Source organism: Lytechinus pictus, chromosome 2 (genome assembly GCF_037042905.1).
Source record: "Lytechinus pictus isolate F3 Inbred chromosome 2, Lp3.0, whole genome shotgun sequence".
Taxonomy (NCBI): Eukaryota; Metazoa; Echinodermata; class Echinoidea; order Temnopleuroida; family Toxopneustidae; genus Lytechinus; species Lytechinus pictus.
In genome coordinates, this window is record NC_087246.1 from 6,421,890 (window position 1) to 6,472,949 (window position 51,060).

General features: G+C 34.2%; 1 protein-coding gene across 4 annotated transcripts; it reads right to left on the minus strand.

Moving 5' to 3' along the window:
* Positions 1–6,213: 6,213 nt before the first annotated feature.
* Positions 6,214–36,353, minus strand: LOC129254931 (cilia- and flagella-associated protein 251-like). Of its 4 annotated transcripts, none has more exons than XM_064108099.1 (25): positions 36,302–36,353; positions 26,888–26,964; positions 25,535–26,115; positions 24,624–24,857; positions 23,799–23,945; positions 23,023–23,126; positions 22,452–22,560; positions 21,847–22,005; positions 21,040–21,208; positions 20,530–20,620; positions 19,793–19,930; positions 18,537–18,666; positions 17,991–18,046; positions 16,835–16,894; positions 16,482–16,561; positions 14,454–14,593; positions 13,750–13,923; positions 13,327–13,470; positions 11,998–12,080; positions 11,422–11,563; positions 10,795–10,886; positions 10,167–10,295; positions 9,712–9,908; positions 8,815–8,955; positions 6,214–8,014 (listed from the first exon to the last, which is right to left on the minus strand). In XM_064108099.1, the coding sequence occupies exons 2-25, from the start codon at positions 26,919–26,921 to the stop codon at positions 7,791–7,793; spliced, it is 3,558 nt and encodes a 1,185-aa protein (XP_063964169.1). In that variant the 5' UTR covers positions 26,922–26,964; positions 36,302–36,353; the 3' UTR covers positions 6,214–7,790. The 4 variants fall into 4 exon arrangements, with proteins under 4 accessions (XP_063964169.1, XP_063964172.1, XP_063964170.1 ...); XM_064108102.1 differs by having other exon boundaries at positions 36,156–36,331; XM_064108100.1 differs by lacking the exon at positions 36,302–36,353 and adding an exon at positions 30,467–30,537.
* Between the last annotated feature and the right edge of the window lie 14,707 nt (positions 36,354–51,060).

Sequence of the window (51,060 nt, forward strand, 5' to 3'; positions counted from 1 at the left end):
CAGATGGTTATAACATGGATTATTGGCATTTTCAAAAGAGAACTTAAATATGCATACACCAGTATTCGTGACGTCATAATGTATATGTTCACGATGAAGAACAGAGTTATATTCTATGTTCCTTATATAATCCTCCAGAGTTTTTTCTCAATATGAAATGACAAGAAAACTAAATTGATCAAGTGTTGTCGCTTATCATGAAGCATGAAATCGGCCAAACAAAAGTAAATATATATATATATATAACAATAAATAAATTTTAAATCAAAAATTTGCATCATTGTACGTGCCAATGTATCAAAAGTATAAATTGGGATAAAATAACATGCAAACTTACAAATAGCAAATTTTAATGTAAAACAGTATAGCAAAAAAAGTTATAACAATTCAAGAAGGTAAAACAATATTAAAATGATGAATTGTTGTGTATAGGGCCTATTCATCACACACTGAGTGTTTTCTCACTAATTCGTTAAGAGTTTCATTCTGATTATTCATTAATCATTCTTTCGTTCTTCATTGATTACTATAATTATTCAGGTGTAGGATCCTATTATTTCAGTCATTAAACTTAGAAGAATCCGCGTTTTGAACTGACGAACGTCACTTAGAGCTGGTAGACCGACACACTTCTTAAATGTAGAGTGAGATAGTAAAAGACAAGATGGAGGAAAAAAATATCGGGGAGAGGTATATTTCGAGTGGAGATGGAAAGCTGTGGTTACTCTTCTAACTCCTTAAAATCAATGAAAATGTTTCCATCAGAACTCTCCATCCTCCTAAACCCTAAACTATGGTATTGTTTTAATCAGAGGTGCATGTGACTGCGAATGATGGCAGGCGATTGATTGCTTAACACTTACCAAGAATTCCCACCGGACCATAGACAGACAACCCAGTAATTAATTGATAACGTTTACTCAACGACCATAAGAGTATAGAGAGGATGAGTATGTTTGAGGGGTGTGTGGTGTTATCAGATTATCTAACCTGGCTGGAGGATTTTAAGTGGGATGGTGGCTACCTCCCTCTCGACAAAACCAGTACAAAGTTGCCTAATACTAGTTTCATTGTACTATAAAAACCAAACCTCTATCCCATACTAACCAGAAATAGACGAGCGTGTTAACTTATTATGACAACTGAATATTAAACACATTTACAGTAATTTGTAGATATGAAAAATTACCGAAAATTCATTCATCTTTAAAAAAATATCTCTGGATATTATTCGTTTTCATATATCTACAATTTCAATTGCATCGCATTTCGAATAGAAATTGTCAATTTGATTTCAGCTATAAGATACAAGATGTCCAGTTTCTTATATAACATCTCCCCCTTTTCCGTTCTTTTTTTGGGGGTTGGTCTTCTTGGACTTTTCCCCCTTTCTTTAAGCTTATCATACTGCTTTTACCAGACGCAAGGTATCGTTGGCCAGATTTTAAGTGCTGGTGTATATGCTGCTAAGATGGAGAGAAGGGGCGGGACAGAGTCACCGTCGTTCTTTGATATAGAAAGAAAACGGATTTTGCCCTCATGCCAGTAAAACAAAATGAAGGGGAGGGGTGGGTTGTGAGAGTGAGTGAGAGATAAAGAGAGGGAGAGGGGGGAGGGGAGTAAAAATCACGTCACAGTCTCCTCTTTGACTACAATCTGTTACTTCCGAATTGTAGTGATTTTTTTGACAATATGAAGGCTCAGATCACAAAGTCATTGTAAATGCGAAAATACACTTCAAGGTGTAGGGAAGTGATAACGATTGGAAATTTCAGGCAAATCGGACACTCTTAAAAACGTTGGGCAACATACGGTCCACACAACAATTGGTTAAAACATTATCCAACTCTGGGTAGTTTTCAACCAATACTGTGTAGTTTTCACCAAAAGCACACATTATTGGTTTAAAGCTACTCAGAATTTGATAAAGTTTTAACCAATTGTTGTGTGGACCGTATGTTGCCCAACGTTTTTAAGAGTGGATGCAAACTTTAAAAAAAAGTTGTGATGTTATTTTGTTTCGCTTCTTTACATAAAATATTATATGCACATCATGGATGGTATGCAGATGAGTGAATCGACGTCGACACAAACAATCACTTTTATTTAACACTTGGATTCACTCATAAAACAAAATTGTAAATTATTATTGTCGTGATTTATTATGATTTGGTGGAGACCTTCGATGTCTTCAAATCTACAATCATGTATGAAAATAAATAAAATAGTAATTGTGTGTGTGACGCCATCTGCTCCCTCATTTGCATACTCACCATGAAAGCTGATAAAGCTGAAAATGAAAGCTGATATTAAAAATGCCGTAACTTTAGTTCACATCCGATTTTGATTTGAATTTCAGTGTTATTCTGAGTTTTGTTTGTCCTAATTGTACAATTTGACTTATTGTTGAGGTGGACTTGGCCTTTCTGACTTCATTCAACGGTAACCAGATTGAGCTCAGAATGTTTATATTATCGGGGAAAATGTTGAGTATTGTATTTACCAACGTTTTCCACACTGGCAGTTTCGTGCATATCAATTGAATATGGTTCCATGTCTTTCATATCAGCTTAGAATTGTCTTTATGAACTCTCGGAAGATAGCAGGTTCGAGGTTTCTGAAAAGTTGTTTATTCATGTTTGTATACCTCTCTTCCTAGCAGACGCGGTAACATATTTGAAGAGATGTGATGCATGGATCAATTCTACCATTTCGAATCACTTCTAGAAGAATACTAACAAGAGACTGTCAAATATCCTCCGTGCACTGCATCCTCAATCATGTCTAAATATTGTAAACACCAATAAATCAACATCCGTGTCGCCCTTAGCAACCATAGAATTCTCTTTCAGTCTTCATCCATACACTTTGAACTCTAAACGCAGATGGAATCCATGAAAATGTATCAAAATGGAAGAAATAGAGATGGCACGGTGTTTAATAAGAAATGCCACTGGCATAAGGCCTATCAATAACATCCTTCATTAGACAGAAAACATTCAGAATGTCAGAATCTGAAAAGCGACTTACAATGGATGGTTGCAAGAAAATGGTGTTGTATTTCTAGACTTTTCAATCATGGCAACTTAGCTGAAAAAATAGGCGATACCCGTCATGTATTGGAATTAAATCGAACTTAGTACTTATATCAAAAAGATTTTTAATCTTCGGATTAATACATGGCTTTTAAATAAAAGCTTTAGTTGATCTCCAACAGAGTCAACTCAACAGGCAGTAATATAAGGATAAGGCCTATAATCATGGTCATGGAGAAACGAGATAAAAAACAAATGGCCATCTTAGAGATAAGAGTCAAGCGTGTTTTCATCTTATTGTGAGGGAGATAGGAAAAATGTGAAATTTTATAGAGGTGGTATAAAATACGTGCAGTAATAGTGAATCATCAATCATCACCATTGGGTGGAATAAGATCACGAAGAGTGGTCCAGCGTTTGCATTTTCCATAGCAACGACTCCACCTGGGCACTCATGATTAGAGATCATCATAGCAACGGAAGGATGGAGGAGGTACCTGGTGTGACGGATGAAGTGGAAATTCTTTGAGGGTGCCATCGAATGATAGAAGAGAGAAAACTCATTTATCACCTGCCAAAATAAATGACACTTCATCACAAACACGATGGAGAAAAAGATAAATAATGCGGAGTTAGGCTTCATACAGAAATCACTGCAATGTGGTTGCCAGTAACAGCCCCCCGCCCTATCCCCCCCCCCCCCCCCCTCTCTCTCTCTCTCTCTCTCTCTCTCGTTCTCCTGACTCCAACACACTTCCCCTCTACAGTGCGTATCGAAAAAAAGTTTACACTTAGAAAAAATCCTGTAAAATTATACATTTGTCCTGAAGATTTTTCCACATTTTAACATTGGTACAGATCCATTTAAGCAAATGACGATATAACTGTCGAAAAATATTTCCGCTTGAGTGAGCACCACTTACTTTTGAAAAGTTAGTGAAAAATGATTTGCGCAGAACTTTGAAATAGTTATGCGATTAAAAGTAAACCTTAATCATGAAGAACACGTGGAATTTAGCTAGTAAAATGGATTTGAAAATATGTTTACTTTTTTTAACATGTTTCCTTGCCCAAAACACTTCGAAGTGTGCATTGCGTCCCACCCCACCCCCCCCCCACACCCAGTCCATCGTGACGATATTTGCTTTACACTGAGCTGTGATTTACATGAAATAGCTTAGGCTTGATTTTTATTTTGTTGATCATTTTCAAGCTTGGAAAAAGTGTGGAGAAACAAGTAATAAATAGAAAATGAAATGTAAACCCACTTTAAATGATAAAAACTTATTAAAAAAATACTGGAGATGTCTGATAAAAACTTTTGTTCAGATTCAGTCATGTCCTCAGATCCAGCTGGCACAAAAAGGGTTAAGGTTGTGCTTACTAAGTGTTGAAATTTTAATTTGGGTGGCAAAATTGTTACAAAATGCTTGAATGTATCCGTTTTATTTCAATTGACTAAGTGCAAGGGAAATATATGAGAAATGTTTCGCAGGGTAAGTTTGATTTCGCCCTTTCCCCTGACACAGCATGAAAGCAAGCATTTCTGTGCAAACAGATTTCTGCGAGCTTCACAAAAATGGACAGTGCTCACTCAAGTGTAACATTCTGTCATAACTTTTACTTTCATTGGATAGATGAGACCCAAACCCAATAATATAAGTGAAAAGATTACCCACATGTTGTATATTTTTTAATTCCCGGGGCTTTTTTAAAGTGTAAACTTTTTTTTGATACGCACTGTAGTCTATCCTTCCCTCTCTTCCTCCTCTTTACTTTCATAACCTACTTATTCATATTTCAGGTTTTGTCTTTCTTTGACACATCCCCTTAGTCTCATTGTAAACACTCTTTCATTTCTTTTTGTAATCTTTACTCTATGTAATATTACAAGAGGCCATAGTTTTTGGTTGAAGATCATTACAAAACATACTATGGCCCCATTTCCATTCGTTTTTAGTAATAAAATACATTAAAAGTCAAGTAGATGCAGATTTAAAATCTCCCTGAGAGTTTCTGTACTAGAGCAGTACAATACAAAACACTTACACATGCTTTGAATGAGTTTTAATATTTACATTGCTTTTGTACTTAAGTTCCAATGCCCTCATACGTTGGCTAAAAGAGCATGTCTTCCGGTTCTCTTTGTCTTTGACATAATGCTGTGTAGACTCCTATTCAAAAGCATATCACAGAGAAAACCAATCTGAGATCGTACATATTTCTTTCACATCTCACATATTCCCTTTCTATTAAAATCAGCACAAGACAACCTCCCAGATGACATTAGTCTTGATTAAAACACAACATTTGAAACACGAAGCAGATTATTCTTTGCCAAAGGCTCATATCAATGAGCAAAAAAAAATCAGTAACACGAGTAAACACTTTTCTTCCTCCCAAATATGCTTTTGAAGAATGTATATACCAGAAGAAAAATGGGACAGCACGATTAATTTCTGTGAAAGTACATAGTGACACTCACATGGGATATTGGATGAAAAGAAAGTGTTTCAAGGCTTCTTCAAACATGGTGAATTCTTCTATTTTCTACAACAATCCTCCATTATATATATTTCTTTATTTCAGACAACAATATTCCATTTTTTTACACGAGAATACCCCCAAAAAGAAAAAGCCTCCCACCTCAGTAACTTTGTTTTGTATTGTCCTATCCAACAGAGATTGAAGACATAAGCACTGGAGAGGATTGTAGTGTAAACAATCCTTAGTAAGGTATGAAACAATACAAATTTTAAAAACCCATCTTGAATGGACAATGGTGCATCATTGTATAAATCATATTTTATTTCATGAACGGATTTATCATTTTATAGGAAGTTGTAAATTGATATACAATGTATACAGGGTATAAAGAGCATTCCAATAGCTCAAGAAATTATCTAAAATTATCCACAATGCATCACAATTTGAAATTTTGATTATTGAACATCATTTGTTGTCCTTTTAATTGATATTATTTATTACTTTTTTTTTCAATTTGGTTTTCAAGATCTAGGCTATGTTGTATGATCAAATCGAATGCAAAATTACAGTGAGGTTATAATATTATAATATTTTATAGATCATGCTTCCTTTTATGCTATCTCCTCCTCCCCTAACTTAAAACAACAGGAAAAGAAAACATAAAATTATGAAAATAGTATACACAAATCCATCAATAATATCAAATCTTTTAATTCTTGATTGATATATATATATACAGTTCATCACAACACACAGAAGAAAGTGGCAAATATTCATGAAATGCAAGTCAATAATACCAATATAACATTCTGACAATATACATCTGTCTTTCAATCCTCTCGTTATATTACATGCATGCTTATCAAGGTGTAAAATTTATCAATAAATACAATTATCAATACAAATATGTATCTCAATGAGATGGATGCATGTGCATGCCTGGACGGATATCAATATAGTTATATAATGAAAGAAACAACATGTTTTACTGCTTCATATGACATCTGCATCTGCTATGATATCCTTATATCATAGTCTAAGGCCTGCATCAACACAGTGGAATCTAAAATCATCTGCCTATTCACTGAAATAAAATATACATATTTCTATGTTTAAATATAAATCCTTATTTATATAATTTACATTGTATTTACAATAGCATATCCCATGCAAGTTCTTGGTGAGTAAAGCTCATGTACAACTTCACTCAAACAAAATTTTCTGTGTTTAAAATGCACAAGGCCAGACAATCACATTCATGAACCCAGCTAATTACTACAATGCCCCCAAAATTGTAATTACTAACACTGTAAGAAATGCTTATTAAATGATGAATGTACTATAAACATTTACTAAAATATTGTAAATGTGTATGCTACATTTATTATTTAAATAAGCATTTCTTAATATTGTATACCATAGTAATGAAGCCATTAAGAATATGAAATGTTATCATATTAATAGCTCTAGCACTACACATATTATGTAGAGTGCTAGAGCTATGGGATTACATTTCATACTCTTAATGGTTTCTTTACTATGGTATACATTTCTTTGCATTATATCTCATTTGTGAATTAGTTCTTATGATCCTTTATATTATATTTTGTTTATTACTGTAATGGTGTGTTTTCTTTCAAAAGATAATGTATCTATTGTGCTGCACTTGACCCAGGTGAGGTTTAACAAATTAATATTCAGCAGGATTAATTCCTTAAATGCAATGAGCGCTTGACGCAGAAGCTCAAGCTAAAGCTATAGTAAAATAATAATATTATAATACAGGTATGCCTCTGAATTGATTACTTCAAGATAAATGATGCTATATCAAGTATACCATGGTTAAGTTAAATAAATAAAAGAAACAAACACACTGTCACATTGTTCTGGGATTATTTTCTCCTTTGTTTTCATTTATCTGTGTTCTATTTGATACTAGGTATCAAAATGCTTGAATTTTATGATAATCATGCTCTTAGGCAATCAAACAACAACACTGCAGTAACTTGTACTTTGCTAATGATAGCATTTTGTCATAAACAAGGCCAGGAATTCAGAAAATTGGATGCAATGAAATATACACTTCAACAATTTCAATGTTGCACTATATCTCTGACAAATCTGTGGTGTAATCCTCTCTTCAAAGGCATCCATCTTCGGTAATTGAACTGAATGTTTTGAGTTTTCAAGTCACAGGTTCTTCAATATTCTCTTATCCTTTATGTTACCATTAAGGGAAAATATTGATGATTATTAATCTCAAGTATCTTATGTTGGGCTGACTGTTCCTTCTGATGGCTCCACGGCTCCACCAAACCCTAAGAGCTCCATTGCAAACATCGAGGCAGTGATTCCTTCAGGTAAAGCTTCTTCCAAGATATCTTGAGCTCCAGCAGAGTCATAGCCTCCAAGTTCCGAGCTACCGCCCTCAGGGTTGACTCCTAGTAAGGTGGTCAGGTACTCCGCAACCTCTACCTCAGTCATGTGTTCTCCTAAGTTTGGGGGATAAGGCAAAGAAAGTGATGATTTTAGAATTATGTTTAACACTTTAGATTAAACTTTAAACAACTAGATATTAATCGTCTGAGTACCATGTTGGACTTAAGAGGAGTGAGACAATGCTTAGGTAATTGGTGTCCTCGAATTTGGAAGGAATATAATAGGCTGTTAATGTTATTAGTTGTAGGTAAGTGTTCCAGCTTAAGAATGAATTGCTGAACAGTATATAGAATATTATACTTATATTCAATTAAGTTTATGTCAATTGTGTAAAACAATAAAATAAAAAGTTAACAACAATAATGTTACACTTATTTCATTCTGTAACTATAAAGTATTTGATTTTACTCAAAACCATAAAGATTGTTAATAATTTGGGGAGTTGACTGAACTTATCATAAATTAAATATCAGTAAAGATATTTTTTTTAATGCATTCAGTGCATACTGCCCAACTTTGGCAAAAGGAAGCAAGTGACACATCAGTCAAATTTGAGATATTGTTGTTTCTAAAATACCCTCTTTATTTTGAACGCTCAGGCAAAATTTGGGGAAGAAATGATCGTCCTATGGAAAAATATTGATGAAAATATGCTGTTAAATTGCATTGACGTCTACATGTATGTAAATGACGAACACACATTGTTCATTTACAACAAATGATACTTTTGTGACTTGCTTCCTTTTGCCAAAGTACGGCAGCATAAATTCACTGAGTATGCTGTTCTAAGTAAGTCCCTATCAACTCGAATATGCAAAGACTACTACAAATTCACATAGTTGAGTTTTCTTACCTTTTGTTTGCAGTAATTCCAGAAGTTCTCCTCTCTCTATCTCAGGCTCAACAGTCTCATCTTCAGCATAACCCAAGATATCAAAAGCCCAGTTTAGCTGCTGTTCACTTATACCAAACGCTGGTCTATGGTTCACATATACTACAAAGGCAAAACAAAACATAACATAGTGGTACATTGTCATTAAATCTTTAGTCCTTGGTTCTTCATACATGGGACAGGAAATTATATACCATCTCATTTGCAAGAGCATGTGCTTTTAGAAGGTACCAATAATAATTTAAAAGAAAACAAATGTACATTTAGCCACATTCAGTAAACTGGCTCAACATTGATGAACAGATAAAAAATGCAAAAAAATGTGGAGCATTATGGCCCAGGTGAAGTAAATGAACACCCTACATGAGTTTATTCCTTAAAATGCTTCTGCACTGTAAAAGCTGCAGGGCTAAAGCCAAGGTAATCATATCTAAAGTTTTATTTGTAAAGTGCATATACTGTATATATAAAATGATGTGATACGCCATACACAAATACTGAATGTTTTCATATTATAATATAAACAAACCAGTAATTCAGTACTTTGAATAATAGGAATATAACAATGTGAATATGAAATGTTTTATGATGCTCTCGGCTTTTTTTCTTTTTTCCATAAAGATCCAAATTATAAATCATAAAATCATCAATTCTGATCATCACAAACATGACAATCAAGAGGGATGCCATATTAAACAAGTACCGTTTGAGCAGCTTAAGTTGTTGCTAAAAATATGAACAAATTTCTCTCATATAAGTGTGAACAAATGAAAAACAAAATACACAAGAATAATAATGTAATAACAAGAAGAGAGAAACAGGAAGGAATGATTGAATATAACATCAATGTTTACTTACGTTTGATAAAAGTTCCAAGATCAATCTGTGTGACATACTCTCCAGTGTCGACATACTCGCTGAATTTGATCTCATTGAGCATGTCTTCAACCTCCTGTTCACTGGGATAGTGTCCCATTGCTCGCATCACAAAAGGAATCTCAGACAATGGTATCACCGTAGAGACTTGACGGGTGTCCATCGTATCAACTCCTTGACTGGTGTGATGAAAGGTGATAGATAACAGTTATATTCTGACATTCATAAAATGATTGATTTGTCTCTAATTTTTATTTCCTTATTCAGTGGTGTCGCTAATAAAATCTTGCACACATACATCATGTTCAAAGTGATAACAATCATCACCACCACCGCCACTGTCGTTGCCGTCATCATCATCGTCGTCATCATTATCACCACCACCACCACTATATCCATCTATTCATCACCATCAGAATCACCAAATACCTTCTTACCTCCTTATCTGTGCATAGTAGAAGTAATTCTCCAGTTCTTTGAAGAGTTCCCCTTCCCTATCTCCTTCCATCAATCCATAGAATGGTATCAAATCATCACCACCAAGCTTCACTGCTGCTTCCAGAGCACTGTTTGTGAAAAATGGTCTCTATTATAAAGAAACTTCAAGAACCATTTACAAATACATGATTTTTATTTTATAACAATACAAATAAAACTTCAGTATTAAACATAATATTAAGACAGGAAGAAAAGACAAATCACAAACAAAAAGACTACATATTCTATTTGCACTACCTATCAAAACTTCAAAATTTCGTTCACAATCTACCCAAAACCAAACAAGATGTTACATCCATTCATACCCTAAAACCACTGAGTTGAATTATCATTGGCGCTCTGACATAAAATTGTAAGATTGAAAATCCTGGAAGGGTCTTGACTTTGTAAATGCATCAAGATAAATAAGGATGGGAGAAAGTCACAAGGATCCATAAGGCAATAAGAAAAAAATCCCTTAACAATTTTGTTTTCTCTTCTTCTGTTTTCTTCATGTACCTTTTCTAGAGATTATAAGAACTTTTGTTATTTATGCTGGGGCAGCATTGTAGTAACACGATGACTTACTTGAAGTGGGTATCCCACATGTGAACGGAGTAATCTGTACCTCCAGCTGTGAAGACATGCTTACCATCATAGCTACATGCTAGGTTGGTCACCTGGATAAAAGATATGTGAAAGAAAACTAGATTTATATACGTCCTACCCAATATATCTGGAACCTTCCTATGGGAATTATCTCTCTTTCTAGTTTAATTGAAATGTTGTAATTCTCTTAAATTATCATAGCTTCAGCAGTTAGTGAGGTGAAGTAAAAATTGAGAAAATGCATTTGATTTCATTTATTTAAAATATAAAGTATATAAAAAGCGATGAATGAATAAAGATTAAGAATAGGAGGGGACCAAATACAAGCTCAGCAGGCTTGTGTGGATGGCCTGAGTTGACATTCATAACTATACATTATACATAAATAACAATGGTAGAATACAGGACATAACATGAAAGAGGATGGCTAAGGTTACTTGGAGAGCAGATGAACAAAATGAATATATCATGGAATTTCCCTGATTACTCTTATCATAAATTCTTTTAGGGGCTTAGCAATTTATTAAAGGTAAGGACACCCTCTAGTACAGTCATTTTTTTACCAAAAGCAATATGTTATTCAACTACAAGAATGAAGTCACTAACCCCTGAAGGGTGTGCAATGAGTGCCATTGCATTGTGGGGGTTTCCATCTGGTGGCATCTTATGTAGTCCCACCTTATCCTTAGTCACGTAAGCCATATATCGAGGATCATTTACAGGATCTTCTGATGGCAGCACTGCAATCCTGGAATAAAATATCATAAGAATTAGGGCATTTCCATAAAGTATGAACATTGAACACCCTATAAATGTGAAATTCCTTAAATGTCTTGTTTCTGTGGTCTAGATCATTATTATCATTTGAAAATTGTTAATGTTCTCAAATTATCACGGATAGAGCAGTTTGTGAAGTAAAAAAAATAGTATTGTGGTTTATAAAACCTGGATTTTACTGTCCTAATTCATTATATTCAATCTTATGTTAGTATACCATTTTAAAATAACCTGCATTCCATAAAGAATTCACTAATAAACACTTTAATTTAGGGTTTTTATGACATAGGATAGCAATCATCATGAAAGAGAAAAATCAATGATTGAGTGCAATCTTGTTACTTTTTATAGATTAAACCAAACATCTGTTTCATTGCAATATAAGACAACCAATCAGTAACTTACTGTTGAATAGGGCTCCCATAGGTGGGGGCCAACGTCGTTCTTCTGCACATCTTTGTTGTTGTATTAAACAGCTTGAATTTAAACTGTAATAAAAAAAAAATAATATTTCATCTGGTGATACATCAGTTATTATTATGATGTCCATCAGAGATGACTCACAGACATCAGTCTTCTATTTACATGTACTTCTTAAAGCAAATAAGCCCAAGGTTTAATGCAATTAAATTACTCACTGCATGAACCTTCTAAAGATACAATTGTATTTCTGAAATCTGTATTTGAATGATGGAGAATTGGGCTAAACTATTACAATAACAAACCTGATTAGTTAGTTAACATTGACGAAATATCACTGTTTTCCTCATATTGTTGGAGCCTTTTGATTTGTGTAAGAGCTTAAAAAGGGTATTTTCACCACTATTCATTACATTTTAGGGTTGACGAGTCGATATAAACCTAATCAATATAGACAGCCTACTTTACGGGTTGAATGAAACTTATGATGTTATGTGTGAATGATGATTCAAGCATCAAAGCACAACTCCCAAGCATGTACTTTCATTAAGAACCATTCTGGTGATTCATGAAATCCCCTAAAAAACATGACATTTATGATGGTGATTTTAACCCACTGATCAAGATTTGATTTTGGTATTTTACAACACATTTTCCATAGGCCCTTATCAAGTTACACTGGGTATAGTTTAAAGGTCAAGTCCACCCCAGGAAAATGCTGACTTGAATAAATAGAGAAAAATCAAACTAGCATAGTGCTGAAAATTTCATCAAAATTGGATGTAAAATAAGAAAATTATGACATTTTAAAGTTTCGCTAATTTTCACAAAACAGTGATATGCACAACTAGGTGAGTCAGTTGATGATGTCTGTCACTCACTATTTCTTTTGTTTTTTATTGTTTGAATTATACAATATTTCATTTTTTATAGATTTGACAATAAGGACCAACTTGACTGAACCATATAGTATTAAACAATGCTAATTCCACATGTTCAGGGATGAATAAATCGTATCAATTGACAATGAGGAGAAAATTATAATATTTCATATTTCCTATAATAAAATACAAAAGAAATAGTGAGTGGATGACGTCATCAGTCTCCTCATTTGCATACAGACCAGGATGTGCATATAACTGTTTTGTGAAATTAAGCGAAACTTTAAAATGTCATAACTTTCTTATTTTACATCCGATTTTGATGAAATTTTCAGTGTTATGCTTGTTGGATTTTTCTCTTTTTATTCAAATCAACTTTTTGTTGGGGTGGACTTGTCCTTTAAGGATGATCGGTTAAGGATCATTGTGATACCTGATTGTTTGCTGTAATGAAGAATTGCTCCTTTGTGATTGGTGGATACCAAGCAAAGCATTGTGGTACAGCACTCTGCTCAATACGATCAGTTGACATTACTTCTAGATGATCTTTAGCTACCGTCTTCAAGTTATACTCAACCTAATAAAGATAAAGACAACAGGGATTAGTAACAGCAAAGATTAATCTTCTGAAAGAATACATAACATGCAAGTGGATGTGACACCACTGATATATTATATTTTGCAGCAAGTGAGGGAGTTTTCACTTGATAGGAACACCTACCAAATGACCTATAATCTCCAAAGAACATTAATCTTGAATCCCCTGTATCCGGTGTGACCCCTAATATGATACTCTTGATATTATTTGCTTTACAGGGAGTAGCTTAGAGAAGCTTTAGTTGATAAAGGTACCTACCAATGACCTGTCCTCTCCAAGGGACATTAACCTTGATGCCCCAGAGTCCAGTGCGACCCCAAATGTGATACCCTTGATATGTCTGTAATGAGCTCGATGTTTGCCCATGTATATCCAAGGTTCTTGACTATTAGGAGACTCTGCCTTGTAAACAGTCACACAGTAATCAGCATCCTGGAGGATAGTGAGGGTTAAAAATGGGGGTGGACATTTATTAATTCAATAAAAAATCCATGGTTTATTCACTGACGATAGCAAACCATGGGGATATTATCTGCACAAGATTCAAACAAGTAATGGAGAAACCAATCAGAGATTTTATTGGTCAATCATTCTAGCTTTACATCTAATACATTAGCTGATTTGTTCATCAATATTCTTTAAAAAAAACCTTATAAGCAGATATCCATCAACATATAATTATGTTTAAACAAAACATGAATTCATCTAGGACCGGCAATGAGTTCATGCATAAATAATACCACAAACTAAATCTAATATGCTAGACTGATAACTGACAAGAATAACAAACGATGAATGACATGAAACAGAAAGAAGAGTTGCTTTGTAATATTTACATCAGAGGATGTTCAAGTTATCAACTTTTTGACTTGTTTTATTTGTCTTGTATTTTCTGCTTGTCATATTGATAATTCCCTGTTGTAATGCATTTTTAGGGAATGCAAACTCATGTAAAAACTTACAGCTGTTGCCATCCATTTAGAATCATGTGAGAAGGTGACATGGGTTACGGCATCTCGAGAGTAACGGAACGGTTCTGGGTTTTCATCAATAAGGGTTATCGCATCAAGGATTCTTACACAGCCATTCTCAAAGCCAACACCTGAAAACAGTGTAATACAAAGAGAACGATGTCAGGTCATTAGATAGTAGGAAATGGGGGGGGGGGGGTGTGACGTATAACTACTAGTGACTTGACAGTAGACAGTACTCAAACAAAAGACTCGGTGACGCGGAATTTCCAGTTATCATACGATGCATCAAGTATACAATCTGGGCATACCATCTAGCATACCATCGAGCATACCATCGAGCATGTTCAATCTGTAGCATAAAAATATAAACAAACAATAATAAGCATCTGTATATGCAGTTACATTTATGTACTTGCATGAGATAAAATAAATAGTCTATGTATTGCACAAATTATTTGTGACGTTTGAATCTTGCATAAATAAATATTCTGGTTTCCTGTAACAAATTTACCTATCAAATTCTGTCAATGTATTCAAATGACCTTGAATAAACTTTGCAATATGCGGTTAAATAAACAAAACCTTTACTTTGTCTCATTTGTCCTTTATATCAACTACGATACTTAAATATTACCTTGCCTCTAAACTATATACTCTGGGGCATTATTGACTAGCAATAACTTTACTCAAACCAATAACTAGGCTTTCATTTCACCTTCACTGTATGTGTTATTTGTAATTATCAGGGCTTTAAAATGCACCAAAAACTGGCTTTAATGCCTTATTTCCAAACTCATACATATACTGTATCCTTTTCAACAACTAGAACCAAATGTAGCTAACAAAGAACAACATTTGTTTATTTGACATTCCATTTCGTTTACAACTCTGAACATGAATTATAGCCTACTATGCACTGTGTGCGAGATTACCGCACAGTACCGTACCGATATGCTATTACACAACACTCTTCATGTGCATGTCCAATTACCTATCAATGTACAATGTCAATATACGTTTATCACACGTGTATTCTATACGTAAACTCCAAACACTTTCACCAAAGTTATGAGCTAAATTAACAACAAATTAATTATCGTCTCGAGTTAATTTTGGTTCCATATATTCAGTTAAACATTACATTACGGAAATATAAAGGTCCTTTTACTTACAACATTGGACTTGTACCGATTATCTTGAATTCTACTGTAAAGTCACGACGGGCTGAACTTTAAATCTTTGTCGATCTTGGCAAGGCAAATTTCCAACGCCCTCTATCGACCCAGATAAATGATGCTACAACTCAATTAACGTCTCTGACGTCATGTTAAATATTTCAAAGAAAAAATGCACTTTCTAAATCTTACAGGGGGGTTATAGAGACGTAACAACAGAAAAAAAAATGTTTCTTTTTGTTTTTAGAATTTACAAATTATATTTACTAAATAACACCACAAAAATTTGCAATATATTAAAGAGTCATCTTCAAAATGTTTACATGATCTGTCTTGAATCATAATGTCTGCATACAACTAAAATATGAATGCAAGTTCTCATTAGCCAGCTATCTGAACATCAATGTCATCAAAGACATCGTAGAATCTGATAAAAATCAAATTGTGACTTTGGCAGAACAGGTTTGACACATTTATGTAAGCTAATTTACCTTGTGTCTCAGAAGAAAATATTTGGTATACAATTATGATCCAAGAGGTGAATATTCCAGCATAGATGATTATAAAATTACACAATAACTTATAAACAGTGATATTCAAAAACATATATAACTGTCCTGTAAAACTTCACAAAATTTTCAAGATCTTTTAATGTGAAGTGTATTGAACTTTAGTTGTTTAAATGCTGTTGCATTCATATCATATCTGAGGTGAATGAAAATTGTCTAAATAAGCTTTATCTGATTGGCTCGAGATTGGGCAACACTTGCCCAAGAAAGATACATGGTGTACCGTGAAACCTACTACACTTTATCTGATAGCACAGTGAAGTAACACTCACCTAAGAAGGATCCAGTTGGGTCATAGCCAACACATCTGATCAGGTTACCTCTTGGAAACTTTCTTGAAGCTACAACTTGTCTGAAAAAAAAAAAATTATGAAGTTACAAATTAAGCCTCTTATCTATGCCATAAACTGAATTGAAAAAAACATATTTTTTTTAAATATAGATAAACTCAATATGAATTTTAAAAAAATGAGAGTAAACACATTCCTATAAAACCAGTGATGGTTCAAGGATGCTGAATTCCTGACATCTCCATTATTCTAACAGCAAATAATCAAAGTCTGCGTTTAAAAATGAAATATTGTAGCTAATAGAAAAGCCTAATGTTTTCACTCATCATACTCACTTTGTTTCATAATTCCAGACTTTCAACAGGCCTGCAAAACTTCCAATCACCACAAATGGCCTGGAAAAATTAATACATACAAAAAACATTTTTAATGATTAATTCAATATGGTCTAAAATTCAGTTCTGTGACATCAAGGACAATGTATGTTATTCACAAGCTGCCTCAAAAATTTCTAACGAAATGAAATGCATAATAAAATACAGCTGCATATAATTCAGTAAAAAGTTACCATCCATAAATTCTAGGTAAAGAAGTTAATGACCAAAGTATAGTTAATCATTAAAGCTTGCAATAAAGATGACTTTATGATATTAAGTTGGTTCAGCAGATCAAGATTAGAATACTTTTTAGGCACGTGGTGTTCTGATCAGAGAGCTTGTATGGTTGCATATTAATTCACTCTATCTTTCCAAACCTTTCAAGAAGAGCATAACAATTTATTGATCTGTATCACGTGTACATGTACAGTGTACTGTAAATTTATTTATCTCAATTACATGTATGGTTCACTTTCAAAAAACTATTATGAGATAATAAATCCAGGAAGTAAACTGAAAGAGAAAAGGTGATCATGAAAATCAATAACCCTTCCTCATGAACAATACCCAGGATCAGGTTCATTGTTAGGAGCTCTGACTCATACACCTACATTGTATATGTATTGTGTTTTTATCAAAGACACTGGGGTCAGGTTAATAGCTACTCTCTTTTCATTCTATTCATTGTCATTATTGGAAGGACTTTTCTGGTAGGATTATCAGGGTTCATGTATTAATGAAAAGCTTGCCTAAAAACTCTGCAAGTGAAAAAATAGAAGTCTTATAACCGACACCAAACTACACAAAATAAAAAGCGCTAAACTTTTGTTGAACATGCAAAGAAAATGTTTTGAAGACACGAGCACACTAGCATTTTGATCAAAATTTGCCATTGGAAATTCCATAAATAATTTTCCAAGTTTACTACAAAACCATTATTTTTCAAAATGTACAGGAGAAAAGTTAAATCTATATCCTCTAAATAACACAGTTATAGCTCATCTCCTGATATAATAAAACACAGAAGGATTTTATAAGTCAGCACACAAAGAGTGGCCTTATTATTTCTATATTGTAATTCACCTAATGATACAGAATAAAGGATGTGACTTACTGTGTAGGATGAGATGTCAATGCACGGATAGGCTTATCATGTTCCTCTAATATCATCTACACGAAAAGATAATGAAACAAATTTGTGAAACAAACATGCTTGGAGGAATGCAAATACAGTATTGAACAAAAGATTAGAATTGATCATCTGTGCATAACTATATCACACCTACAATGGTACCATGGAAACTAATAAACAACAATGGTAACATACATGTACCAGCTTTATGATCAAAGTCAATGTTATTGCACAGATACAAATTGTGAGGTTTTCCTGCAATAGAGCCAGGGAATACCAGAAGTTTCGAAAAATTCAACGAATATTTTTTTGTTCTAAAATGTATTGAAAAATGGCAACTCTTAGTAGTTGGAGTAAAATATTTTATTGAATCATAATAAAACTGGAGAATGACATTTCCAAGCCTGAAATCATAACAGTTAGACAGGGTAACCTTTAGAATACCTTCCTTGACCTGTACAACGTCAACAGCAATTAAAAGAGCTACATCGTACCTGAGCATTAAAAGTGCTCATCATGGGTACCTACCTTGACCTGTACACCATCAGCAATGACTAGAGCGACCTGAGCATTAGAGGTGCTTACAATGTAATCTTTTGTAACAAATGACTTGGCATGAATGGTGGCATCCTTTGGGTAGTCACTGTCGGGTTTAGCTCTTGATTGAGAAGATTCAGATAAGAAAAAAAGTATTAATAAACAACAGTGGCATACTGTCAAACGCACTCATGGCACTAGTTCAGCAACAGTTCTTGTACTACAGGTGTACTATGGACGAATATTTGACATGTTAAATAGTTGTAAGATATTTAACCCCCTTGTAAACTTATAAAGTTCAAACATTATTCATCTCTGTTCACTGACAATTCAAAGGACAAGGCTAAGATAAATAGGATACCCATTTTTTAGTCATTCTATAAGGTTGACGGAAATGCATACAGGAGCTAAATTTTTGTCTGTTTTTAATAAATTTATACCAGTAGTATTAATGACCATGCACTTAAAGTACAATTTTTTTTATTCTTTTGGTCATCTTAATAATGCTGTCTTAATTCTATTTTCCTTTTTTTTCTAAATAATTCCTACTGTATAACCATAGATTTCAAATGAAAAAAAAAAATCATACTTCAAGTAGTAGTAGTAATAATAGATGTAGTAATCCAGGTTTTATATGTTGTCCCTTATTATCCCTGACTATGTGGATTTGAACCAAGGACAAAATACTTTCAACCGGGAGTTAGATTGGGTTACGTTTCCGCTTAATGAAAAATTTGTGTACATTTAAACAAATATATTACATCTACTACATCTGAGGAATGTGTCGTAAAGCTGTCCATAAAGAAGGTCTTTATGAATGACTGGTAAACATATGGTCTCTCAATGCATTTCTAATTGCATCAGCTTAGTTAAATCATGCGTATGTTTCATGGAAAGTGTTTTTGGCAAGATTTTAATAGAATAGTTTGAAGCACAGTCATATTTGATACAAGTGTAATGAAAACTTTGAGCTAACATTTAGGCACTTTATAATTCCAAGTTGTTCATCAAGTCTTGAGTAAAATTTAAACAAAACCTTTATGAGAAAGCCCTTCGGACATAGCACAACTATCACTTGAACCACTAAGATACAGTTTTTGGCCCGGTTTTTCAAAGATTTGTAAGAGACAATAATCAAACTCAAACTGTGATTGATCTGAAATGGTGTAGTTAAGAGATAGGAATTTCAGTTTGATTTGAGTCCATAATGCAATCTATTAAGACAGGGCCCTGGTCTTTATACTTACTCAGATTTGAAGTCTGGCACATAGGAGAATGAGACCGAATTGATAGGACCAACGTTTAGTTCACTATACCAGTTTGACATCCTAAGCTGAAGGTCATAGAACTTAACATGGCCAAGAGCATCTCCTGTCACCACAAACCTGAAGGAATCCAAATAAAAACATTTAGAACTGATAATCTTTTCTTTTAAAACAGAGAAAATTATAACCAATTTTCCTACAAATTACACAAAAAGACAAAAAGACTGTAATATATCTTACAAATATTCTCTGGATGTCAAGATCATAGTTACTAATAAATTGTTATAGAAAAAAAAATTGAAATCAATGTTAGCAACCTCCCTCAGAAATTCTACTATATACATGTAATTCCCTAACAAGGGTCACCTTATCAATCATGCCACTATTTGTTTTTCTCTCCATACAGTAGTACTAAACTGTGAAGATGTCCACAAAGCCACTTCATGCCTAAACATCAAATAATTAAAAGCAATTTTTTTTTTTAAATCTTCTTTTCTAATTGGGCACAATACTCTTGGATACTGTACCTATTATAATGTCATGAATCAGGGTTAATTTAAGAAAATTTATCAATCATGAACATCCCTCATTTAGTTGGGACTGTCACAGAAATATCAAGACAGTTGGCAATCTGTAAATCTGTTATTTCATGAAAGGTCTTATCAATGGAATTCATTTAGCCAATCACATGAAATCATTTTGTAGCTTTTAACACTGACCTGTCTGTAGTTGTTAGGACTGTAATACCTCTCTCTTGAAGTCTAACAAGCTTGAAGGCTTTCTTGTTAGGTGATGGTTCCAAGTTAGGAGCTGAAGGTAAAATGAAATATTTATTATCTTACATATTTTCCACTATTTACAAGTAAAACAATGCAATGAGTTAGTAATCCACTTGACAAGGCTTCCATTTTTCTTACCATAATTCATAATCATAATCGTTCTTCGCTACTCAACAAATTAAAGTTGAATCATTTACAGTTGTATCACCTGAATATACAAGTATTCTTTGAAAACACTGTGATATCATGATAATAAATTGCCTTTCCTCATCCAATATAAAATCTCAAATTAAATCAGTTCAAAGCTGCTCATTAATCTACAGATATTATTTCCCTCAAGTTAATTTCTGCAGCACTTTGTCCTATACTTTCCTATGTGCCTTGATTGTATTAAATATTTGTATCATCAACGATGGTGCATTGACTTCACACACAGGAATATCTACTTACGTCCAGATGTTGGTCTATTGTTATCCCAGACAACAACATTACCAGCGGCTGTAGCGGTCAGTGCTCTTGTACTGTTGTGACAGAAGATGGACTGACTGAAATTACCGACTACTCTGTTGAAGTCTTGGTCAGTTAATGGAGGAGCAAAGAATTCAATCTTATCTCCACCCTGTTGAAATGAGATCAAAGTAATAATGCAATAAGATCGATAATGAAATAATTTTAAGGTGAATTAAATGTTACATTATCAAACAGATAAGAACAACCTGAAAACAAAATAAGTCTAGTGTAATGTAATGAAATATAAAAGCACATGATACATATGAAATGCAAGAGTATGCTAGCGTTCAATTTTCTTTTTCTGTCCAGATATGATAATTAAAATAAGAAATAAATTCAGATTACACTGTTCCTTTAGTAAGAAGGCTCATTTTGCAGGTCTTAAAACTAATGTTCTTGTTTTTCAGGAATATTTAACCTTATATACAATACAAAAACTTTAATAGTAGGAATTGGTACAACATCTGAAACAATACATATAGTTTGTGCCCAGTCTTTCAAAAAGGAATCCCATAAGCGCCTATTCATAACTTATTCTCACCTTCATCCTAAACAAAACTTAAAGAATATAGGAAAGCTGCTGTGAAGATGCGACACTTCTGCTCAAAGATGTAACACCTAACTTTGGTAAACTGCCTGATTTTCTTTCTCATTTTTATGCACCACTTTTAGTTACAGTATAAAAGTTTTTTTCATAATATACATTACCATGCATGCCCCTTTCTCATCAAAATAAATGTGGCTCACCCATTTGTAGAAGATGACTTGTGTTGGACTGTTAGAAACAATTTGATAATGATCTTCAGGATTAAACATGACGTAAGTCTGCTGACCATAGTTGATTCCTAGTTCCTTGCTAGCCACTGGGTATTCACCATTGGTTGTCCAATCCCAAATAGAAAGGGTCTAAAGAATGGATTAAACAATATAATGTAAATCAATACAAAACTTTAATATGTACATGTTCAGATTAAATTAATGCCTTAAGGAACCAATAAATGGCAAATATGATCAAAGAATAAATTTGTATTAGGTGCCAGCTAGATCAGATTATTTTGTCTCGAAATATGAATGTAAAAGAAAAAATGTTTGCCATTCATGAATGATAACATTATCAATTTTAAGCAGATAAATGTTGTAGTCTCAAGAAATACTTATTTTTCTACCTATTGAATTAAATGATATTCAATAAATCTAGTAAAATTTCATAAATTTCTGATTCTACATTCTTCCTTGGCAATGTTTTTAATATATCATCTCCACAATAGTTTCCATCATTTTTTCACTTATGAAATTTAGTAATTTTATTACTACAGTGGAATGGTTGCAAAGATTTGAAAAGGGAAACCTACCTGTTTCTTAGCTGCACTGAGTGTAACAATGTATTTAGCATCATGTGTCATGTTAATACCCACTACACCGCCATCAGGATGAGGGTCAAAGATCGTCTGCACAGGAGTCCTACACAAAATATAACGCACAGTGGTAATTAACTATTCATGCTCATCATCCAGGTATGTTCTGACACAAACTTTCAATAATTAAGATTAAGACATAGGAGAAAATGATGTTCAAACTATCAACAAAATTCACATAAAGCAAATTACATAAACACGTTCATATCTTCAAAATTCCTATCCAATGCTTTGCTTGTTCAAATGCATTACATATGAAAAGTAAAGTCTAGAGCATATCACAGAAATAACTGTCATCAAATAAACCTGATTTTTTACAAATCAGATTGGTTGATTGTTTTTTTTTCTGCAATGGGCTACTGATCAAAATTATTCAATCTTGTGCTTAAAACCAGCACACCTTGCATGCATAGATATTATTACAAAATCATTTTGCTTTTTCCTACCCGATTCATATTCCACATTCATGAATTGAAAAACATAAAGAAAAACTTAACATAAGACTCACCCTGAGAAGGTATCCCAAATGATGATCATACTATTCTCTCCTTTATCAGCCGTAGCTACCCATCTCTTATCTTGAGATGCACAGATACAGGTGATGTTGTTACACTGAAAGGAAAAGCAACCATTCATTCTTAAATAATATACCCAAATATCCCTGAATTGTCTAGTATTATTGAATGTTTTAATAGCTGAACTAATTAATTTCTATCTTCTCAACAGAGATTTTAGAAACGAGTCATCTTAAGTACAGAACAATGCCACTAGATTTTTTGCATTTCATCTGTTTTGAAAACATGTCTCGATATATGGAGATTGAAGAAAAACATCCACAATCCAAATTTAGTGAAAATCAATTCATGAAATCCAAAGATGTGGCCACATTAACTAGAACTACTGATATTGTTGAACTTCCATCTTCAGTACTTTGGCTTGTTCCAAGCATTTACAAACCAGGCCAATTAACACTATTCTTGAAGGGGCTAATTAGGCATTCATATCGCAATACTCTGGGCCACCATGAAATGATTCATGCCAAACATGGCATGTGAAGGTTTGTAATCAGGGGCTACGGCTACAAAAACTATTTCAAAAAATATATATCGCACTTTAGTATTCTACTCTGAACTGTAATAATAATCAATTATATTAATATTTTGACAAGCATATTGTGCCCTATTTTTCACCCCATTTATGATGTAGTATAGACATGTGACAAATACAAAATTGGCCTAGTCCTTTAAATATCAAAGGTAAAGACTGGAGACAAATATTACTCACATGTCCTTGAAGTAGTTTCTGTGTATTCTTATCATAACTACAGAGAACTGCAGTATTGCCACAGACATAGATTACCATTTTCCTTTGCTGGTCAGTCAAGTTGATTGCTGGAACATATTTATTTACCCCAAATGACCAGGTCATGTTCTAAGTATGGAAATAGAAAAGCACAGTGAAAGTTATGACGAGCAAAGGTTACAAGGTATATTGATGCAAATTCGAAGACAGAGAGACAAGCACAAATTAGTACAATCAAATGTTCATGGTAGTGGAGATTTCCTTTTTTAGCCATATCTGATGCTTTTATTACGATGCATACACTGTACCCACGGGTCGTGTGGTCTAGTGGTTACTGCATTGGACTCAAAATCGCAAGGTTGTGAGTTTGAATCTCCACTCTGCCATTGTCTCGACTTAAACATGTTAAATAAAAGTAATATCTGTCGTTGATAAGATCAGCCACTATGACTGATTAGACGTAAAATGTTTCCTTGGGAATAGGTTATATACCAGCTTAGCATTTACCAGCAAAAGCTATCCTGCCGAGTTTCTACGGGAGTTAACATAAACAGAAACAAACAAATACCTTTTCAGGGCATTTAACTCCACCCATCTTTAGTCCAAAATCTGTGACAAAAGCATATTAATGTGTTTCCAAACAAGTTTACAATTTCAAAGAAGAAGTTTTTAGCCTCAAGGAGTAGTCAGAATATGTAAAATGTTTTTAATTCAACCAAATGTTTACTGGAACCACTTAGTCCCTAAACAAAGTAAAAGGATATTGCAGAATACAAGCAGTCAAAAGGTTTGGAGAAAATATCTTACCAAAGCATTTGGAGTGACGTCCACGTTGAGATGATCTTGAGGAGCACTATTAGCTGATCTTGACCGAACTTCATTAGGAAGAGGTGGACCGGCACTTGGTGGAATCGGAATTCCATTTGGCATGACCTGAGGTGCAGGAGATTCCATCAACTCTGGTTCCTGAGTGTCTTGCTCTTCACCTTCATCTTTGGGTGGCTCTCTGTCTTCTTGGGATTCTTCTGCTTCTCCTTCAATCTGAACATCATCAATACAATCATTTCATTTATTCATTGACTACTCACAACTGAATTATCTAACAATTAAATAAATAATGTTCAGTAAGTTAAAATGTTGTTAGTTTAGTCTCCTTCTCATCTCCTATTCTATTTTATCAGATTCCTACTTCTTTTGAGTACAAATTGTTTTTCTATATCACCTTTACCTGTAATATGCAATGATCTGTTTGTAGTACATGTATATTGAAACTTTACTCTGTCCAAATTCATGTAATACTGCCTTTGGCTTCAATTTGATTTTGTTATAATTATGAATACAATTGATCTATAATTATCTGCAATCCATTCAATTTGAAATTATTGCTTGTCTGATTCATGTGAACAATCTTTTTGGCTCCACAAATGTGTTTTTATATTTTTGAAACAAAATTATGTTTATTGTTGACATCTTCAAGGCTTTTGCAATGGATATACTCTTCTTTTTTTTAGTCATCATTTTAGGTTATGACAAAAGATGATTTACTCCGGATGCAGGGAGGTGGAGAATGTCCTTTAAATTCAATGGGGTGACATTGCTGATATTCTTTAATTATCAAAATTTATAGTTAGATTTTTTTTCCACTCCTCCTTCGATGAGTAGATGAGGCAGCTCTCTTGCAAAAGCATTCCCACAGAGGTGTATTGAAAGATACTTACTGTTTCAGAAGCTTGTGCCTCTGCTAGAGGCATCGTCCCTCTTGCTCTCTGTGGAATCTCTTCTTCTTGTTCTTCTTCTGCTGGTGGAGGAGGCATCGCCCCTCTTGCTCTTTGAGGCACCTCCTCCTCTTCTTTTGCTTCTTCTGTTTCTTCTTGTTCTTCTTCAACAGGTGCTGGAGGCATTGCCCCTCTTGCTCTCTGTGGTACCTCCTCTTCTTTTTCTTCCTCTGTTTTTCCTTGTCCCTCTTCAGCAGGCGATGGAGGCATCGCCCCTCTTGCTCTCTGCTGCACAGGTTCCCCTTCCTCCTGTCCATCACCTAACTGTTCTTCAGTCACTGCTTCTTCTCTACCTTCAGCAGGTTTACTATCATCCTCCTGTGTCTCAGCAGGTGTTTCAGTTTCACCCTTCTCCCCTTCATCTGCTGGTGGAGCTCCATCATTTCCTGCATTATTATTGGTATTTTCTTCAGCTGGTTCTTGAGTTTCTTCTGTCTGTTGTATTACTTGGTCATCCCCTTCTCCTCCAGTCTCTGCACTGGGTTTAACGTCTTCTGTACCCTCCTGCTCATCTGCTGGAGTATCTGTTACAAAATAAAAAGGGGAAAAAATGGCTTTTGTTATGTTTAAAATTATCAGTTGGAAAATTTCATACTGATTAAGAAAAAGAAAACACAAAACAAATGTTCAAATTGAAAATTAACTATAATGCAAATTGTGTTTCAAACAAAATACAGATATTTACTGTATTGATAGATTAATGCTAATATCTTTTAAACCTGTGTTACATTTTATATAGGAAGTTCTTATTCCATGTTTCATATCATGAAAGACATCTTATGCAAATTATGTGAACTAAAATCTGATATTCATAGGTAAAATCCTTAACTGAAATGTCTACAATAAATAAATTATAATACTAGAATGGTACGATTTCATAGTAATTCACATAATTAAACCAAACTTGAAAGCACTTTTCTAACTCATAACATGTTGGATGAATTGCAGCTCTATCTCTAATCTCTAAGCTCTAATCTGGGGCTTATTGATGATAGAATCAGCTATTATTTGAATTATATCATATACATCATATCAGTAAATCAGTGTTACTGTCAATAAAAAGAATTGAACCTTGGTAATACATGGTTATATTACATTTGCTCCGGTGACAATTGCTCCGCTGTAAAATCCACACACAATGGAATGACCAACTTCAACCCTAAATTTAACATTATACTCTATTCTTAACCTAACATAAAACCCTATTGCAACCCTAACCCTTACCCTATATTTTATACAAAATAAAGCCTGGAGCAATTAACGCCAGAGCAAATGTTGTGTCACCATTATACATACCTTCCGTAGGGGGCTGAGTTTCAGCTTCTGCCATGACAATCTTCTTTTTCTTAGATAATTTTGATTGGCGGTAATATCTGTCAGATAAAACAAAAAACCATTGATCTTCATATTAAGGTTCACTTTCTTTATTGGGGAATAAAATGTTAATACTAATAGCTAATTTTCTTGAATCAAACTATGTGCAAGGCTGCTTACAAAGCCCATGTATCGCGCTTGGGAGCTATGCATTCGTGGCTGCTTATAAAACTTTGGAGATTACATTGCCCATTTTGAATGAATTTTCTACATGTTCATCCAGATCGAGGCAAGAAAGCATCTTTTATATTTTTGGGGAATTATGTAACATTTATTATAGTACATGTAAAAGAAGATACACAATGACCGCGAACCTTAACCCTGCATTACATAGACAGATAATCATTTAAAAGTCTTACCCAAAATGGTGGAAAAATATTGAATTTCACGCATTTCATGTGACGACTTAAAATTTCAGCCTTTCTCATCAAAATCCCCAAAATGTGTATAGTCAAGTTCAATCTCAAAATGACTGGCCAAGGTTTTTTCGAAGAAAATCATTTATTTTTGTTCAAATTTTCATGAGATTTTTGGCACACTTACTAATAAGAATATAAGGAACATTATAAACTGAAATTTTTTTGTGAAATAAAAAGATATTAATGTTAAATCTTGATTTAAATAGTTAGGTGCACAGACATTGGCCCCCCTTCATACTATCATCCCTGTACTGGTGTGTAGCCAACATTGTTCAGTGGAACCAATTGTACAAAGACTGAAGCTTTTTATAGTCTAGTCTACCTTTCTGGATATTGAATGCATGAACAGGAGAGAAATGATAGGACATTAATGAGACTCAAATAATGCTCAGTAAATTAAGAAATCTGTTGTTCAGTTTCAAGATTTTTAACTTTTTGGTGTGATTAGGATGGTATGTTCAAAACAATAATTTTTTTTTTTTAAAGCCACCCTAACCCCACCCACGGAAACATTCACCACGCACAGGAAAATCAAGGCACAGCGCATGCAACACTTCCATGGGATAATACGTAATGGGACTAACTAAAATTCATTAAATCAAATTAACATTTTCTTTGTCACTTAATTAACGATGTGAATCCACTTTTCCCAAGTAGGCCTATTCACCAATTGGTGAATTTTTAAACATCCATTTTCTTCTCGTCGACGAACATGGAGGTCACTCGGGAATACAAATTTTTCGTCTAAAGAGGGCACGCGATTCATATTCATATAAATGACACTACAAGGGAAAGACTAGGCACTGAAACTTTTTTTACACGAAAATCGATGCAAAGTATTTTGCGGAGTTGACGAAGTGTCCAATCTTTTCATTGTATAGACTTTGGTATACAGTTCGTTTCTTGTTTTGTTCAAGGCACGTAGAATTTTTATATTTTCTTTTAATTTGTTGTCACTTAAAAATGATTTACAAAGAGGCGCTCATCAGCAATAATAACCTACAAGTATGTCTTTGAAGGTATTGCATTTATTGGTGCCCATATTTTATTGAATAATCAAAATTGTGCGTAGACCTCTCTATGAATTTAGACAAACTTATAAAACTACCAATGAGCTGTAAACTTTATAAGCACCACCATCAGAGGCCCTAGAAGCTCCGCTGACAAGGCCGAGGTAAGCGATTCTTCATTATTTTTCTGATTTTTATAGTTAAATTATTTTGTAAAATCTGGATTATACTAAAATATAGCTACTCGTCGGGAAGAGTCCCAGTGAGTAGATATACTGAGTTTTGGCAAACATTACTTCTGTTTTGAAGCTGTGTTTACCGACTGTGTAATCACATTCGTATTTTGAGGGAGGTATAGCTAACCTTGCACGATTGTGACCCAGCCCAGGCATGGGTCAGGAAATGAAAATAGAAATATAGACCTACATTTATGGCAAGTTCCCCCAAGTCTGCGCAGTCCCCCTTGTCTGCGCACATTCTAGTAAAAGAAGATACGCAACAAACACAAACTTTACACATGCAACACATAGATATTCATTTTAAAAATCTGACTCAAAATGGTGGAAAAATAATAAATTTTGGGCATTTCATGCAACAGCCTCAAAATGCAGCCTTTCTCATCAAAATACCTGAATCGTGTGCAAAGTGAATGGGTGCGCAGACATGGGGTACCATTTTTTTTTTTTCAATCTGAAAATGACTGCCCAAGGTTTTTTCCAAGAAAATTCTATATTTCTTTCAAATTTTTATGAGATATTTGGTACACCTACTCATAATGATATAAGGAACATTATTAACTGAAAGATTTTTGTGAAATAAAAAGAAATTCATGTTAAATCTTAACTCAAATCGTTAGGTGCGCAGACTTGGCGACCACCTAGTCTTGAGGACTCCATGATGATGTCTTTTTTCAATCTTTTGACATATACTTCTTCATCCAATGATGAAGAAGTATATGTCAAAAGATTGAAAAAGAGACATCTGATGAAAAAGTATGTCAAAAGATTGAAAAAAGACATCTGATGAAGAGGTATATGTCAAAAGATTGAAAAAAGACATCACCATGGAGTCCTCAAGACTAGGGACCACCTTCATATATAACAAATGTCAACTTGTATGACCACTTTCGGCCCTAAGTCTAACTCTAGTCTAAGTTACTAAGTTAGAGTAACACAACCCAAGTCTGACATGTGCCAAGATGTGACCACCACACTGATTTTCACAAGCTAGCACATTTAATAAAAAACCAGGCAAAAATGAACAGAATAAAAATAAATTCTCACAAACCTACAAAGTTAAACTCAAACTTTCAAAGCCTTTGTCAAACTCAAACTTCAAAATCAAAGCCAAGGAACCCAAATTAAAAGCAAAAAGGCCAAAGGGCAAGGCCAAAATGATGACAATGCCAGTCATCAAAGTCCCGATTTCAACTAAAAAAACTGCTTTGAAAAGTCGAATTTTGCCCTAAAAAATGAGGAATCTGAAAAACGTGATTTGATTTGTCACAGAAATGAGGCATTTGGCCAAAGACCCTGTGCTGTCACTGTCGGTGCGGTGTCTGTCGCTTCGCCCTTCGCGGACGCGGTTAGGACTAACAACGTTACACGGCTTGAAGCGTTTGGGACTGAACAGATTTCTAACGCAAATTGAGGTGAGCTAGATGTCCGAGAATTCCCAAGCCAAAACTTTTTTATTTGTTATTACAAACGATAGAAGAATTCGTACATTCTTAAATTATCAACAACACACTCAGGTATGAAAATCATAACTTTAGTGCATATAATATGGATAATTTTGTGATAAACAATGAACTTTACCTTACTCAGTTGTCAAGGAGATCTTCTTCTTCTTCTTATGTTGGTTTGAGTGGCGATTAGTCATATTTGACTATTGTCGCCATTGACATTATTAATAAAAAATCTCACTTCTCACATAATAATATTATTACCAATATGATGTATACATATATAAAATATTTTGTTTGTATCCTTCTGATATGAAAGAGGATAATTATGATATGTACAAAAGTTTGCAGTAACTCTTGTCAAAATGGCATATAAACAAAACTTCACCAAAAACAAACCGCTATCTTCAGCTCAGTTCCAACTAGTTGCGCTTGCCCTGCCCTTTCAAAGATGCAATCATACCGGTCAGCACGGTACATTGTGCCGATTTTTCGGACATAAATGCCTAGGTCACCCATGCATAGACGAGGGGGCGCTAGTGTACCTGTGCTTACAGATGGGTTAAACATTAAAATAATTTGTTTCTTTTTTTTAAACAACAACAACAACAAGGCGAAAACACTTGTGGGCTTTGTTAGTTATATGTGCAGAATATATCATATTGTATATATTATATCATACATTATTATGTATATATATATTTTTTTTCTTCTTTTCACATTAGACTTGTACAAGCATATCCATTCATATTTCTTATAGACAATACAATATTAAAATAGTACATCACTCCTTACTAAAACGTTTCGTTCTTGAAACGAAACGTAAAAATGCTTTCTGTATCCCTGGGTCATCTTTTTTTAAATACTCCATTATTTGTCCTGGCTGTGATTCATTCAATTCTACAAGGAGCATTGATCTTTCAATTATATATTTTGGACAATGTAAAAGATAATGTCTGACAGTTTCTACCTCAGGACATCTATCACAAAACCCTGTTGGATGGATCCCTAATCTTAGTAGATCTTGGTTAAGACCAGCGACTCCAAAACGGAGACGATGGAGTACAGTTTCCTGTCTTCCTAGATTACATTTATATGTGGATAGCACTGATGGTTGCAATTCTTTCAGTGCTGAGTTAGTTTTATTCCATCTTTCTTGCCAAATTATCTTACAACTTTTTGAAATAAGTTGCATAATTTCTGATAATGTTATTTGATTATGAATTTCTATTTTGTTTGATAAAGCTTTTTTTGCGCAGGAGTCTGCTATTTCATTTCCTTTTATTCCACAGTGACCAGGGATCCACTCCAGGTATACCTCTATACCTTTATATTTGAGTCTTGTACTAATAGTTAGAATTTCTGTAATGATAGGATCGTCTTTCCGATTCTGTAAAGATAAAAGTGCACTTAATGAATCACTGAAAATAACAACACCTGTATATATATCTAAATATTCTATCCATTCCAGTGCGAGAACAATCGCAATTAATTCAGCCCTATAGGAGGACGTAAAATTCGATAGTCTTTTGCCTTGGTAACAGGAAAAATAAGGTACATAAAAAGCAGCTGAGCTAATCCCCTTTTCAGGGGCTTTGGATCCATCAGTGTATATATGGAGTTGGTGTGACCATTTTGTATGTATCAATTCCAAACTCAATTGTTGTAATTGTATTGGATGATCCGATTTCTTGATTTGTGAACTCAATTCAGTAGATACAACTGGTGGACAAAATAACCAAGGTGGAAAGGATGGAGAAATAATATTTTCGATACTAATTTCTTTTCCTATCTTGGATTGGAGCCTGTAACCAAACGGTTTACTAACATTCTTACCTTTAAGATAATCGAACTGCCAGCATGGTTTGATTCGTGTTATTAATGGGTGATTATTATGTCTTTCTATATTTTGTCTATACTTGCTTGATAACATTTGCCTTCTTAAATCTAAAGGGGGTTCTCCCATTTCCACCTGCAGTGAAACTAACGATGTTAATGGCAGCCCACCAGCACATATTCTGAGTGCCTGATATTGCACCGAGTCTAACAATTTTTTTGTAGTTACTGGAGCACTATCATAAGCTTGACAACCATAATCAAAAATTGATCTAATAATTGCCCTGTAAACCATAAGTAAGGACTTAGATGAACTTCCCCATTTAGTTCCTGTTAAACTTCGCAATATATTTAATTTCCTTTTACTTCTTGAAACTACGTTCTCTATATGGGGATGCCAAGACAATTTACTATCAAATATCATTCCAAGGAAACGGTGATTATTTTTATAAGTGAGTATACTCCCTTCAAACTTGATTGTTGGAGGGGTAACGTTTGAAAGCTTAGTAAAAAATACCGGAACAGTCTTCTCAATAGAAAATTTGAAGCCCCAGTCTTTAAACCAGGTACATAATACATCTAGATAAGTTTGTATCCTTAATCTAATATTCTCTACATTTTTTCCAGAAAACCATACTGCACAATCATCAGCATATATGGATAATGTCACTTCAGGATCAATTGGAATATCTCTCATCATGACATTATATAGAAGGGGACTCAGAACACTCCCCTGGGGGAGTCCGTTATGGATTTGAAATGTTCTGGATTCAGTATTTGTAACTCTTACCTGAAAGGTACGTTCTGTTAGATAATTTTCTAAAAAATGTAACATTTTTCCTCCTATACCACATTGAGTGAGTTTGTACAGTAATCCATCAATCCAAAGACTGTCATAAGCCTTTTCGACATCCAAAAATACTGCAAGAGTGTGCTCACTGCAATTGATAGATTTTTGAATGTCATTTTCTAATAAAACAATATTGTCAGTAGTACTACGACCTTTTCTAAAACCACTGATGAAATTAGGCAATAAGTTATTTTTATCCATGTACCATTGCAATCTGTCTTTTATCATACGCTCTATAACTTTGGCAAAACAAGATGTAAGTGATATTGGTCTATAGGAGATAACATTTTTTGAGTCCTTACCAGATTTCAAGATTGGTACTAAAATTGAGTGTTTTAGAGAACTCGGGATATCCCCGGATTCCCATATTCTATTAATAATGGTCAACATAATTTCTTTTGTGCTTTTTGGCATATTTTCGTATACAATGTATGGAATATTATCTTTTCCTGGAGCAGCAAATTTACTAGATATAACTGCTTTCTCAAATTCATTCATCGAGAAAGGTTCATTAATAACATGTTCATTTTGGTAGAAAGAATTTTGTACTTCCTTGGTTAATGTTTTATTGGAATCTTTATTTTTTTGTCCTAAGGATTGGAAATAAGTTCCAAAAATCTCTACTCTCTCTGTTAAGGACGTAATGGCTTTACCTTTCTCAATCAAAATAGGCATATTTTGTGATTTTTTGACAGGTACACCATTTAAACGTTTTATACATGACCATATCTTTGTCTCTGGCATGAATCTGTCTAGTCTTCTGCAAAAAGCTTGCCAATATTCTCTTTCCGCTTTCCGGAGAACTCGTTGGGCTTCTGCCTTCTTTTTTTTGTATTCGTTAATTCTATCAAGTGTGATTTTTCTTGATAGGTGGTTTCTTATTCTATTTCTTTCTTTAATCTTTTCAGTACATTCCTTGTTCCACCATGGGACAGGATTTTTCCCCGTCTTTCTTTTTTTCGGGACTGCTTCATGAATACATTCCTTCAAGCGTTCCATAAATGAATAAAAAATGTTCTTAATACCATCTTCAGATTTAATTATTTCATTTTTTATGATATTTTCACATTTGTATGCAAATATGGGCCAGTTAACATTCTTGAAAGAAATATGTTCATGAGGCATGTTATCTTTGGCCTGATTACTTAGATTTTCATGATTTTTACCTTTCTTTCCAAGTGTTATTTGTATAATAATTGGAAAATGATCGCTCCCTAAGGAATCTTCCATAACCTTCCATATCGCCTTACCGGCCAGTGATGGGGAGGACATACATAGATCTAAGCACGAAAGCTTTCCAGTACAAGGATCAAGTCTAGTTCCTGTTTTATCATTCAATACTATTAAGTTATTCTCATATATAAATTGCTCAATGGCTTGTCCATTTCTGTCGGTTTTGTCACTGCCCCAGAGGGTACTATGAGCGTTGAAATCACCTAAGATTATTAGGTTATCTGTTTCATTAACATTCTTCAACAATGTGTTTAGAATTGATTCGTTTAATTTTTTGCATGGATTATAAAAGTTGATGATAGATATTTTTTTATTGGTGACATATATGTTCACATGTTGTAATTCTAGACTTGAATCATTGATTGGATCTTCGTACTTAATCCTATCATGAATATATATTGCACAACCCCCTCTTCGTTGACCTTCCCTATTTCTTGGGAGGCATGTATAATTTGGAATACAAAGTGAACTATTATCATAAAACCACGTTTCTTGAACACAAATTAAATCATATTCTTTATTTATTTTTAGATGATTAAGTAGCTCTTGTCCGTGCCCTAATAAGCCCTGAGAATTCCATTGAAGAATGGAAAGTAGGGCAAGGAAAGCGTTAGTTCCTGCGTTGTTGAGTTATGATTTCCTTTTTTTGTTGCCGCAATCTTCTTGCAGCGGTTAAAATTAAAGCATTTATTTCTTCTTCTTCTCTCCCTTCAGTTAATGACATAATCAATTGACATATAAAAACAACAATTTGCTCATCACTAGCTAGACTTATGAAATTAGGTGTGGTGTTCTTTGCCGATGTACCGGCTGACCTGGTAGCCTGGTCTTTAACTGCAGACAGTGGCGTATCCCTTTGTTGGGTGTCGACAGGGAGGTTAGTCTCCATAGGTAGTTCACTTGAAACTGTTTCTACCTGTGTATTTGTAACTTTACTCTGGTCATCTGTTAAGTTGGTTTTTTCTCTTAACTTAGGTACTGATTGGGAACATTCTTTAGCATCTTCAGTGACTGTCTGTGTGACCCTTTTTTCACTTTGTGTTTTCCAGACCTGGGATGCTTCAGCATATGTTAGCTTTCTTATTATCTTTATTTCTTGTACTTCTTTTGCTTTTTTTGCCTGCTGGCATCCTTTAAATGCAGCGGAGTGTTCACCTCCACAATTGGCACATATTGGTGTCAATTTCTTTGGGCATTGATCAAAATTATGGTGATCTCCACATCTAACACATCTAATCTGAGATCTACATATATCAGCAGTGTGACCATACCTTTGACACTTAAAACATCTGAATACAGGAGGGATATATGGTTTTACTATAAACATCTGGTAGCCTAGATTGACATTCTGAGGGAGATCTGCCCGACTAAAAGTAAGAATCACACTCCTCAAGGGAATAAAAGTAGGCTGATTGATATCAACATCTTCTCTTTCTTTGTCATTTTTGTTTCTCTGATATTTCTTTACTATTCTTTTTACTGCTGTCACTTTCTGGTCCCTCAATTCTTCAAGAATATCCTCTTCTGATGTTTCAGTTGGGACACCATATATCACTCCTTTAATTCCCGACCTACTTTCCGTGACCTTTACTGGTATATTACCAATGTTTTGCATCTGTGCGATGGATTTCATTTGCTTTAGATTGATACACTTTACCAGCAACCCAGTGCTAATTGGTTTGATAAACTCTACTGGTTGTGAACTCACGTCTCTGATCGCTCTTTTAACTTTTAAGGGATCAATATTCCTTAAATTCAATTTCTTCTGTCTATCTATAGGTGCTATAAATAGCTTGAAATCAGACAATCTTTTGGTCGAAGTAAAACCTGGAGTACGATATGATGTATTCGAGTCAGAGTCTGACGATGCATTTTGATTAATATTTTCAATTGTAATCTCGTCACTCTTTTCTCTTTTTCTTTTTTCTGGTTGGTACGAAGTGCTTTTTTTTCGACGTGGTCTTTGTATCATCCAAATATTATCTTCATCCGTACTCGTTATTGTGTGGTCCGGCTCGGATGCCGCCGGCCCAGTCGCCATGATTGGCCTTTGGTAAAAGGGCGGGAAATTTGAATGTTAGTACGGTGCGTATATAGGTGCGACCTGCGACATAAAGTAAGTGTGAAGTGCTTAAAAAGCCCACAAATGTTCGCTTACCCTGTCACTTGACCATATAGCGATGTTCCAAATGCACAATTTAGACTAACAACGCGGTATTGGTATAATTTACAGAATTTTCCTGATATTTTCCTGATTTTTTCAGAGAAAGTGAATTGCACGTCCTACTATTGCCACGTAGGTACCTTTGGTCTTTTGAAATGATGGTTGTTTACGCGATCCTATGGTATCTTCAATGCGTCTTTTTTTTTCCTTTTCCTAATCAGATTCGATTGTCAGACTTATTCCTTTTCTCTCCCTAATAAAATGATTACTTTACGCCCGGTACATGTATTTTATGTCAATTTATCTATTTGATATCTAATACATGTAGGATGATCACAGGTAAGTTTTAATAACATTGAAATTGTTCAATGGAAAACAAAATAAAACGTAACTATACTCATGATCGAAATCGATACGAAAGTGTTTTTGCGTTGTGTGATAACTATCATTTACACATTTACCTGACGGCGACTACATGGGGGAAAAATTAGGAAAGGGGGAGTGAAAAGGAAAGGAAGATAATGGAAGGAATTTTAAAAAATTCTACATTTTTTTGTTTTTATTCAAAGAGTGTCCTAAGCCTTATACCCCTCTGACGTATGAACATTTTATAGAATATTATAGACTGTGCAGCGATTTTGCTCCCCCTACCCTATACAGTGCGTATCAAAAAAAGTTTACACTTTGAAAAAGCCCTGGGGATTAAAAAATATACAACATGTGGGTATTTTTTTCACATATAATGTTGGTTTTGGGTCTCATCTATCCAATGAAAGGAAAAGTTTTGACAGAATGTTACAATTGAGTGAGCACTGTCCATTTTTGTAAAGCTCGCAGAAATCTGTTTGCGCAGAAATGCTCGTTTTCACGCTGTGTCAAGGGGAAAGGGGCGAAATCAAACTTACCCTGCGAAACATTTCTCATACATGTCCCTTGCACTTTAGTCAATTGAAATTAAACGGATACATTTAAGCATTTTGTAACAATTTTGCCACCCAAATTGAAATTTCAACACTTAGTAAGCACAACCTTTACCCTTTTTGTGCCAGCTGGATCTGAGGACATAACTGAATCTGAACAAAAATTTATCAGACATCTCCAGCATTTTTTTCACTATTTTTTTTATCATTTAAAGTGGGTTTCAGTGGCGTAACTACGGGGGGGGGGCATGGGGGGCACGTGCCCCCCAATCGGCTGGCAAAAAAAAAAAAAAAAAAAAAAGGGGAAAAGGAGAAAAAGAGGGAGAAAGGGAAAGAAACGTAGTGGGAAATAAGAAATTATTGTTCATTATAATGTTATTATATGATTATGTTATGTTATATTACTTTAAAAAAATCATAACTTTATGAAACAAAATTTGCTCAGGGCCTATGTCTTCATTGTTCCTGGCGCTCGCATCGTCTGTTTAACGAGATATATAATCCCGTTGTACTAAAACCTCCCGTTTTCAAGTCAATATACACCAAATATATTTCCTCGCACTTCGAATTATTATTGTTTTATGTAGTTACATATGCTTCTTTTTCATGACTACTTAAAGTGGTTGCCCCATTTTAAGGTCTTAATATAAAACACTTCCTGTCCGTGCTTACGATCGCATTACTGGATAGCTGAGATATGTCTGCTCTTCATGAATTCCTAAAATCAGTCCTTAAAATTTAACTTTTTTATCTGAAAATCAAACATTTTCAGCTTGCGCTTCGCGCTCGCATCATTTGGTTAGCGAAATACGCATGGTCTTCGTGAATTCCTACAAACAAGCCTTAGAATTCCCCTCTTCAGTTCTGAATTAGGTAAATTTCCAGCTCGCGCTTCGCGCTCGCAATATTTGATTAGTGAGATGCGTATAATAATCATGATTACAATGACTACAAAAAAAGTGCTTCATGTGTTTAGATGTAATTCTAGTAACATCAGCATGCACTTGGCACTCGCATTAGATGACTATGGTGAGATATGTGTACTCTTAATGGATTCCTTAAAAAAATAGCCCTTAAAATAGCCCTGTTCAGGGTCAAAATATACAAAAATTTCAGCTCGCGCTTCGCGCTCGCATCATTTGGTTAGTGAAATATGTATGGTCTTCGTGAATTCCAACAAACAAATCTTAGAATGCTTCTCTTAAGGTCTGAATTTCCTAAATTTTCAGCTCGCGCTCGCAATATTTGATTAGTGAGATGCGATATGATAATCATGATTACAACGACTACAAAAAGTGCCACATGACTGTTTAGATGTAATTCTAACAAAATCAGCATACGCAAGCTTGGCACTCGCATTAGATGATTATGGTGAGACATGTATATACTGTTTGTTTTATAGCAAGACAGGTATGTATCATGATTACACAAATTTGCTTATAACCCTTTTTAATTCTGAATATCAAAAAATTTCAGCTCGCGCTTCGCGCTCGCATTATATGATCAGTGAGATACATATCCGCTTTAATGGCACTGTCCTTAAAATGTCACTATTACTTATAGGTCAGTATACCTGGCAACTAAGCGCGCTTCGCGTGCTCATTAAGTGACTCAATTTTTTTGTTGGTGCCCCCCCCCCCCCAATGCCGTGACCCACGGTACGCCACTGGTGGTTTTACATATCATTTTTCATTCAATACTTGTTTCTCCACTTTTTTCAAGCTTGAAAATGATTAACAAAATGAAAATCGAGTCTAAGTCATTTCATGTAAATCACAGCAGCTCGGTGTAAAGCAAATGTCGTCATAATGGCCTTGTTGTGTGGGGGCAGTAGCGGACCGTGACCCGGAGGAGACAAAGCATTGGAGGGGCGCTGTATTGTTTGTGAACAATGCTGTGCCCCCCCCCCCCCCAATGCTTTGTCTCCTCCGGGTCACGGTCCGCCACTGTGTGGGGGAGTGGGGTGGGGCGCACTTCACGCTTCGAAGTGTTTTGGGCAAGGAAACAGTTAAAAAAGGTAAAAGATATCTTCAAATCAATTTTACTAGCTAAATTCCACGTGTTCTTCATGATTAAAGTCTACCTTTATTCGCATAAGTATTTCAAGGTTCTGCGCAAATGATTTTTCACGAACTTTTCAAAAGTCAATGGTGCTCACTCAAGCGGAAATATTTTTCGACAGTTATATCGTCATTTGCTTAAATGGATCTGTACCAATGTTAAAATGTGGAAAAATCTTCAGGATATTACAAATGTATAATTTTAGAGGATTTTTTCAAAGTGTAATATTTTTTTGATACGCACTGTATAGGGCATATGGCCTATCTTTCTCTCTCTCTCTCGCGTTCAGATATGCACGCGCTAACCATAATCTGGATGTAGGCCTACTTTTAAAACACGACTATATTTTATCAAAATATATATCAGAAAACAAAATGACTTGCCACAATCTGCTGCAACGCGTTTCGGTCTGAATGAACTTCTTTCTTTTGTTCTTTGTATGTGGAATATCAGGGCTCCCTTTCATCCCTCGACAAAGATAGTCAGCTCACAATCATCAAATAAGCAAACTATGCATTAAGTATCTGATATATTTACATGCCTGCCATTAAATTGGAAGCTGTTTTATCAGTAAAAACACTAAAGGCCTAGTATGTGAATTTGATGACTATGAGTTGCTACGTGATAGGCCTAGGCAAAGTGGACACTGTGATGCCTACCCCCCCCCCCCCCCTCCCCTCCACACACCAACACACCATCTCATTCTTGTTACCGAATAGTGATTTTCAGATAACTTTTGCGAGGAAAAATAATGGTGACTATTAAAGCCAATTTTGGTGATTTGTTTTTGCTCTTGTTGATATTTTGGACTTTTGATACCAAATATTGATGCAAATTTCAACAAACTTATCTCATGATTGGTCGTGTGTTCGTATTACATCGAGGCCTATATTTTTGGCAAGGCGTTAATCCACACATATGACTATCTCCAGCCAGGGGCTAAATAGGTAGGCCTACCCGGTATATGCGAAACCGACGAAAGTCCTTAAAATGACACATTTTCAGGTCATTATTTTAACATTTCTGATCTAGTCCTTATGTAATGAGTCTTGTTAAAAAATACATATATTAAAGCTAATATATACCTAACATTTCAATATCAAGGATTGAACCCCCCCCCCCCCCATTTAAACTAAAAAACAGTTTTAGATCTTCGAGCAACCAACTCCCTCACAGAGAATTTGTATCAGTCATCCCCACCTCCTTCCAAGCATAAATACCATGAATACCGGTCGACACAAAAGCCTTTAATCTTCCAATTCGAAGTGATTAATTAAAGACAAGTCAACCCCAACAAAAAATTGATTTGAATAAAAAGAGAAAAATCCAACAAGCATATAACACTGAAAATTTTATCAAAATCGGATGTAAAATGAGAAAGTTCTGACATTTTAAAGTTTCTCTTAATTTCACAATGTACGTCCCGGTTGGTATTAGTAGACCGGTCAAACGTCAAAAAGTGCTCTAGATAAGGATTCGATGGCAAAATTTGTTAATGCTTGGCATCCCAGCTAAAATTCTTGCAAAAATACTCAGGAATAGCGTACGGCCGGATGCCAAGCGCAATTTTGCGTGAAAGTGTCATTTTTAGCGTAAAATCTGAAAGAATGTAGAAAATCACGCATTTTGATATTTTGACGGATTATCATCATATTTTTTATTATCTTTGATATGGAATTATTTTCATTCAGAGTTCGAATTATAAGTCTCATAAATATGCATTTTAAATTTGAATATTACACACAAACATATGGCGCAGTGAAACATAAAACCGCGATTTCCTCAAAATAAAAGTTTGTGAAAACTATCAATAGTTTGAAGTATTTTTACGCAACTTAAATTCTTCGATTTAAATGCGTTTATCCATCGAATGTATAGTATATATGTCCTAATGCCACAAATATTAAAATAATTTTTAAGTAAGATGGAAAATATCTAATTTTATGTAATCCGAAAGGAGACAATGTGCATTTTACCAAGTGCGCATTTTGAAAAAAAAATGAAAATACCGTACATTATGTACATAATTACATGTATAAGTACATACTAAAGCGAGTTTTTAATTACATGTATAAGTACACACTAAAGCGAGTTTTTAATTAAATAGCACAAATTGTCAACTCTTTGCATCCCAGCTAAAAGTCTTGCGGAAATACTGAGGAAAAACGTACGGGCGGATGCCAAGTGCACTTTTGCGTGAAAGTATAATTTTTAGCGTAAAATCTGAAAGACTGTCGAAAATCACGCATTTTGACCTTTTGACGGGATTTGTAAGAAATTTTGATTCCCTTTGATATGCGATCATTTATATTTGGAGTTTCAAATGATATGCATTTCAATTTGGAATATTACACCCACATTATATGGCACTATGAAATATAAAATCGTGATTTACTAAAAATAATAGTTAGTGAAAACTATCAATAATATAATGTTTGTGTTCCGCATCTCAATTTCGTCCATTTTAGCGCTAACCGAATATAAATACATAATAATTGTTTGTCATGTCACATATAGTGAAAAAAAAATGAAATAAGATGCAAGATATATCATTTTATGTTACATATGCGAAATATAACAATGTACATCTATCGGATGCGCATTTCTGATTAAAAAAACAGCGCACAATATTATATCTATATTGCACATAAATTATGTACTGATATTGATCAGTGCGATACTCGTCATGATATTATATAGGATTATGTTTACTTTTGTAGAATTCGATGTTCTCGCTATTTCCGCGAATTAATTGGTGCTGAACGTAAATCTACCTGTGGCGGTATTCATAAATAGGTCTGATATTTAATTTGCCGTTACCATGGTAACATTAATTTTATACATGTATGAATAAAACGATTGAATTAGCATTTTATACTCTTTCAATCTACATTTTACTTCAGTTATTGGATTATCAAAGTCTTTAAAAAAATATGGCCGTTGCCAAGGCAATACCTAATTTTTGTCTCGCCTGCATAGCAGAGCAGGACAAAAAGGGCCACTTTTCCGGTGGAGGCGACGGCAGTTTCGATATAACAGCCTCATATCAACCTTGAAATCTTAACCAAGGTTACGTTTTTTGAAATGTCATTATAAGTTTGAACGTATAGAAAAAAAATTAATGACACTTATGAGAGTATTCAGGTATTACTGATCGTCTTGCACAAGTTGTATATCACATGATTAGAGTCACTGAACTTTGGCCATACCTATTAGCATAAGTCCATGCTGTTATATATCGTAGTCTAAGACGGGGGCCGGACAGCCCGACCCTGGGTAGCCCTGGACATACATGTATGTATTGCCAATGCCATTTTGGGAAATGCAGTTGTACGACCATCTATATATTACAGTATCTGCGCTGGACGCTGGTCATTAGCCTTTAGATTTGTTTGTCATAATGGTCGTACGACTGCATTTCCCAACATAGCAATACATGTGATGAAATGAGCTTTAAGAATTAAAATGTGAACTTTAAGAACCTACTCTTTTGGTATTTCAAACATCATTCTCCACAGATGAAAACTCTTAGCTCATGCAAATGGTTATTGACCTATCTATTTTAATTTCTGGTCTAATGAACTGTTCAATTAACTGATAACCTGATAACAGGGATAAAGAGACCGTAGTTGCATGAAACAATGCCTTCTACATTCTAGAATTGAGAAAATATGCTACGGACACTGACGTAAGCCTTTTGTTGGAAGATGCATGGAAGTGAGGGGGAGGGGGAAACTTGCCCCCAAAAAGTTCAAGAAAAAGTATAAAACAACAGAAGCAAAATAATGGAAAGCTTGTTGGGGAGGGGGTAATTTATTTATTTATTTATTCTTTTATTTATTTATATATTTATATATATATATTTATTTATTCATTATGACCTCAATTGAACGTAAATATTGTAATTTAAAACATTTTTTCTTAATAAACACAAATTATTCCCTAAATTAAGGCTTTTGTTCAAAAGACTTGGTCAGTCCGCTCGCTCACCAGCAGCGTAGCTAGGCTTTTGTCAGCAGAGGAGCACGGGGGCGGTGCTTGGTATTCTGCAGGGGGTACCAAAATAGATTCATTTATCAAGTATTTATTATTAAGTACATATTAGCTTTATTCTCACAAGCACGATTAAGTATCTGACAAGGCCTATTTGAATAATGCGAGCGCGAAGCGCAAGCAGTTTTTGTATATGCCATGAAATTTAGAGCTGAAAGTTAGAAAGTTACACAATTCGTAAGTGTAATCATTAACATGATTCGTATCTAATTGTAATGTTAAAAATTTCAGAAATTTTTAATATTTTGACATGAAAAACAGGGCATTTAATACATTTTTTTTTTTAATAATATAAATGCTATTGATGCGAGCGCGAAACGCGATCTGATTTTTATATTCCAATCCGTAAACTGGAAATTTTGATGACGATTTGAAGTAAAGAATGTTTTTATCTGTTTTTTAAAAAAGGCCAGTACAAGCCGAGCTGGCTTTTTTTTTAATTAGAAACGAAACATTCTAAGGTGCGATAGCTCAATCGGTAGTGAGGGGGTTTCGGATTCCGGTGGCCTGGGTTCGATTCCCACTTGGTGCGCACTAGCGCACCAAGTGGGAATCGAACTTGGCACTAGCCAAGTAAGGCATTTAAATGCCTTACTAGTAATGGTAGTAAGGCATTTCAATCCTCATTATAGGTCCGTCGGAGAGTACATTAAGCCATCGGTCCTCTGGTTGCTTGCTTAGAATTTATTAATGCCAGCGCGAAGCTCGAGTCGAAAATTTATTTGGCATCTTTTTGTAATCCCGTGTAGGGTGCCTATCTCGCTAAATCAAAATAAAGTATACACTCGAATCGCGAGCAGAATCCTGTGGGTATATTACCTTGAAAAAGGGATACTTTCAGCTCCATGTAATCCTTTCGGACACTACACATGACCTTAGGCAGTGGGAGGAGGGGGGGGGGGGCAGAGGCAGTTGCGGCCAGAAATTTTGTAACTCGTTTTAAGTATGTGTTTATTCATGTAATTATGTTTATAATGTACGGTATCTTCAATTTTACATTCAAAATGCCCCCCCCCCCCTCCTCCCTGATAAATTTTGCATGTACCCTTTCGGAAAATCTTCCATCTTACTTGAAAATTCTTTTAATATTTGTGACATTAGAAACGATCGATATTCAATAGATGAACCAATTTAAATCGAAGAATTTAAGTTGTAAAAAACTTAAAACTATTGATAGTGTTCACAAACTTTTATTTTTAGTAAATCAAGATTTTTATGTCATATTGCCATATATGTGTGTGTAATATTCCAAATTGAAATGCATATTTAGTAGTCTTATAATTTGAAACTCCAAATATAAATGATTGTATATCAAAGGAAATCAAAATTTCTTACAAATCCCGTCAAAAGGTCAAAATGCGTGATTTTCGACAGTCTTTCAGATTTTACGCTAATAATTATACTTTCACGCAAAAGTGCACTTGGCATCCGCCCGTACGTTTTTCCTCAGTATTTCCGCAAGACTTTTAGCTGGGATGCAAAGAGTTGACAATTTGTGCTATTTATTTAAAACTCGCTTTAGTGTGTACTTATACATGTAATTAAAAACTCGCTTTAGTATGTACTTATACATGTAATTATGTACATAATGTACGGTATTTTCAATTTTTCTTTCAAAATGCGCACCTGGTAAAATGCACATTGTCTCCTTTCGGATTACATAAAATGAGATATTTTCCATCTTACTTAAAAATTCTTTTAATATTTGTGGCATTAGGACATTTACTATACATTCGATGGATAAACGAATTGAAATCGAAGAATTTAAGTTGCGTAAAAATACTTCAAACTATTGATAGTTTTCATTAACTTTTATTTTGAGGAAATCGCGGTTTTATGTTTCACTGTGCCATATGTTTGTGTGTAATATTCGAATTTGAAATGCATATTTATGAGAATTTTAATTTGAAACTCCAAATAAAAATAATTCCATATCAAAGATTATCAAAAATATGATGATAATCCGTCAAAAATTCAAAATGCGTGATTTTCTACATTCTTTCAGATTTTACGCTAAAAATGACACTTTCACGCAAAAGTGCGCTTGGCATCCGGCCGTACGCTATTCGTAGGTATTTTTGCAAGACTATTAGCTGGGATGCCAAGCATTAACAAGCATTAACAAATTTTGCCGTCCAAAGTATAAAAAATCGTTTTGGCCGGTCTACTATACAGTGCGTATCAAAAAAAGTTTACACTTAGAAATAATCCTATAAAATTATACATTTGTAATATCCTGAAGATTTTTCCACTTTTTAACATTGGTACAGATCCATTCAAGCAAATGACGATATAACTGTCGAAAAATATTTCCGCTTGAGTGAGCACCACTTACTTTTGAAAAGTGAGTGAAAAATGATTTGCGCAGAACTTGAAATAGTTATGCGAATAAAAGTAGACCTTAATCATGAAAAACACGTGGAATTTAGCTAGCAAACTTGATTTGAAGATATCTTTTACCTTTTTTAACTTGTTTCCTTGCCCAAAACACTTCAAAATTTGCATAGCGCCCCACCCCACTCCCCCACACACCGAGGCCATTGTGACGTTATTTGCTTTACACTGAGCTGTGATTTACATGAAATGGTGTAGGATTGATTTTCATTTTTATAAACATTGTCAAGCTTGGGAAAAGTGTGAAGAAACAAGTATTAAATGAAAAATGAAATGTAAACCCACTTTAAATGATAAAAACTTAGTAAAAAAGATGCTGGAGATGTCTGATATAAACTTTTGTTTAGATTCAGTTATTTCCTCAGATCCAGCTGACACAAAAAGGATAAAGGTTGTGCTTACTAAGTGTTAGAATTTCAATTTGGGTGGCAAAATTGTTACAAAATGCTTGAATGTATCCGTTTTATTTCAATTGACTAAAAGTGCAAGGGAAAATGTATGAGAAATGTTTCGCAGGGTAAGTTTGATTTCGCCCTTTCCTCTTGACACAGCGTGAAAACAAGCATTTCTGCGCAAACAGATTTCTGCGAGCTTTACGAAAATGGACAGTGCTCACTCAAGTGTAACATTCTGTCAAAACTTTTACTTTCATTGGATAGATGAGACCCATACCCAAGATTATATGTGAAAAAATTACCCACATGTTGTTTATTTTTAAATTCCCAGGACTTTTTCAAAGTGTAAACTTTTTTTTGATACGCACTGTATAAGGAACTGACGACATCACGCACTATTTCTTCTGTATTTTATTATGTGAAACATGAAATATTCGAATTTTCTCCTCATTGTTTTGGGGAAACAAAGTTTTATTTCTCCATGAATATGTGGAATGACCATTGTTCAACATTATATGATTCAGTCAAGTTGGTCCTTATTTTCAAATCGGTAAAAATTGAAATATTGTATAATTCAAACAATAAAAAACAAAACGAATAGTGAGCGAATGACATCATCGATTCTCTCATTTGCATGTTACTAAATTGTGTATATAACTATTTTGTGAAAAATAAATAAAACTTCATAATGTCATAACTTTTTTATATATTTTTCATCCGATTTTGATGAAATTTTCAGCCTTATGCTTGTCTGATTTTCCCCTACTGATTCAAATCAACATAATATTTTTGATGTGGACTTGACCTTTAATGTTTGGTTGGTCGGTTTCTATTTGTTATTTCTGCTTTCCTGCCAATCATTGCCAACCTATAGGTCGTTTGAAAACAGTGTTTCAGTAGGCCCTCATGGGTGTCGATATGTGTTGTGAATCTTTTTTGTTTTAAACTATTATTTTATTGCTTCTTCCGGTAATAAACTGACTTCATAAATTTCATTACTTCATAATCATGATAACTTCGTAAATAATACATCAAGGTACCAGTAAATAAGTACTTCATGAACATATACGTAATTTATAAATTAATCCATGAATTTTCCAATTCACTAAAAGAAATTAAGAAATATAAGACAGAAGAAAAAAGAAAATAAACACACCTGCACATCCCACACGCAAAAAAACCTTGTCTTTCAGGTCTCCTCCTTCCTAACCTAACCCTCCCTCCACCGGATCCACCATTAACCGCCTCCCCTCTCTACCCACATGACACAGGCAAGCCCCGCAAAGTATAAGAAAATTACAAAATAAGAATTAAAAAAAAAAACGAAACATTGGAATCTGCAGAAAACCAATGACACGACACAAACTTCTATTATCCCTGTTAGTCCAGGATAGAAGGGGTCGAACCTTGTTTTTTTATATATACAATGTTTTTTTATGGTTTCTTGTCAATTCGAGGGTGCTGATTCCGAATCTGAATGATGCCACTCGTGTAACCTTGAGCATTTTCTGCAAATTGGCAAAATCCAATATGGCCGCCAAAATATTCAAATTACCCATGAAAATCATAGAATTGTTCACACATTGGCTTTAAAGTACATGCAATTGTGCTGCCGGAGTGAAATAATATCTGAAAAAATGATTTTTGTCAAAATATTTATTTTCTTGATATCAAAATGGCCGCCATCATAGACCCCTGTACAATATGAATGGGGAAAATTAATTTTTACAAAATTGAGCACTGAAATGCAAGTAATTATGATCTATGAGTGAAGCAATGTCTGTAAACATGATTGCTAACGATATATATCATTTGTTATGTCAGTTATGTGATAAATCCTGTATTTTGATATTCAAAATGGCCTTCAAAAGCCCTAACACTATTATGTACAATGTGAATGGTGACACAAAAAAATCACAAGAGTGAGCACTAAAATGCATTTTGTTGAGATAAACGAGTGGAATACTGACTAAAAACATTATTGTTAACGAAATTTATTATTTAACATGCCATGTATGTGATAAACCCTGTATTTTGATATTTAATATGACCGCCAAAGGCCCTAAAATTATAATCTACGATGTGAGAGAGGACAAAAACAATCACAAGGTGAGCACTAAAACGTATTTTTTTGTGGTAAATTAGTGGAATACTGTCTTCAAATATAATTTGCAACGAAATATATTATTCGGGTTTCATATTTGTGTTAAATATTGTATTTTGACTTTCAAAATGGCCGCCAAAAGACATTGACTGTATTATGTACAATCGATCTGGGAAACCAATTTTCACATGAGTCAGCACCATAACATGCATATAATTGTGATTTAAGAGTAAAATATTATCTGAAAACATAATTCCTAACAGGATATATCATTCATTCTGCCAGGTAGGTGATAAATAATGTATTTTGAAAGTCAAAATGGCCGCTACAGGCCCTAACGGTAGGCCTATTATGTACTTTGTGAATGGGAACATATAATTTTAACAGAATTTGGCTTTGCTTGACTAAATGATGTTGCATGTATGAGTGAAATATCGTCTGAAAATATGATTTTGTAACCAAATAGATAATTTCTTATGTTATTTAGGTGATAAATGCTATATTTAAATTTCAAAATGGCTGCAATATGTTTCTTTGTGGAAATTATCTTTCCCCATTCAAATTTTACATATTAAGATAAGGGACTTTGGCGGCCATTTTTCATTTTTAAAAGGCTGCATTCATCACCTTTATGACACAAGCTATGATATATTTCGTTAGAAATCATAGGGTTTAGACAATACTTAACACTTACATCAAAATTAAGCCATTTTCATAGTAAAAATTTTGTCAAAATTATCTGTCCCCAGTTACAATGTACATACTACTTTGGGCTATGGCAGCAATTTTGAATTTCAAAGTAAGGCCTTTATTACCTTCTCAACCATTATGTGATGTATTTAGTCAGAAATTATGTTCAAGACCAAATTTTACCTATACATCACATAGTTACGTGCGTTTTTGGTTCTCATTCTGGTGATGATTAGTTTCCCTATACGCACGTTACAGAATTTGTAGGGGCTTGTGCGGCCGTTTTGAAAGTCAAAATACAGTATTTATCACCTATGGGAGAGGAAATGTTATATTTTATTACAAAAATCACCTTTTCAAACAATATTTTCCTTATACAACAGAATTATATGGATTTCATAGTCAGGCAAATCCTAATTCTTTCAAAAGTATTTGTCCCCATTTACATTGTAGATAATACTGTAAGGGCCCATAGGGGCCATTTTGAATTTTACAATACAGCATTTATCTCATGCATGAAAAATGAAATGATATGTTTCGCCAGAAATCATGTGTTTAGACAATATTTCACTCGTATAGATTACAATTACATTCATTTTATTGTTTTTACTCTTGTGAAAATTAGTTTCTTCATTTGCTTTGTTCATGATACAGATAGGGCCCATGGCAGCCATTTTGAATGTCAACATGCAGCATAATTACCGAAATTGCAAGGGAAATGATATGTTTCGTTAGAAATCCTTGTTGTCAGACAGTGTTACGCCAATATTTCGCAGTTATTGGCATTTTAAAGTCAAACAAATTCAAAGGTTGTGAAAATTATTTGTCCCCTTTTATATATTGTACACAGTATAAGGGGTCTATGACAGCCATTTTGAATATCATAATACAGCATTTATCACATTAGATAGTATACAAATGACATAGTTTTGTTAATAGTCATGTTTTCAGACAGTAGTCCACTCGCAGGTCACAATCACATGCAATAATAGTGCTCTTGTTTGAAAAAAAAATTTCCCCATTCATATTCTACATAATAAAGTATACAGGGGTTATGGCGGCCATTTTGAATATCAATAAGATAAATATTTTGTCAAATATCGCTTTTCCAATTGGTATTTCACTTCTACACAACAACTACATGCATTTTATAGCTAATGTGTTGGCAATTTTATGATTTTCATGGGTATAATTTGCATATTTTGGCGGCCATATTGGATTTTGCCAATTTCCGGAAAATGCTCAAGGTTACAAGAGTGGCATCATTCAGATTCGGAATCAGCACCCTCGAATTGACAAGAAACCATAAAAAAACATTGTATATCTAAAAAAACAAGGTTCGACCCCTTGTCTATGGGGCCTATCCTGGACTATGTCCCCTAAGCATATACAACGTATAAATTGAGGGGACAGAGAAGAGAAAAGAAAGGAATAAATGTAAGGGGGAAAAAAAGAGGGAATAAAAAACTCTGTCCTTCATTCGGAATCAAAATCCTCTCACTTTTAAAATGTAAAGATAAGGTGTTACGATCCAGTGCTATCCTTTTTTCCTCAATTTGATTTCTTACTAAAATGTCTTTTACTTCTTGGTTATTATGAGGTATATTTTTCTTTTTGGTTTGAAATATTTACCTAACAGAATTACATGATTTAATAAATACGTCTTCCCTATAATTATCTACATCACCCAAGGGTGTACCAAAAATATTCCTTCCCAGACCTGTCTAGTTCCTTTAAACAGGGTAAGTTAAGAGCGTCATTACAAGCTATCCATAATATATAGCGAACGACTAATCATAAAATAAAGTGACAGTATGTTTCTACTTCTTTTTGACAAAAGGAGCAGAGATCCGTGAAAATCATGCCTAAACGAAATAAATCCCGATTCGTGTAAATAATCCCGTGCAACAATTTGAACTGAAATTCCCACAGCTTACTATTCAAAGTACATTTTCTTGGCCTAACAAAAATGTTTTCAATATATCTAATAGATAAACTGAATGAATCTTTTAACCGATTAATTACAGGAGTGACTTCTAATTTATAGTCCTATATAATCTTTCTGACACGAGTTCACTTACATCGACAACGGTCCGAAACATTGAATGAAATTTCTTCCAGATCTATTTCCCTTGATATACAGTATATATTTTTTTCTGTGAAATACATTTGCCTTTTCCAAACGGGTAGAATTTTCTCAAATAAATGTTTTATCTGTGTTATATTCCATGAAGTGAGACCTTTACTTTTGAACTTGTTTTCAATTCACCATCTTTATCTGC

Coding starts and splice junctions, on each gene's coding strand:
- LOC129254931 (XM_064108099.1), bottom strand. CDS start 26,921: ATGGCAGAAGCTGAAACTCAGCCCCCTACGGAAG. Junction 24,858..25,534: donor AGGCACAAGCTTCTGAAACA/GTAAGTATCTTT, acceptor GATGATGTTCAG/ATTGAAGGAGAAGCAGAAGA. Junction 12,081..13,326: donor TCATTACAGCAAACAATCAG/GTATCACAATGA, acceptor TTTTTATTACAG/TTTAAATTCAAGCTGTTTAA.